At 37.4% G+C, this 72,089-nt stretch overlaps 5 protein-coding genes, 1 long non-coding RNA gene and 1 pseudogene across 6 annotated transcripts; 1 reads left to right on the top strand and 6 right to left on the bottom strand.

Moving 5' to 3' along the window:
• Nucleotides 1-8,021: 8,021 nt before the first annotated feature.
• LOC113361835 lies at nucleotides 8,022-9,743 on the bottom strand. Its single transcript, XM_026604934.1, has one exon. The coding sequence runs from the start codon at nucleotides 9,446-9,448 to the stop codon at nucleotides 8,132-8,134; it is 1,317 nt and encodes a 438-aa protein (XP_026460719.1). The 5' UTR covers nucleotides 9,449-9,743; the 3' UTR covers nucleotides 8,022-8,131.
• Nucleotides 9,744-11,291: 1,548 nt separating this feature from the next.
• On the bottom strand, nucleotides 11,292-13,182 carry LOC113361834 (annotated as a pseudogene).
• An 8,955-nt stretch (nucleotides 13,183-22,137) lies between these two features.
• Nucleotides 22,138-22,862, top strand: LOC113361833. Its single transcript, XR_003365352.1, has 2 exons — nucleotides 22,138-22,416; nucleotides 22,664-22,862. It is a non-coding gene; the product is annotated as an uncharacterized LOC113361833 (long non-coding RNA).
• A 2,492-nt stretch (nucleotides 22,863-25,354) lies between these two features.
• On the bottom strand, nucleotides 25,355-26,775 carry LOC113361832. Its single transcript, XM_026604933.1, has one exon. The coding sequence runs from the start codon at nucleotides 26,754-26,756 to the stop codon at nucleotides 25,431-25,433; it is 1,326 nt and encodes a 441-aa protein (XP_026460718.1). The 5' UTR covers nucleotides 26,757-26,775; the 3' UTR covers nucleotides 25,355-25,430.
• A 14,391-nt stretch (nucleotides 26,776-41,166) lies between these two features.
• Nucleotides 41,167-42,348, bottom strand: LOC113360270. The gene has a single exon (XM_026603797.1). The coding sequence runs from the start codon at nucleotides 42,346-42,348 to the stop codon at nucleotides 41,167-41,169; it is 1,182 nt and encodes a 393-aa protein (XP_026459582.1).
• Nucleotides 42,349-52,645: 10,297 nt separating this feature from the next.
• On the bottom strand, nucleotides 52,646-54,301 carry LOC113361831. The gene has a single exon (XM_026604932.1). It carries the CDS (start codon nucleotides 54,095-54,097, stop codon nucleotides 52,823-52,825), a length of 1,275 nt encoding a protein of 424 aa, XP_026460717.1. The 5' UTR covers nucleotides 54,098-54,301; the 3' UTR covers nucleotides 52,646-52,822.
• Nucleotides 54,302-64,400: 10,099 nt separating this feature from the next.
• On the bottom strand, nucleotides 64,401-66,029 carry LOC113361830. Its single transcript, XM_026604930.1, has one exon. It carries the CDS (start codon nucleotides 65,766-65,768, stop codon nucleotides 64,587-64,589), a length of 1,182 nt encoding a protein of 393 aa, XP_026460715.1. The 5' UTR covers nucleotides 65,769-66,029; the 3' UTR covers nucleotides 64,401-64,586.
• Between the last annotated feature and the right edge of the window lie 6,060 nt (nucleotides 66,030-72,089).

The following is a 72,089-nucleotide window of genomic DNA, read 5'->3' as shown; positions in this document are numbered from 1 at the left end:
TAACAGCTGTTTTGCAACACCAATACACTGTTGCAAACAGTCTGTGTTATTACTTTTCACTCTTTTAATCATCTTTTGAGCAACAAACACATATTTTGATATCATGATTAATATGAGGAGCTAAACCCCAACACTGGGATGACGGAGGAAGCCATATTTCATACGTGTGGTAATTATATTTAATTCTTTTTATGACTTTTTGCATTAATTTAATCGTTTTATGATTTTTCTTAATTAGTTGTGAAGTCGTATGATGATGTATGCTTGGTCTAAGTGCTTTTGATGCATCATGCTAGTGATTTACAGTTAATCTTTTTAAAATCTACCTTGGCAAAGAATTAGAGTCAATAAACAAGAGCTATAACTGTCTAAGAATTGATTTTTGAACCACATGGTGTGAGGTTTGGTGGAATCCTGAGTCTCAGTAATTTCTCGACCTTGTGTATATATTTTCTTTATTTTTATTGTTTTCTATTATTAAGTCTGAAATTGAGTCTACACAAGTCCGAGTTGAACGAACTTTATTTACCACTTAAAAAACTACATCAATTTTTGGCGCCGCTGCCGGGGATTTGTATTTAGATTTGTTTTAGGTTTATTTTTATTTTTATTATTTGTTTTTGTTCTTTTTTACGCGTTTTGGTATTTTTTGATTCTTTTCAGATTTGGAGCGAAGCCACAAGGAAAGAAAAGTACTATAAAAGGAAAGCATCGCCAAAGAAGGAAAGAAAAGAGGAATATGAAAGGAGTGAAGAAGATTTTGTATATAGTTATTTTTTTATTTTTAAAAACTGTATTAGGGTTTATTATTTTTTTTTAATTTTTCTTTATTTTTTTGGACATTTGGACTTTGGGACATTATTTTTTTTATTACCCTACGGAAGGGTACTTTAAATATAAACTGTTTGCAGGGAAGGAGGACAATTACGATATTGTCTCTGCACCTTGGGTTCGTACGCTAGACATCGGAGTCAGTGATCCGAGTCGACTACAACCGATTCATCCCCCGTCTGGAACGGGAGGTAAGGTTCTAAACACTCGCGAATCCCCTGTCAGCGAGTTACTGGACCCCTTCGTATGCATATATGTTGAGGACTAAATACGGACATTTATTTTTCTAGTAAAGGGCAAGGCCTGGCCATACAAGATAAGGGTTCGGATTTCATCACTGTTCTCTTCTTGCCCGCTTTAGGAACACGTAACCTACGCGAACCTAAGCCTAAAATTTTGACTAGAACGAGACCGATAGGGTAACGAGCTTAACAGGAAAGTCATTCGAAAAATATTGGTTACTCTTTTAAGCATACTTCGAAGTTCTTGACGGTTTCTGTAAGTTGAATGCGTGACTGAGCCGCCTTGTAATACCGGTGAGGCCTTGGGTATCAAAGATCCACCGAGCTTCCCTCGCCTCTATTCAACTTACGTTAACTCATATTGATTCCAGAGGGGTTTGCTTAAATTATAACGAATTCCCGTTCGAAGGATTAGAAGCTGGTCTAGAAACAATCTAAGTGGAGCCATCATGCTTTTTGTTTGCTAGAAATCAATAGGTTTGATTTGGTTGAGTCGGCCTTGATCTGTGTTTGCTTACCCTTCAAATTTAGAAAATTCTATTGTATGCCTGAACGTAAAAGAGACGCACTAGGTAGATTTGTTAAAGAGAAACGTAGTAGGTCTAAGCGCTCGATTACCTTAATCTAGAAAGTCCGGCTTTTGAAGAGTCTGTTTTTGAACGTTCTTTGACTGAGGAGAGAATCCCTGTTGCTCCGATAGCGCCAGAAATGGAAACTTTGAAAGCTTTGTTGAATCCAACTAGGACTACCCGTCCTTCGTGTACTAAGTTAGCTGAAACGGAGGCACCCTATGAACTAAAACCTGGGACCTTACAGATGCTCCCAATCTTTTTAGGGAAAGAAAATGAAAACCCTTATTACCATGTTAGGGATTTTGAGGAAATTTGTAGTACTCTAAGAATTAGAGGCTTAGATGATGATGCTTTGAAACTTAGGTTATTCCCATTTTCCCTGAAAGATAAGGCCAAGTCGTGGCTGTATAGTTTGGACTCCGAGTCAATTGAAACATATGAACAACTTACATCTGCCTTTTTCAATAAGTTTTTCCCTAGGCACAAAACATCGTCTATTAGGACGCAAATATGCACATTTTCATAACAAGAGGGAGAATCTTTATATAGGTATTTGGAAAGGTTCAATGATTTATTATCCTAGTGTCCTCATCATGGTTTAGAAAAGGTTAGGCTAGTTCAGATCCTTTATGAGGGTTTAGATTATTCCACAACGCTCATGGTTGAGTCCCTATGCACTGGTGGATTTGAAAACCAAACTGTTGATGCGGCGATGGAATTTTTTAATGAAATCTCCGAAAAAACCCAGCAATGGGAAAATAGTAGGGCACCCCAGAAAACAATTCTTTTAAGTAGAGGAAACGTTAATAGGGTAGAAGGATGCTATGAATCAAATGCCAAAATTGCTGCTATAGCAAAAAGGTTAGAAGCCTTAGAAGTGGGCCAGACTAGTGGTAGAGTGGAACCTTTTTGGGAAGGCCCGAATATTGAAGAGAAGGCCAATGCTCTTTATAATAACACTAGATTTGATAACCGTCAAAAGATTGACCCATATTCAGAAACCTATAAGCCTGGTTGGAGAAACCATCCGAACCTTTCGTGGTCTAAGGGCCAAAGTCAAGGTCAGTTTAGTAATTCTAATGCTCCCCCAGGTTTTGGCTATACTAAGAATCCTTCAGGACTAGCTCAGTTTCAGAATCAGTCAGATAAGAAAATCCTAAGTTTAGAGGAATCTCTCGCCTTGTTAACTCAGCAAACTGCAAAATTCCAGTTATCCGTAGAACAAAGTCTACAAGCTAGTAACAGGATAGGACAAGAAAATAGTCAGGCTATTAACGAGTTAAAAACCAAGGTTGGTCTGATAAGTGATTCTTTGAGAGAAAAAAGTAAGTTTCCTATTCAAACACAACCCAACCCTAGAGGAGTTCATGAATTAGGTGCAAAACCATCGAATCAATTGAATGCTGTTAGAACCCTTAAAAGTGGTAGAGTTGTAGACAATAAGGTAACCATGCCCGATAGTGAACATACTGTAGTTCACCCCTCAGGATCTCACCTCTCAGGACCAGTAGCTGAAGAGACTGATAAAGTTTCTAATGATGTGAATTCGGTTCCCGAAATGTCTGATTTTAGGCCTAGATCCCCATTTCCTCAGCTATTAGTACCAACAAAGAAGGAATCGAACTTTAATGACATAGTGGAGGTTTTTAAGAAAGTTACCATAAACCTTCCCTTATTAGATGCAATTAGGCAAATTCCTGCTTATGCCAAGTTCCTTAAGGATATGTGTACGCGAAAGCGAAAACTTAGCGTCCATACGAAAGCCTTTTTAGCTAGTCACGTAAGTTCAATCATTCAGAACACCACAACTCCAAAGTACAAATACCCAGGTTCTCCTACCATTGCTTGCAAAATAGGTAACTTCCGGGTAGAAAAAGCTTTACTTGACTTAGGAGCCAGTGTGAACTTACTGCCATTCCATGTATACTTACACCTAGGACTTGGTGAAATAAAACCTACTCTGATAGGTCTGTTAAAATCCCTCGAGGTGTTATCGAGGATGTTCTTATGGAGGTCGACAAGTTTATTTATCCAGTGGATTTCGTGGTCCTAGATACCCAACATGCCCCTGACCCAGAGAACCAGATACCTGTGATTTTAGGTTGCCCGTTTTTAGCTACGTCTAATGCGATCATTAACTGTCGAAATGGTGTGATGAGTTTATCTTTTGGTAATATGACTATGGAGATGAACATTTTTAATGTCAGTAAGCAACCTCATGAGCTAGATGACACATGTGTTGAGGAGGTGAACAAGATAGAAGCCTTAGTTCATGAGTAATTACCAAACATCTTGTCTGAAGACCCATTAGAAAGTTGTCTATCCCATTTTGGTTTAGATTTTTACGACGATAACACTATTGAACAGGTGAATGCTCTATTAGATTATACCCCTGTGTTAGACACTGATAGATGCAAAGCTAGGTTCGAACCGTTACCAGTTTCTGAGACTATCCTAATTCCTTATTTAGAAGAGCTCCCAAAGTTGGACCTTAAAACACTACCCGATACTCTAAAGTATGTGTTTTTAGGCCCATCTGAGACTTTAGCTGTGATTGTAGCTTCCAATTTGGATAGTGATCAGGAAAGTAGGCTAGTAAATGTACTTCAAGACAATAAGGAAGCTTTAGGGTGGACTATAACAGACATTAAGGATATAAGTCCTACTGTGTGTATGCATCAGATTCATTTAGAGGAAGACTCCAAACCTTCTAGGGAGATGCAACGTCGACTGAACCCTAACATGAAAGAGGTAGTTCGAAAAGAGGTGCTTAAGTTGGTAGATGCGGGTATTATTTACCCAATTTCAGAAAGTAAGTGGGTCAGCCCTGTTCAGGTTGTCCCCAAGAAATCAGGTATCACTGTAGTCCAGAATGATAATAATGAATTAATCCCAACCCGAGTGACCATGTGATGGCGTGTGTGTATTGATTATAGGAAATTGAACAAGGTCACAAGGAAGGATCACTTTCCCCTTCCTTTTATCGACCAAATGCTAGAGCGATTAGCTGGACATAGTCACTATTGCTTCTTAGATGGCTACTCCGGTTATAATCAGATCGTTATTTCCCCAGAAGACCAAGAGAAAACCACCTTTACCTGTCCCTTTGGTACCTTTGCGTATAAACGCATGCCTTTCGGGCTATGTAATGCCCCTGCAACTTTTCAGCATTGTATGATGAGCATATTTTCTGATATGGTAGAATGGTTCTTAGAGGTCTTTATGGATGATTTTTCAGTGTTTGGTTCATCTTTCGATGAGTGCTTGCAACATTTGACATTAGTGTTGATTAGGTGTAAGGAAAAAAATTTAGTGCTTAATTGGGAAAAATGCCATTTCATGGTTAAATCAGGAATTGTATTAGGGCACATCGTCTCTTCAAAGGGTATAGAGGTAGACAAAGCCAAAGTTGACCTTATTAAGACTTTACAGGTATCAAAAACCGTAAAAGATATTAGGTCATTCCTAGGGCATGCAGGTTTTTACCGTCGATTTATTAAGGATTTTATCTTGATTTCTAGACCTCTTTGCAATTTGCTTGCAAAAGATGTTAAGTTTGTCTTTGATGATGCTTGTTTAGAGGCTTTTGAGAAGCTTAAAACTTTACTCACTACTGCCCCGATAGTCCAGGCACCTAACTGGAACCTACCCTTTGAGATTATGTGTGATTCTTCAGATTACGCTATAGGCGTCGTTTTAGGACAATGAGAAAACAAATTACTTCATGTGATTTATTATGCTAGAAAAACTCTGAATGATGACCAAATTAAGTACACAACTACCGAGAAGGAACTTTTAGCCATCGTGTTTGCATTGGATAAGTTTAGGTCTTACCTATTAGGTTCTAAGATCATAATATATACAGATCATGCTGCTTTGAAATACCTTTTATCTAAGAAGGATACCAAACCTAGATTGATTAGATGGATCCTATTGTTACAGGAATTTTCCCCAGACATTAGAGACAAAAAGGGTGCAGAAAATGTAGTAGCAAATCACTTGTCTAGGCTAGTTGTTAGTTCCCCTAGTGATTCCCTTCCTATAAGGGATAACTTTCCTGATGAACAATTGTTCTCTGTTTCCCAATCACCTTGGTATGCAAATATAGTGAATTATCTTGTTACTGGTCGAACCCCTCAACATTGGGGGTAACCAAGATCGTTCTAGGTTTTTAGCCGAGGTTAAGCATTTCTTTTGGGACGATCCTTATCTGTTTAAGTATTGTCCGGACCAGATTATTAGGAGATGTCTATCTGAGAGTGACCAGTCGATTTATTAAGGATTTTATCTTGATTTCTAGACCTCTTTGCAATTTGCTTGCAAAAGATGTTAAGTTTGTCTTTGATGATGCTTGTTTAGAGGCTTTTGAGAAGCTTAAAACTTTACTCACTACTGCCCCGATAGTCCAGGCACCTAACTGGAACCTACCCTTTGAGATTATGTGTGATTCTTCAGATTACGCTATAGGCCTCGTTTTAGGACAATGAGAAAACAAATTACTTCATGTGATTTATTATGCTATAAAAACTCTGAATGATGCCCAAATTAAGTACACAACTACCGAGAAGGAACTTTTAGCCATCGTGTTTGCATTGGATAAGTTTAGGTCTTACCTATTAGGTTCTAAGATCATAATATATACAGATCATGCTGCTTTGAAATACCTTTTATCTAAGAAGGATACCAAACCTAGATTGATTAGATGGATCCTATTGTTACAGGAATTTTCCCCAGACATTAGAGACAAAAAGGGTGCAGAAAATGTAGTAGCAAATCACTTGTCTAGGCTAGTTGTTAGTTCCCCTAGTGATTCCCTTCCTATAAGGGATAACTTTCCTGATGAACAATTGTTCTCTGTTTCCCAATCACCTTGGTATGCAAATATAGTGAATTATCTTGTTACTGGTCGAACCCCTCAACATTGGGGGTAACCAAGATCGTTCTAGGTTTTTAGCCGAGGTTAAGCATTTCTTTTGGGACGATCCTTATCTGTTTAAGTATTGTCCGGACCAGATTATTAGGAGATGTCTATCTGAGAGTGACCAGTCGATTTATTAAGGATTTTATCTTGATTTCTAGACCTCTTTGCAATTTGCTTGCAAAAGATGTTAAGTTTGTCTTTGATGATGCTTGTTTAGAGGCTTTTGAGAAGCTTAAAACTTTACTCACTACTGCCCCGATAGTCCAGGCACCTAACTGGAACCTACCCTTTGAGATTATGTGTGATTCTTCAGATTACGCTATAGGCGTCGTTTTAGGACAATGAGAAAACAAATTACTCCATGTGATTTACTATGCTAGCAAAACTCTGAATGATGCCCAAATGAACTATACAACTACCGAGAAGGAATTGATATCCATCGTGTTTGCCTTGGATAAGTTTATATCCTATTTATTAGGTTCTAAGATCGTAATCTATACTGATCATGCTTCTTTGAAATACCTTTTGTCTAAGAAGGATACCAAACCTAGATTGATTAGATGGATCCTTTTGTTACAAGAATTTTGTCCAGACATTAGAGACAAAAAGGGTGCAGAGAATGTGGTAGCAGACCACTTGTCTAGGCTAGTTGTTAGTTCCCCTAATAATTCCCTTCCTATAAGGGATAGTTTTCCTGATGAACAATTGTTCTCTGTTTCCCAATCACCTTGGTATGCAAATATATTGAATTATCTTGTTACAGGTCGAATGCCTCAACATTGGGGTAAGCAAGATCGTTCTAGGTTTTTAGCCGAGGTTAAGCATTTCTTTTGGGACGATCCTTATCTTTTTAAGTATTGTCCGGACCAGATTATTAGGAGATGTGTATCTGAGAGTGACCAGTCTAGTATTATCTCCTTTTGTCATGAACATGCATGTGGGGGTCATTTTAGTGCTAAGCAGACTGCTGCTAAGATTTTGCAGTGTGGATTTTACTGGCCTTCGTTGTTTAAAAAACTGCTGCTAAGATTAATTAATGCCCCTTGTATTAATCTGAATGATCTTTTGTGCCTACACATACACAAAATTAAGCTGAATATGAATCGGTCACTCGAAGAACATACATTCATATTTATATTTTCAAAAATTTTAAGATCCAAGACTAATCTTGGGGCTATAAATATTACTCGCTCCGTCTCCAATATAAAGACGAAGAAGTAAAATTCTTTAGTCCCTATAGATAGGCATAAAAACAATTTCAATGTGATTTCTTTCATATTTATCCTTATTAAAGAGCATGATGTTAACAAATTTAGTTAATATTTTCGTAATTCCCAAGAACAATTCCACTTTTCAATAATTTAGTGGGATAAAAACTCTTAATAAATTGAAATTTTCCATATTTCCTAAATAAATGTATTGGAATTGATGAGGGTAAATCAGGAAATATTAGGAAAATTTATAAAAACCATTTTTTTTTTATTCTATGAGAATTCAAATTGTCCGCCTATACAGGAGACGGAGGAAGTATAATACAAGTAGTTGTATTTATAATTTGAAAAATATTATAACGAAGCAATTCCACAAATCTGCTTAGCAGGCGGGGCATCCCAATTAACTGTACGTTTCTTCATCTCATCAAAATCTTTCACACATTTTTCGAATTTCGACTCCATAGCTCGTTTCCTAAGCTCGGCGAGTTTCTCTCCTGCAAATCGGTCAAAATTATTCTCCCAGCCGGATTCCCAGTCACCATGAGCATCACAGAGCTGAATCGTTCCCTTTTCCCCTTCAATCCTGCTCCAACCTACTTGTAGAATCTGCATAATATCATCCGCGCATTGACCAGCACAAACAGGTTTACATGGTCTACAATATGCCCCGCTGAGTGGACCCGGGCTCGACATTGCTGCAACAGGGAGACCATACCGAGTCGGTGGAAAATCAAACGTGTGAGCACTTACTACGCAGAAAGGAATAAAATTTTCAAAGAACTTTACACCTTGAGTAGTGAATTGAGCTTTGAAAGAACTCTCCGAGTTCATATGATGCAACCCTGCTGCGTCTAGTTGTGGTATTAGAGAGAACCGAGATAGTGCGACTTTTGAAGTGTTGAGATTACCGATTCCGAGTCTATCGTTCAATCCACGGTAGCTTGAACCTGCTGGGACTAGGTACTGATCATTTGGTAAGAAGTTATCTGGGGAAAGTGGAGCGTTCCAGTAGCCATCAACTCGGGTTCGGACGATCCAGTCGTAAGTACAGTTATTCTGTACTTGGAAGGCGTTGATCAGTGTTAGGCAACCTTCTACAAGGCTGAAGTATTGAAGCAAACCTTGTAAGCCGTTAGGAGAACCGTCTGGATCGAGAACACGCCGTTGAATCTCAGTCTCCTCTAACTTGGTCGGTTTAAAAATGCGAATCGAAGCGATTCTTGGAGCTATGTCTTTGAAAATTGAAAACTTGAACGAGTCTTTATCTAATGGAGAATTTAAGAAAAGATCTGCATTTGGGTAAACGTTCAATATATTCTCTGCTATTGACGGTCCAGTGAGTTCGAATTTTCTTGCTCCACCAACTAAGCACACAGCAATTCTTGACCTTAACAATAACTCTTTCTTTTTCTCATCTTCATTTCCCGACCGAGTCGAATTCGATACCGATTCACTAGTACTGTCGGAAGAATTTAATATGGATGGAATAGGAGGTAATGCATACGATGATGGTGATGATGATGAGAGATTAGAAAGAAAGTCTCTGAGAGGGGTAAAAGTCGAAAAGATATTAGTACTAGTCGAAGAAAGAGATAAATAAATTAAGAATGAAAAAGAAGGTAAGATTAATATAAGAAGACGGAAATTTATATATCTTCTTAACTGCATTGTTGATTTCCTTTAAATGACTTGGTAATCTTGTTTTTCTTGATGCTTCTCTGTTTGGGTTGGGTGAGGATTGATGTTGGTTTTAGGGTTTGATAACAGGGGGATAAGGAAACTCCCACTTTCAAAGAACAGTAGAATTTGACACAAAAATTTCCATCTAAAACATGAAAAGAAAAAAAGAAAAGAAAACAAGAAACTCTCCTTGTTGTTTATGGAGATATATGTAGCCGTTTCACCAGCCAAGGGAAGGGGAACATAGTTTTGCTGAACTTCTCCACTGCCCAAGAAGAATCATCTCTTCACGACTCGTCAAGAGTCATCTTTGCACGTTCTTTTTCGGCGACGTACTTGTTCTTTATTTCTAAATATCTGGATTAAGTTTCAATCATAAGAGACAATGGAGGAAAAAAATAAAGAAAAACATGTTGGGGTTTTTTTAACTGTTTTTCTCGAGTAATCCAGTAGGTCGGCAACTGCAGGCCACATGCTCGTAGAGAAGAATCAAGGACCGTTCGTCCAGCTGGTTCTACAAGATTGTAAAATAAACTAGAGTGCATTAATAAGCCTATCGAATAAAAAAATAAAAATAAAATCGTCCCATAGATATAACAGATCAAACTTTGTTACAAATTGGATCAGAAGAAACAAAATAAAATAAAAAAACTATAAATTGGATCAAAAGAAACAAAATAAAAAAACACCCGAAGAAAAATATATCTTTATGATATCTCCTCTTGATTTATCTTCTAATTTAATTTCTTGCAACCGTACCTATTTCAATATCCGTGGTGGTGGTGGTCTTTTTATACACCTTCCACAATCGCCAGTAGGTACCTATTAGGAAGGAAAGAGAGCAAGCAACGACACAAGAACAAGAAAGAACCACGATTCCCATAACATTATACTTCTTCCCCCAGTGCCAATAGATGTCTGTAATTTCCAAACCAAGACGGACGATGGAAATGCATATATTAATACAATAATTTACATTTTCATCCGTCCCTGAAGTTTCAAGGAACGTACACCACCATCTGTAATTGTTAAACACTATTGCACCAAGGAGAAAAACAAGAAAACAACCTCTTATAACGAGTTCAACAATAATATTCATGATGGCGTTTCGACACTACCAGCTACTTTACCCCTTAAAGAAGAAGAGATTATTACCTCAAACTACTGTTCATCCACCCTTTTTTCTCCCCTATTCTATAACTTGTTGCACATTCTAATATATATAAATTTTCCATATCAATAAACTGTATTTTACTACTACCATATATAAATTTCTACACATTATCTTCCATTTCTACTGAGCGTTTCTTCCATTTTTACTACCATATGCACAAAAAGATGAAAACCGCATGTTACCCAAGACTTTTTCTTTTCAAGATTTTGTCTAGGGTTCAACATCTGGTGAGGCTGATATTGCTGGAGTTCCAAAAAAAAAACTACTCCGTATAATATTTCTCGGAATGGAAAGATATTAGAGTAAGTGCAATCAATCTGGAGGGGTTCCATTGTTGTTTACAGAAGCATGCATGTTGTTAATCGTTTTTACTAGACATCTCCTGATTAGGTTATTTGCTACACAAAGGTAACGAATTACATGCCGAAGTAGTGGAGTTAATCAATCGGACAGGCGGTGCCGGTGGTGTTGCATTGGATCATCCGTGGGCATTCTCAGGGTGGTGTGTATTTAGCATGAGTACTCATCCTCTCTTCTCATTTTGATGTTGGGGTAGTTATTGGAGCTCATTTAGAAAACACTTCTTTCCAATAGTATAGCTGCGTTTTATTACTTCAGGAAAAAGATCAAAGCTTGTGTTAGAACCATATAACGATATTAAGTTCAATCCAAACTTCTAGTTGATATTTTTTTTACAAGTTCGGCGACCATTCTGCTAGTGTATCTATATGTATTCAGTTCATTCTAACAGACAAGTTGCTAGTGTATCTATATGTACATTGACTTCATAAAATAGCCCTACCCAAGAAATATTTTTGGGTCCGTCCCTGGATGTAGTGGTATGATTTTCTGCTCCTACACTGATAGGGTATCTTTCCCGGGTTTCTAAATGGTCATACTGAGACTGACTTGATTGCAGCTCCTCCTGGAGTGTGGGATCGAGAAAAATAAAAATAAAAATAATAAGGGAATTTTGGTAAAATACCATCATGTTCATAATGTACAACTCATGGACTAAAGATAAAATACCACTAACGTCTTAAGCCGATTCCACAAATCTGTTTAGCAGCTGGGGCATCCCAATTAACAGTCCGTTTCTTCATCTCATCAAAATCTTTCACACATTTTTCGAATTTCAACTCCGTAACTCGTTTCCTAAGCTCCGCGAGCTTCTCTCCTGCAAATCGGTCAAAATCATTCTCCCAGCCGGATTCCCACTCACCATGAGAATCACAGAGATGAACAGTTCCATTTCCCCCGTCAATCCTACTAAAGCCTACTGGTAGAATCGCCATAATATCATCGGCGCATGGACCAGCACAAATAGGTGTACATGGTCTACAATATGCCCCGCTGAGTGGACCTGCACTCGACATTGATGCAACAGGGAGACCTTTTGGTGGAAATTTGAACTTGTGCTTACTTACTATGCAGAAAGGAAGACGATTTTCCAAGAACTTTACACCTTGTGTAGCGAGTTGAGCTTTGAAAGAAGTCTCCGAGTTGACTTGTCGAATCCCTGCTGCGTCTAGTTGTGGTATCAGAGAGAGCCGAGAGAGAGCGATTTGTGAAGTCTTGAGATTACCGATTCCAAGTCTGTCGTTGCATCCACCGTACCTTGAACCTGATGGGACTAGGTAATGATCATTTGGTAAGAAGTTATCTGGGGCAAGTGGAGCATTCCAGTAGCCATCTACTCGGGTTCGGACGATCCAGTCGTAAGAAAAGTTATTCTGTATTTGGAAGGCGTTGATCAGTGTTATGCAACCTTCTACAAGGTTGAAGTACTGAAGCAAACCCTGCATGCCGTTAGGAGAACCTCTTGGAGTGAGGACGCGCCGTTGAATCTCAGTCTCCTCTAACTTGGTCGGTTTAAAAATGCGAACGAAGCAATTCTGGGAGCAATGTCTTTGAAAATTGAAAACTTGAACGAGTCTTTATCTAATGGAGAATTTAAGAAAAGATCTGCATTTGGGTAAACGTTCAATATATTCTCTGCTATTGACGGTCCAGTGAGTTCGAATTTTCTTGCTCCACCAACTAAGCACACAGCAATTCTTGACCGTAATAACAGCTCTTTCTTTTTCTCTTCATTTCTCTGCCGAGTCGAATCCGACACCAATTTACTATTTCTATCGGAAGAGTTTAATATGGATTCAGGAAGAGGATATGACGATGGTGATGAGAGGTTAGAAAGAAAGTTTCTGAGTTGGGTAAAAGTCGAAAAGATATTATCATTAGTGGAAGAAAAAGATAAAAACATTAAGAATGAAAAACAAGGTAAGATTAATAAAAGAAGACGGAAATTTAAATATGTAGCTGCTGTTGATCTTGTTAACTGCATTGCATGCTTTATTGTTGATTTCCTTTGTTATCCTCCTGTTCTTCTTCATTCTTCTCTGTTTCAGTTGGTTTTAGGGTTTGATAACAGGGGGAAGAGGAAACTCCCACTTTCAAAAAAACCGTAGAAATTGCCACAAAAATTTCCATCTAAAACATGAATATAAAGAAACCCAACAAAACTCTCTTTGTTTATGGGGGATATATGTAGCCGTTTCACCAGCAAAGGGAAGGGGAACACAGTTTGAATATTGCTTCTCCATATTTGCACGACTCGTCGTCATTTTCTTTATTTATTAAGTATCTATCATAAGATAATGGAGGCAAAAAAGAAAAAAAAGATGTTAGGGTTTTTAAACTGTTTTTCCTCGAATAAATCCAGTAGGTCGACAACTGCATGCCACCAGATGCCGTAGGGAAGAAGCACTGTCGGCTATATAATTTAATGAATTTAATTAATTTCAACGGTTTTATTATTAGTATAATGCATGACACGATGAGGAGGAAGACATTATCGAAGAGGGAGATGTCATTAACGTGGTGATCATGAAACTCCTCCCTCTTGCTTTCTCTCTTAATAGTCCAATCAAAACGCCTATGTGCAAATTATAGGTTACAATAGTGTAGAACAACATGTTTCTATTCGGGGTTGAAGAGAAATGACATCCTTCTCATACGCTTGATTCTGGAGAGGTACTAGTACCGCATGTTTGATAGGAGTTTCTGAGAAAGAATGGGAGCGGGGGACACGAGATACAACCGATGAAGGGATAAAAAAGATTAGGGTTTGACTAGTGCGGTGTTGTGCAGTACTGGTTCCAGTCTTATCTCACAACCTGGGTGGGATGAGTTCGAATCCCTCCATCCACTATAATTTCGTGGAAGATACTGCCAGAGCCAAGACGCTTAAAGTTAGGATTTGACATATTAGACCTGTGGTTAGAAACGGGCCGGGTTAGAGTCAACCCTAGACGATCATTATCTATGACCCTAGTTAGTAAGTTCGCAAATCATTCGCGAATTTTGCCGTATCACGAATTTTACCGTCTTATTCGCGTACGTTTGCAACTCCGAACCCAAGTCGCGTATTATGTGGCATTCCCGGATTATTCGCGAATCGTTCACGAATTTTACGTATCCCAAATGATACGTCCGCTTAATTCGCCATAAATTCTTTAGCTTTTACTTTTCAAAGACTCCACTTTTTGGGCTTTACTGCCTCCCGAGCATACACAACCGAATATTAGACGTGTTGTAATTTTTATGAAACAAAAATGACTGAAGAGATTTGAAGGTGAAGGTGAGAGAGATCTCAAACTCACTAACCAAGCATCTAAACCACCATACGACGTCTTCTTGGATAACTAATGTTGTATATATTATTAATATCATCATATTAAGTTTATTTTTTCTTATATAACTCACACATATGCATAAAATTGGTCTATGACCTTATAAATACAAATTATTTGTTATATATAGAATACCGAATTTTCGGAGCCGAACTTACATTTATAAATTGAATTATACACGTAAGTATGCCGTTCCGAATTACTGAAGAATCACGTCCCGTTGACCGAATTTTTGACCGAATCTGGATTTTACAAAACCGTATAATACTCGTACGTTTGCCGTCCCGTACGTTTGCCGAATCCCGAATTGCTAACTAGGCCTATGACGCCAATATAATTGAACATCCCAGGCTCGAAAATTACAAGAGTTAGAACCGAGTTTTGTCGTTCAGAACTGGAGAAGAAATATATCAGAATTGAACATCTTAGGTTCGAAGATTACCAGAGTTAGACCCGAGTTTCTCGTTCGGATGAACTGGAGAAGAAATATATCAGAATTGAACATCCCAGGTTCGAAGATTACCAGAGTTAGACCCGAGTTTCTCGTTCGGATGGACTGGAGAAGAAATATATCAGAATTGAACATCCCAGGTTCGAAGATTACCAGAGTTAGACCCGAGTTTCTCGTTCAGATGAACAAGAGAAGAAATATATCAGAATTGAACATCCCAGGTTCGAATATTACCAGAGTAGACCCGAGTTTTTTGTTCTGATGAACTGGAGAATAAATATATCAGAATTGAACATCCAGGTTCGAAGATTATCAGAGTTGGACCCGAGTTTCTCGTTCGGATAAACTGGAGAAAAAATATATATCAGAATTGAACATCCCAGGTTCAAAGATTACCAGAGTTAGACCCGAGTTTCTCGTTCGGATGAACTACAGAAGAAATATATCAGAATTGAACATCCCAGGTTTGAAGATTACCAGAGTTAGACCCGAGTTTCTCGTTCGGATGAACTGGAAAAGAAATATATCATAATTGAACATTCCAGGTTCGAAGATTACCAGAGTTAGACCCGAGTTTCTCGTTCGGATGAACTGGAGAAGAAATATATCAGAATTGAACATCTCAGGTTCGAAGATTACCAGAGTTAGACCCGAGTTTCTCGTTCGGATGAACTGGAAAAGAAATATGTCAGAATTGAACATCCCGGGTTCAAATATTACCAGAGTTAGACCCGAGTTTCTCGTTCGGATGAACTGAATAAGAAATATATCAGAATTGAACATCTCAAGTTCGAAGATTACCAGAGCTAGACCCGAGTTTCTCGTTCGGATGAACTGGAGAAGAAATATATCAGAATTGAACATCCCGGGTTTAAAGATAACCAGAGTTAGACCCGAGTTTTTTCGTTCGGATGAACTGGAGAAGAAATATATCAGAATTGATCATCGCAGGTTCGAAGATTATCAGAGTTAGACCCGAGTTTCTCGTTCGGATGAACTGGAGAAGAAATATATCAGAATTGAACATCCAAAGTTCGAAGATTATCATAGTTAGAACCGAGTTTCTCGTTCGGATGAACTGGAGAAGAATTATATATCAGAATGGAACATCCTAGGTTCGAAGATTACCAGTGTTAGACCCGAGTTTCTCGTTCGGATGAATTGGAGAAGAAATATATCAGAATTGAACATCCAAGGTTCGAAGATTATCATAGTTAGAACCGAGTTTCTCGTTCGGATGAACTGGAGAAGAATTATATATCAGAATGGAACATCCTAGGTTCGAAGATTACCAGTGTTAGACCCGAGTTTCTCGTTCGGATGAATTGGAGAAGAAATATATCAGAATTGAACATCCAAGGTTCGAAGATTATCATAGTTAGAACCGAGTTTCTCGTTCGGATGAACTGGAGAAGAATTATATATCAGAATGGAACATCCTAGGTTCGAAGATTACCAGTGTTAGACCCGAGTTTCTCGTTCGGATGAACTGGAGAAGAAATATATCAGAATTGAACATCCCAGGCTCGAATATTACTAGAGTTAGACCCGAGTTTCTCGTTCTGATGAACATGAGACGGAATATATCAGAATGGAACATCACAGGTTCAAAGATTGCTAGAGTTAGACCTGAGTTTCTCGTTCGAATGAACTGAAGACGAAATATATCAGATTGGAAATCACAGGTTCAAAGATTGCTAGAGCTAGACCTGAGTTTCTCGTTCGGATGAACTGAAGACGAAATATATCAGATTATTAGATTTAGAAAGTGAATTGACTATATTACCCTTACTAGAAATTAGTGTAATAAATACCATGGAGATAGTGAAAATGACTATACTACCCTTATCAGAAATAAGTGAAATAAATATTACAGATTGTGAAAATGACCATATTACCCTTACTGGAAATTAGTGCAATAAATATTATGGAGACAATTAAAATAACCATACTACCTTATCAGAAATAAGTAAAGTGAATATTTGAGATTGTTAAAATGACCATATTACCCTTACTAGAAATAAGTCAATAAATATCACAAAGACAGTGAGAATGACCAAACTACCCTTATCAAGAATAAGTAAAGTAGACTGTGAAAATGACTATTTTATCCTTACTGGAAGTAATTGCGATAAATAATATGGAGATTTTCAAAATGACCAAAGTACCCTTATTGGAAATAAGTGCAATAAATATCAACACAGACGGTGAAAGTGACCATACTACCCTTACTGGAAATTAGTGAAACAAATATTTTGGAGACTGTGAAAATGACCAGACTACCCTTATAAAAAATAAGTAAAGTAAATATTACATACTCTGAAGATGACTATTTTACCCTTACTGGAAATAAGTGCAATAAATATTATGGGGACTGTCAAAATGACCAAACTACCCTTATTGGAAATAAGTGCAATAAATATCACACAGACGGTGAAAATGACCATACTACCCTTACTGGAAATTAGTGAAATAAATATTATGAAGATTGTGAAAATGACCAAATTACGCTTATCAAAAATAAGTAAAGTAAATATTACAGACTGTGAAAATGACTATTATACCCTTACTAGAAATAAGTGCAATAAATATTATGGGGACTGTCAAAAGGACCAGACTATCCTTATCGGACATAAGTAAAGTGAATATTATAGACAGTGAAAATGACCATACTACCCTTACAGGACATAACTGCAATAAATATTATGGAGATTGTGAAAATGACCTGACCACACTTATCAGATAAATATTATGGACATAAGTAAAGTAAATATTACAGTCTGTCAAAATGACCATTTTACCCTTAGGGAAAATAAGTGCAACAAATGTTATGGAGACTGTGAAAATGACCAGACTACATTTATCAGAAATAAGTAAAGTAAGTATCACTGACAGTCAAAATGACCAAATTACCCATACTAGAAATTAGTGCAATAAATATCATGGTGACATAGAAAATGACCAGACTACCCTTATCAGAAATAAGTTAAGTAATTATTATAGACTGTGATAATGACCATTTTACCCTTACGTCCATAAGGGTAGTCTGGTCATTTCCAATAAGGGTAGTCTGGTCATTTTCATAGTCTCCATAATATTTATTGCATTAATTTGTTTCCAACAAGGGTAAAGTGGTCATTTTCATAGTCTGTAATATTTACTTTACTTATTTTTGATAAGGGTAGTTTGGTAATTTTCAAAGTCCCCATGATATTTATTGCACTTATTTCCAGTAAGGGTCATTTGGTCAATTTCAGACTATAATATTTACTTATTTTTGATAAGGGTAGTTTGGTCATTTTCATAGTCTCCATGATATTTATTGCATTTATTTCCAGTAAGGGTAATGTGGTCATTTTCACAGTCTGTAATATTTACTTTACTTATTTCTGATAAGGGTAGTCTGGTCATTTTCATAGTCTCCAGAATATTTATTACACTTTTTTCCAATAAGGGTAAAATAGTCATTTTATAGTATGTAATATTTACTTTATATATTTTTGATAAGGGAAGTTTGGTCATTTTCATACTCTCCATGGTATTTATTGCACTTATTTCTAGTAAGGGTAATATAGTCATTTTCATAATCTCCATGATATTTATTGCACTTATTTATAGTAAGGGTAATATGGTCATTTTCATAGTAAGGGTAATATTGTCGTTTTCAAAATTTGTAATATTTCCTTTACTTATTTCCGATACGGGTAGTTTGGTCATTTTCATAGTCTCCCTAATATTTATTGCACTTATTTCCAGTAAGGGTAAAATGGTCATTTTCACAGTCTGCAATATTTACTTTACTTATTTCTTATAAGGGTTGTATGGTTATTTTCACAGTCTGTAATATTTACTTTACTTATTTCCGATAAGGGTAGTCTGGTCATTTTCACAATTTCCATGACATTTATTGCACTAATTTTCATTAAGGGTAATATGGTCATTTTTCACCTTCTGTAATATTTACTTAACTTATTGTTGATATGGGTAGTCTACTCATTTTCACAGTTTGCATAATATTTTGTTGCACTTTTTTCCATTAAGGGGAATATGGTCATTTTAACAGTCTGTAATATTTACATTACTTTTTTCCGATAAGGGCAGTCTGGTCATTTTCACAATCTTCGGAATTTTTATTGCACTTATTCCGGTAAAGGTAGTCTGGTAATTTTCATTGTCTTCGGAAGAAGCAGATATGTTAAAGTCAAATTTCTACAAAGTCATGACTTGTTGACTTGGTCTTGATCCTGTTTTCTAATATTAAGAAAATTAAAAAGAAAAATGTATTTTTACAAATGTGGGAAAATTAGTGACAAGTAAAATTCAAATAGTTATAATTTTGGGGTTGTTTTAGATGTGGTGAAATATTTGGATGGAATTATCACTTTGAATTATAATTGTGATTGTCTGTAAAATTGGCAACAAATATTAGTGTGACTAATAAAAGAATTTAATATTCCTAATTATTATCACGAATACAAAATTTAATAACAGTTATAACTGTCACATGTGTATCTGTGACTGAAAAATAAACTATGACAGGTTGCACTGTCACAAAATCCTGGTTTTGGTGTAGTGACTCTGCCGCTAGCACAAGGACGTGAGAACAAGGATACAAAATAAAAGGGAGAGCAACCCCTTTTATAGGAATGACACTTTTGGAATTTGAATAAGAAAAGGATTCCCTATTTGAGCCACGAAGGGGAAAAGGAAATTGGGCCCGCAAGAACGAGTCTCACGGTGCCCAACAGTCCACGCCATGCCTTGCCTCACGGTTCCCAAACAGTCTGCGCAATGCCTTGCCTCATGGTGCCCAACAGTCCGTGCCATGCCATGCTGGCACCGTGCAAAGAGTCCGCGCTATGCCGAGCGAGCGCCATACTAAGCCAACATTCTGCATCTCAACCAGCAACGACCCCTACTATTCTCACGGTCTATCCAGCAACACCACGGGAAGGATTTACGCAAGGTCGTCAACGCAAGAATCACGGATTCTCAGAACACTCCCAAAAAAGGTTAGACGGATCCTCCTGATCATCTTTTCATGACTTGGCATTTCGATTTTGTCCTTGCATGTCACCATCTTATGCTTACCTCGCAACAATACTCATGTTCCGAGCTAAGCAGGGGACTTAATGTTGATGGTGGTTTTTAGCTTAGGGTTAAAATCGTAAAACCTTAGTCAAACAGTGACATCACACTTGAGTAATAATGTCACCACTAGCACATTTATTGAACCATTCAATATGACTGCGTAAAATTACCGGGGTACCTTTTTTATGTATATGCCATGCTCCACGGCAGAGCCCTCGGTACTCACTGGCATCATCTCTACACATGCCAGCCACGCATGCTAGGCAAACGTGCCAATGGCATGCCATGCCAGTCACATATCCGCGCCAAAGCATGCCAACCATGCCAGCCTCACCACAGTGCCAATAACATGTCATGCCAGACACATCTCCGCGCCAAGGCATGCCAACCATGCCAGCCGCACCACAGTGCCAATGGCATGCCATGAAAGCCACGTATCGGCGCCAAGGCATGCCCACCATGCCATACGCACCACGGTGCCAATGGCATACCATGCCAGTCACATCTCCGCGCCAAGGCATGCCAACCATGCCAGCCGCACCACCGTGCCAAAGGCATGCCATGCCAGCCACATGCCCGCGCCAAGGCATGCCAACCATGCCAGCTGCACCATTGTGTCAAAAGCATGCCATGCCATCCACATCTACGTGCCAAGGCATGCCAACCGTGCTAGCCGCACCACTGTGCCAAAGCCATGCAGCCCTACCATCATGTCGCTGGCTGCCAAACGTAGGGTTGCAATAATCAACGGCTACCCTTCCATCTGAGATGCAGATCTCAACCGTACAAGTTCGCCACCTAACGCATGGTAACTTCAGGCCCAAGTCCAAACATCACGGTTTATGCCAAAACCCTAATTGGCCGCGCCTAAAACATGCCAAAGCCATGCAGCCCTACCACCATGCCGCTGGCTGCCAAACGAAGGTTTGCAACAATCAACAACTACCCTTCCATCTGAGATGTATATCTCAGCCGTACAAGTTCGCCACCTAACGCATGGAAACTTACTTCCCAAGGCCAAACATCACGGTTTATGCCAAAACCCTAATTTTGGCCGCGCCTAAAACATGTCAAAGCCATGCGGCCCTACGACCATGCCGTTGGCTGCCAAATGAAAGGTTGCAACAATCAACGACTACCCTTCCATCTGAGATGCAGATCTCAGCCGTACAAGTTCGCCACCTAACGCATGGCAACTTCCGGCCCAAGGACAAACATCACGGTTTATGCCAAAACCCTAATTTTGGTCGTGCCTAAAACATGCCAAAGCCATGCGGCCCTACCACCATGTCGCTGGCTGCCAAACGAAGGGTTGCAACAATCAACGGATACCCTTCCATCTGAGATGCAGATCTCAGCCATACAAGTTTGCCACCTAACGCATGGCAACTTCCGGCCCAAGGCCAAACATCACGGTTTATGCCAAAACCCTAATTTTGGCCGCGCCTAAAACATGCCGAAGCCATGCGTCCCTACCACCATGCCGCTGGCTGCCAAACAAAGGGTTGCAACAATCAACGACTACCCTTCCATCTGAGATGCATATCTCAGCCGTACAAACTTGCCACCAAACGACTTGTGGCAACCTTTGGCTACGCCGCCAACTCGTTGTCCACGACACATACTTAGCTATGCCAATTCTTTGGTCACGGCACCAAACCCTAATTAGCCACTCCAAGAGCATGCGCAAGCCATGCTAGCACCGTGACCACGCCACTGGCTACCAACGGAAGGTAACCACAATCAACTGCTAACCTTTCTCTCAAGATACGAAATCTCTGCCGTCGAAAGTCACCACCGAACCGACAAGCCTCTCGATCTTAACTTGCTAAAAAATAGCAGCATCACTACAACAAACAGACGCAATTCTGATATTTTATTTCCGGCATTACAAAAAACGCCGAAAAAGGATACTTATTTGTGACATATTTGTACGTTGCACATATGTAGTGTTAACTAGGTACCAAAATAGCGTGAACATATTACTTGGCAACACTTGTAGTAGCGTTGTAAATAAAATTGTATTAAATAAAAGTTTAAAACAAATATAAATTATTTTCACGACGTTTTTACTTGTAGCGAATATTATCGGAATTTTTTTATAGATAACTAAAATGGGTAAATGGAACACGTCAACTAATTTTTCCTCGCAATCAGCGCCTTTTTTTTTTGTTAGTGGTCAACATATTTCCTTTAATAACCGACCACCCGTGTAAATCAAAGAAAAAAGAAAAAAATAAAATAGAAAGCAACTAACTTCCCACAAGATTTTATTTCCATATATTAGAAAAATATTTGGAGTAACCCTAAAATTTTAGCCTTCTTCTTCCTCCTCTTTTCCTTCTCTTAAACAGATCGATAATAATGATAACTAGCGGCTACCACCGGCCACCAAATCCTGTTTAACCACTCTAGTTTAATATATTCAATACAGACATCACATGGTTGAGATTAATTTCCTCCCCTTGTTTTTTTATTGTGATTTTATAATTCTTATTTTTCATGTGACATTCATGGAGAAATTGGGCGAAACTACATATCCAACAAGGTACGTTATTGATATAGCCGCACAAGTTTTTAAATTTTTTGAAGACGTATGTTTTTCCTCTTTTTTGTTTCTTTTTTTTTGGTTAGGTTAAGAAATCTCTGCTACAGCCTCTGCAAATTTTTGGTTTTTGGTTCAATTGGTATTCCTCCTGGATGTTACATTAGATGTATCAAAATCGTTATTGGTTTGTAAACATGGGCTTTTGATTTTTCATTAACAAGTCTCTACATGGAATTCCTTTTTCCAGTAAACAAGGCAACAAATCCTTCAAGAGATCGAAGAATATGATGAGTCTCCAGTAGTCAACTTCAACTCAAAGAACGAACTTCAGACTTCACTGTTGAGTAAGCCCAATTTAGATCTAAAATGTACAGTGTGTAATTTGATCAAAAACCATGGATTTGTAGAAGTACTTTTGGTTCAATTGTAATGTTTTTTTCCTTGAAGGTTATGTTGTAATTTTATTTCTTCTCAAAGGATTAAGGGTGCACACGGTACGGTTCGGCTCGGTTCTTGCCGAGGCCGAGTACCTGTACCCCCAGAGGTCGGTACTGAACTTTTGGGACCGGTACCGTGTACCTCGGTTCCGGTCCGGGACCGGTACCAGTCGGTACCTTGTTTGGCTTGGATTTTATTGGTCAGGCTTGGGCTGAAACGTCTGGAACCCTAACATCCAAAATTTCCTTGGACCTCAACTTGTTTGGCTTCATATTCTTCTTCTTCATCAGCACTAGCCTCACCATCTCTTAAGTGCTGCCTCATTTTCCATTTCACAATCCAAGATGCCCATGATTCTTGAAGCTGCCTTCTTTATCCTGCTCGCTCAGTTGAGCACTGACATCTTGGTCCTCGATCACTTCTTCCTGTATATCTTAAGGTTTTTAGCAATCTCTTCTTCCTTTTCAGCAGTCAAGCAAGATGGTGGCCTTGGGCGCCACAAAAACTGTGAGACTGAAAAGTTTATACATAGTTAGGTTTCAGGTTTCAGCAATTGAAGAGAATAAACAATAAAGATGTTTCTTACCTCATAGACGTGTGATCCCTTGGGGGGGCTGTACAGCAACTTTCCATTGAAAGACGATGTTGAACCCTTTTTTCATTTCATGAATGGAAGTAACAGCAGCTGCAACATATCTGCACATATGACATAATCCAAGAGGTAATTACATTTCCCATCTAATATATGTACCAAATAGAGGATAAAGGATTATGCCCTAATACCCACTAAAGAAATAATCCACATACTATGGTCGGTTCTTTCGGTCCGGACGGTACGGGACTTATACAGGACCGTGTACCTGTACCTCATCAGCCTCGGTTCCTATTTTATGGACCGGTACTTGTACCCCGTTCCTCGGTTCGGGACAAATATCGGCTCGGTTCCGCCGGTTCCGGAACGGTTCCTCGGTCCAGGTCGGTTCCTGTGCACCCTTACAAAGGATACCAAACAAACGCCGACTACTTTTTTATTAATTATTCACAAAATAAATAAAAAATAATTTAATAATAATGTGGAAAAGAATAGATTATATGGCACGCTAGTTACTTGTGACGTAAAAATTGCGCTAAAAAATCCTCTTGACATAAGTGACGTTTTCAGCGTCGGTTGGATTATTTGCAACACCTCTTTTTATAACGCAATGACCGACAGCCGATAAACGTCACAAAAATATATTTGTGACATTATTTTTTATTGAAAAAACCATGTTTTGTTGTAGTGATGTTACACGTTTTCCACGAAACACTCGAGACATCAAAACATGTCACAAACTAGGGGATGCTCATCAGGATATTGGTCTGGCGGTTTACAGCGTGCGGCGTACACTACGCCCGTTACAAGAAAGTGTCATAAGAGTGAGGCGGTTAGTAAATACAGAAAGTAATGGTGAAATGTTTCCTTCATTATGGAAATATTAATTTCAGGCGTTACCCATTACCGCTTTCTTCCATTTACTCAACCGTTTCCACTTCTTACGAGACAAGAGTACGTTTTGTTGCGATTTGTATAAATAGGTCTCACCTATTTCCACCAAAGGACAAGTTTTGGTCAGGAGAATACAATACTCAGAAATCACTTGTTAGCTTTCCCATCTGTTAGCTTTCCACTTTCTGATACAATTCGTCAAACAACTACTCTTCCGAATCAACTATTCTGATCTCAACACTCTCCTCGTCTCAGTCTTCGCTTCCCTCCCTAGACCAACCCTTCTCCTTCACTTTGTGACCGAAACAAGTCTGGAACGACCATTTCTTTGTTTAGGACGGATTTGTACAGATTGATCTCTCGAATCAAAGTACTCCCTTGCAGTACATTGTTTAGGGTTTAGACTCGTTTCTCACCCACACACTCGAAATTATCAAAATCAGCAGAAACTGTTTTCACCCTCAAACACCAGGAAACTAAAAAAATTAAACATATCTTTTACATATTTTGACTTAATCTTCACGTGCACACACGATCACTGCACGATTACCTCGGTCTCTTTAATATACGTCTCATATATTTCAATAGCTACACGAGAGGGAGCATATTAAGACTATTAGTCTCACATTATATGGGTTATCTAAAATCCTGCGGTTTATAACCTTTAGGGCCACTCCACGGATTGCTAATTTATTTTGAGTTGGATGCCCATATTCCTACCAAGTGGTGCTGTATTTTCCATGTAAGTCGGAATTTTTTTTGGTCGCGCAGTACGCCAACAACACTTGAACGCGCGTCTTGGTAACCATTGGATTGCTTAGATGTGATGTCATCAAAGTTTTAACCAAACCATAGTTAGTTCAGAATCTTTCCAGATTTCATACGGATTTTTCTAGATATTTTTTCCTTGTTATACCTGTTGTGTCCATGTGCATGAACAAGTCTGTCAAGAAGAGTCAACATACATTCATTTTTATGAATTTCAAGGCCCAAGACTAGTTTTTGGGCTGCAAATGTTAGAATACAAATTTGTACGTATAAATTCAAAAAATGTCGTGAGGACCTGCGAACTGAGAAGATTGAAATACTACTAACGTCTTAAGCCGATTCCACAAATCTGTTTAGCAGCTGGGGCATCCCAATTAACAGTCCGTTTCTTCATTTCATCAAAATCTTTCACACATGTTTCTAATTTCAACTCCATAACCCGTTTCCTAAGCTCTCCCAGCTTCTCTCCTGCGAATCGATCAAAATTATTCTCCCAGCCGGATTCCCACTCACCATGAGCATCACAGAACTGAACTGTTCCGTTTTCCCCGTCAATCCTGCTCCAACCTGGTAGAATCGTCATCATATCATCCGCGCATGGACCAGCACAAACAGGTGTACATGGTCTACAATATGCCCCGCTGAGTGGACCAGGACTCGACATTGATGCAACAGGGAGACCGTGTGGAAACCCGAACCTGCGGGCACTTACTATGCAAAAAGGAAGACGATTTTCCAAGAACTTCACACCTTGAGTAGTGAGTTGAGCTTTGAAAGAAGCCTCCGAGTTGAGTTGACGAAACCCTGCTGCATCTAGTTGTGGTATCAAAGAGAGCCGAGATAGTGCGATTTGTGAAGTGTAGAGATGGCCGATTCCGAGTCTGTCGTTGCATCCATTATACCTTGAACCTGCTGGGACTAGGTAATGATTTTGCAAGAAGTTATCTGGGGAAAGTGGGGCGTTCCAGTAACCATCTACTCGGGTTCGGACGATCCAGTCGTAGGTAAAGTTATTCTGTATTTGGAAGGCGTTAATCAATGTCAGACAACCTTCTACAAGGCTGAAGTATTGAAGCAAACCCTGTATGCCGTTTGGAGAACCGTATGCAGTGAGTACACGCCGTTGAAACTCAGTCTCGTTTAACTTAGTTGGTTGGAAAATACGAATCGAGGCGATTCTTGGAGCAACGTCTTTCAAAATTGAAAACTTGAACGAGTCTTTATCTAATGGAGCATTTAAGAAAAGATCTGCATTTGGGTAAACGTTCAATATATTCTCTGCTATTGACGGTCCAGTGAGTTCGAATTTTCTTGCTCCACCTACTAAACACACAGCAATTCTTGACCGTAATAGTAGCTCTTTCTTTTTGTTATCTTCATTTCTCAACGGAGTCGAATCCGACACCGATTTACTAGTACTATCGGAAGAATTTAATACGGATGATGGAAGAGGAGGTAATGTATATGATGATGAGAAGTTGGAAAGAAAGTTTCTGAGAGGGTTAAAAGTCGAAAAGATATTATTGTCATTTGAAGAAAGGGATAAAAATAGTAAGAATGAAAAACAAGGGAAGATTAATAAAACAAGACGGAAATTTAGATATGGAGCTGCTGATGATCTTGTTAACTGCATTGTGATTTCCTTCATATCTTGTTTTTCTTGATTCTTCTCTGTTTGGGCTGGGTTAGGAGGACTGATGTTGGTTTTAGGGTCTGGTAACAGGGAAGACAAATACTCCTCTGTGTGGAAGGATTAATTTAATGAGATTAATTAATTTCAACGATTTTATTTTATATATATATAATTTAATGCGTTTAATTAATTTTAAAGATTTTCAATGATTTTATTTTTATATATAACTTAATGAGTTTAATGCAGGATACGATGAGGAGGAAGACATTAATTATCCTTTTTTTTAATGGAAGAGGAAGAAGATAATTCATTTAATGTTGATTAGATTTAGTTTCAGTATTCAGAAGCTTAATATGTACGTAGTTAATAATTCATTTAATCTCACGTGTTTTTCAGTAGGTCGAAATATATAATTGCGTCTCATGCTAGACATTGTCCTCGTTTTATGGAAGAGGAAGATATCATCAATCTGGTAAGTTTATTTTGTTATTTTTCTTTCGTTCTGATGGAATCAACTTGGGGACAAAACTTCTCCCGTTGCTTTCTCTCTTGTGCATAAAATATTTATCTTCTCAATGGGTTGTTGTATTCATCACACTGTACGCAATCAGCTGTTTTGTAACATCTGATCTGCGAATAGAATTTTGGCAATGTAGATGAATTTTGATGTTTGAATTCGGACGATGTAGCGGTTAGGAATTTTGGGTTGTAACGAAGTCAAGCTGCTACGATTTCACCCTAATAACAGATGAAAGTCGTTAGGAATATTTTCGTAACAAGATGGCTGTAACAGACGCGATCCAATACTATGTGACATATTAACAACAAGCCAAAGCCGTTACTACATGTCAGGTTGAAACAAACTGTAGTTGTTACAAAAAAAATTCTAACTGCGAAAACTTTACTGCCAGTCAATATTGACCAGGTCAAAATTAGTCAATACCGACCACTTTTGACCAGGACAATATGACTGACAGTTCATTTTATGCCATAAATAAGCTAGAATTCTAAATACCATGCATGCACCTTCCAATCCATTCATCATCCACATTAACAATAATTTCTTCGATAAATTCATATCAAAAAAGTTTTGAAATTTTTCTAAGTACCAATTCTTTTTTTTTTTTTGCTAAGTATCAAATTTCTAAGGGAATACATAGAAAATTACTAACTACCTACATAGAACTTACAAAACCTGATGCTGCTATCCAGTACCACTAGGTAATCTAGCAGATATACTAGTTGATGTCAACCCCACTGCAGTTCACTTCCAGAAATAACACCACCAATTTAGATTGCTCCAGGAAATAAGCAAGCTAAGGTACTGATAATGTCTTTGCGAGAGCATGTCATAGTAACAAAATTTAACACAATGATAAGAGGAACCTCTGAATTCTTTATTTCCATCCCACAATTTGAAGCATTTCCTGTATTTAAAGTTCATCTACGATTAACCCAACTATTTTACTAGAGCATCAACAAAATATTTAAATCTACCATAAGAGAAGATGAGAACTATGACTAATTAACCTTGCTCTACATTGTCGGGCAAGCCAAAATCGATTGCTTTTAAGGGCAAAGTGTCATCTTCTGTACTAAACAGAAAATTCGGCAAGCACGAGTATAGTGAAAATCAAAATAAGGATAAATAATATAGTTAGATGATCCAATCAAAAAGTAAGAACAATAAATAACATTGGTCTACTATAACTTAACATGTGTTGGACATATATTTATGGTATTGGCATGCCACTTCCCTTTCATTCACTATATTATATTAAGAAAATGACTCACATAAAAAAGAATATCCTGATCAATACATATTGATTTTCCTTTCGATTCACGAAAGAAGTTCATGAATGTACTTTATTTAAACAATTGTAAAAGAATGTTTCCTAGGATGAAATATTCATCAAAATCTATACACATAATCGTAACAGTATATACAAGATTATGTGGACGTCATATAATACGAAGTTTAATAATAAACGTTATACTTCGTATCCTAATTACTTAATACTATGACCAACTAATTTGATCATATCTCTATACTAGAGTAGTATATACAATATATACAATATGTACAGCTTCGCAATATAGGAAGACTTGAAAGATACGTTAGGAATTGAAATAGTTCAAGTCAATATTACTAACCTCAAGAGAAAGGATGATGTTGTCGTTGTATTCGTTGCTTATTCACTTTCTTCAGGTCTTCCGAGTAATATTTGTATGTCTCATCATTCCTAAACTTTCTAATCTAACCTAAACAAAGTTGACTCTAGCATATAATCAAGTGACTGTTAAATGAGATTTTGGCACTAAAATGTGACAACCAAACTTGACATACCAACGCTTGTTGGGTTCAACCGAGATATGCTCTAACACAGCCGTAAATCCTAATAGACCCATGGAAAATATCTATCTCCGATATTCTTTCTACTAGAAACAAAGGAACAACACCAAAATTTGCCTCTTTCACTCGATTTCCATCTTCTCCACCGAAATCGAAATCTCTGTTCGTCTTCATCAATTTCCTACCATAAACTTCGAATAATATTTACTTAATTTCGATTTTAATGTTTAGAGTTTTGATTTAATTGAACGTTCGATCATCATCATTTAACATGTAACCCTAAATTCGAAATTGGGTGAATTGATTGAATCACTTTAGAATTGGGTGAAGTTCTCAACAAATACATCCTGATTAGTTGGGGTGAATTGGGTTAATAATCTTCTCTACAAGTAAATTTTGCAACATTAACTGTTTGTACTTATGGAAATGCCTAATCAAAAAACCTAAAAACACCATAATCTTTCTTTTCTAGGGGCAATGTAATCACCATCATCATTTCTCAACAGGATAATTTTCAAAATACCTTATGATACTAAAAGTAAAAATTAAGTTTGAGTAGGTGAAAATACCTAACGATGGATACCGATTTGAATTTCCAGATTTCCATATCCAATCCAAATGACATACTTAGATATCAAGTAGATTAAGCAATCTGATAAACAACTCCAATAGATTGAATGTTATCAAATCCCAGATACCCAATTCGAACAATTTTCGCATTCAAACATCCAGACCACAAATTCAAGATAGGAATTCACTAATCCATTATATCAAATTTCATAAAAACCTAAACTATAATTTAACAAAAAACAGTTGAAAGTTAAGCATTGAGCATTTAGGAAATACTTTCATGAGATGCTGGCTTGGTCGTACCTTAAGAGAAAGACACTTAGCAAAGACATAAAAAACCTTATCTAAATAAATCCCTTATCAATTCAAATGTTAGGTTTAACAGTACGTGAGCTTTGCTTGCAGCTGCAGGCGATAACATTACTGCTGCGGTGTAGTAAATCATAGATTAGGGATATATCTTGGTTACTAATGATGTATCGGGTACAGTTTAGTAGTGTTTATGCAAATAAATTTAGTTGGTAGCTTAATGTAAAGGGGAATTACATAATCTTTCATTGTTGCTAGATAGGAGGGTACAATTCTCACAAAGGTTGTTATGTACATGTGTACTACGACACTCTTGGATCTTCATCCCTGATGTACTAAGTGATTCCTTCTAGCTTGGAAATTTTCAGCATATAAGCATTTGTTTAGTAGTCTCTTAATCCCGTGTTCATGTTGTGGACAATAATTTCCTCACACAATTGGTAATTCTTACTACATGATTTTATAACTATAATAGAAGCAAATCTACTTATGGAAGCTTCAATAGAAGGAGAACATTATTGCAGGGAGGTAATATTTTAACAAATCTTAAAAGTTATATTATTATTAATAATGGCATAGTGCATCAATGTCAATGATTATAAGTTGCGTACTTCTCTGTTTCAGAATGTTTCTATCTCCAGAAAGTGATCCTCTCAAAGCTTGCCAACTGCATTGTCTTTTCGTTGTAAATCGTGATGTAACTTATCGTAGGTTCCGTTCAACAGAAAAACAGATACACTATGCCGGTTATGCTCATGGTGGAAGTTAACTTCAGTAAATATTTTGGTGTTTGTTGTTCTTCAGTTTTACTTTCGATTATAATACAAGTGAGGAAATGTCACCTCGGTTCATTTTCGGTCTTTTTTGATTTGAAAAGAATTTGGTGTACTTTAGACTTAAATATGCAAAAAGTTCCATGGTTGTTGTGCTGAAATTTAACATTTAGTATGATATCCATTTTGTTTAGATCTATAATACTGTTCCGCTCAATGTATCTATGAGTCAATGGAGAACATACTTAAGGTTTATATATCTACTCAGATGGAGAAAAGGCCATCTTTGATTAACCACACTGACATGCAATTTATGCTTCAGAACGATGGTTTATGAGAAAATTGAATATTAATTCGTTTTATTTTCGATATAAAGTTGTGCACACTAACTAGAGCTCCGGGCACTAATCACATTAGATTATATTATTTTTCTAAAATTTATTAGTTTTACTGTTTTTTCATAGTAGTAAATTTCGGTGCATCGAGTCATATATTTGGGACCGTGGAAAATGCATATGAAAATAAAGATTGTTTGATGACGTGCAAAACACGTGCACTCTACTTGTGTAATAGAAATTTTGGATCAAAAATGTTGTAGCTGGCTTGAACTGATAGTTTTCATGATTAAACAAATGACGAAGACAATACTAGAGTTGTATTATTGTCAAAATCAGTAACGAAGATTATTCAACAGTTGAGGTCTAGATCTTTTGTGTCACATGACAATCTTTTGGCCATGAGGCATATCTTGGATAACATACAATTTTGGACAACTAGCTTTTGGTTATTACGAAAATTTGGCTGATGTTTTGAGTCTAAAGATTTACTAGGAAAAAGCTACACATCAATGTATATTTATCATCTGTTTATTATGTATTTTCTTTGTCAAAACTACCATTAAACCTATTCCTCATATTTTCTTCATCATGAAACCCTCGGGCGGAAAACTTCATGCGTGCCCCAATTTATATGAGAAAATCTCTCCCAAACTCATAATTAAGAAAATTAAGTTTCTTCATTTTTTTTCCTTCTTCTTCTTCTTTAAGCGCTGAACTTCTTCTTCAATTATTTTTATTCTTCGTCACAACTGTGATTTCCGATGAATCGTATTGGTAGACAATATAATCACATGAAGATTGGAAACAATAGATGAATGAAATCGAAAGTTAGGGTTTGAGGTGATATTCTAAGATTAATCGGGATCTTGCTGTTGTTATTTCCGAGAGATGTATGAATGGGTTTTGTTTGAATTAGGTGTTATGAATGAAAAGATGGATTTGAGATGTGTTCTGATATGGGGATAGGGTTTGAATTTGTTCCAATCAAGTAGAACAATAAGAAAAGTTGGTGTGAGGTTTAGAAAATGTACTAAATAATAATGAAGCTCATTTGAGCTGGGATGACGAACAGATAGAGTTTGGTATTGTTGTAATGATGATTTGAGAAGGAATGATACAAATTTGGTATTTGTGGTTGTGAATATGATTATGAAATCAATGATAAATTGGAGAAAGGTAATGGTCCTAGTGGGTGTATGGATGTAAATTTGGTGTCCTGAATTTGGGAAGATGGATGTTGTTATGTCCAAGAGGAGTTCAAGGAGAAGGAAACGAAGAAGAATAAAGAAGAAGAAGAAGAAGATGATGCTGTTATGATTGCATAACCTATCGAGCAGTCCATAAAACGTCATTCGAATAAATGAATGCATAACATATTATCCGAAATCTTCTTTATTAGCAGTGAAATTGAAAATAGTTGCATAATCTTTTATGCATCGACAAAATGGATGCATAACCTGATATGCATCCGTAAATATGGTTTCACACTGCATTATGCATCAATTTTTACTGTACGCACTAAAATCAACCAAAACAATAGTTACATAACTTGTTATAGATGCATAACTTGTTGTGCAGTCGATAAAATGGTTGCATAATTCATTATGCGTCTGTTGTTTTTTTTGTTGGAATCAAGCATATATAGCACTAGTGGCTGCATAACCAAAATAATAGATGCATGAACAAAAATATTGTTTAATAACAAGTTATGCATCTTTTGTGGTGTATCATATTGTGTTATGCATCTTTTTTGGAGGCTGCATAACGAACATGTAGTCAGTTTTCGAAAATTTTGCCTAAAATGATGATCACCTCCGACTTTTTCGTGAAAAACAAAAATTTGATATTGTTGTTTCTACTCGTTGAGTAGATCTCTTTAAAAGATTTCAAACGAGATAAAATTCGTCAAATTCCAAGGGGCGGATTTTTAGACGTGTTATATTCTAGTTTGCTTGCCAACTATACCCTGAAAATTAGGATTCATAACGAGTTATGCTGACATTTTTCATAATTTCAGACAATTATGGGTGTCACTCTAACCCAAAAATGTTTTGGGCCTGACAATAAATATTTTCTTTTTTGGGTCTTAGCCTAGTTCCCCCCTTTGCTTTTGGAATGGCCGTGGAAGAACGATTTTTTTGGGACTAGACTTTTTTTTGGGGACAATTGTTTTATAAGTCCATCTACTCTATATTTATAAGGGATGTCCTAAAGTGTAGACATTACTAATTTTCCCTTAACCCTAATTAAGATTACAACTAAACTAATAACTACCAAAATATAAATTTAACCTAATCTAATCTATTAACAAAAAAAATAAAAATCAGACCCTTTACCCTAGCTGCACAAAACAGGTTTTGGGAATTTTTTTTTTTCTTCTCTTCTTCTTCTTCTTCCTTTCAACATCGTCTTCATTGATTAATCGTCGATTCATAAAAATTTCATCGTCGATTAATCAATCAAATATAAGAATGGTTCGTCGAAAGAATTCCCCAAGACTCTCAGGAGAAGGTCCCCCATTAGGACATCTAGCAAATATCTCAAGTGAATTTCATATTAATAAAAAAGTTGACTTGGAAGGAAAATCAATAATCGGGTACCAAAGACGCAATATGAACCCTGATTCTGCCATGGCAAAAATCCGCAGATAAACACATTACTTTTAATTTGATTTTGATTCGTTAAATTGAATAGAAATCATCATAATAAGGTTTAAATGGAATTTACAATAAGTTGTTCGGTTAGGACGGTTTCAAAAAAACCCTAATTTTCTAACCGAACTTCCTGAAAGGAAGAACACGAAAAAACAGTTCGGTTCCTCAAAATTTAACATTAGGTAACCGAACTGCAATCTCGATAAGAACAGATCGATTGCTAGGATTAGAGAGTAGGTTCTTGCAGGTATTTTGGTTCTAGATATTTCATTCGACGAAACTGCAATCTCGATAAGAGATGCAACATTACACCACAAAATTGAACTAGTAATGTGTTTTTCTCATAACATGCAATTTTGGTCATTAGGAAAATTTGGATGATGTTTTGTGTCAAAAGCTTTTTTCTTTTTTTTTTTTTTTTTAAAAGGAAGGATATATTAGAGAAAAAAAAAAAAAAAAAATTACAGAAAATGTACAGAAGTGCATAACACCAAGACTATGAATAGAAAAAGAAACAACATGATCATAATATCCTCCCAATGTTGAAGAACTTGGTTCATTGAAAAGTTCTTGAAAATATATGTCGAACTACTCCAAAGGCATATGTCCATCTTAACCTCATATTCCAATTCAGCTTTTGATTTTGTTCTACCTCCGTGAACTCTTTTGTTACGCTCATTCCAAAGTTGCCAACAAATAGCATAAGGCATTAACTGCAATACCAGTTTAACCCTGTCCAAACCTCTGTCAATTCTCCATCTTTGCATCAAAGTTTTAAAGCTATATGGCATTACCAAATCCACCTGAACTGCAAAGATAAAGTACTCCCGGAGATGATTATCCCAGCTGCAATGAATAAACAAGTGTTCCAAAGTCTCCACTTTTGTATTACATAAAATACATAAGTTAGATTGGATGTCAACCCTCCTGTGTTGCAGCATGCTTCTTGTTGGTAGCGAATCGTGCAGAGAAGACTAAAATATGAAATTAACTTTGGGTGGTACAAATTTGCAAGATACAATCTTATACCCATCCCAATCTGGTTCATAAGATAAATTCCTATAGATAGATTTAGCTGAGAAATCGCCATCGAGGGTATCAGCTTCATCCTGAATTAGAGCTGTATTACGAATATTAAATCTTAGCTCCAACAAATCTATCCTCTCTGTCGGTCCCAACTCTCTTGAAAACTGAAATCTCCATCCTTCTTCAAAAATCATTGCTACTGTATCAATTTTTTCTTGCTAAGCTTGTAGAGTCTAGGATACTTATTTTTGAAAATATTACATCCACTCCATCTGTCATGCCAAAAACATATTGAATTTCCTCCTTTTAGTTGTATGGACACAGCCTCATAAAAAGCATCTTTGTTTTTTAAGATATCAAACCACAAGCTCTTACCAATCGAATCATTAAATTGTAAAGGCAGCATACAGTTCTCCTCACCTTTTTTTTCTTCACAGACTATTCTTCTCCACAACGCCGTTCTTTCTTTGCAGTATCTCACATGCCACCAAGCTAACAAATCCTTGTTAACCATTCTAAGCCACCTAATGCCCAAACCTCCCTTTTTCTTAGTTTTGCAAACACCTATTCATGAAACCCAACTCATCTTCCTCCTATCATCATCTTCTCCCCACAAGAACTTCCTCGTAATTGTGTTCAACCTCTTTTCTACAGAAGCAGGCATAACATGCAATGACATAAAGTAAACTGCCAAGCTTTCAAGAGAAATCCTAATCAGTACAATCCTTCCAGCTTTGTTCAAGTATTTACGTTTCCAGGGTGTTAACTTCTTTTGCATGCGCTGAATAATAATCTCCTAAATTAACGTGCTTCTTCGACTAGCTCTGTTGTTAACTAACAGATTAAAGAATACATAACTTGTTATGCAATCAATGTTGGATCTGCATAAGATGTTATGCAGTTAACTAAACAGATTAAAGAAGAAACACAGTTTAACGTGGTTCGGCGATAGCTACGTCCATGGGAGAAGAATGATTAGGGTTTCTTATATCAATGGAGGTTTTACAAGACGTGTATATATATATCCTATACATGCCACATATTCGTATAGATAGCAACATATCTAGAGAATATTTTCTTGCAGTGTAAGCCAATCATAAATAGAGAAACCAAATATTCTCCTTTGTTCCAACACTCCCCCTCAAGTTGGTGCGAAGATATCAATGGAGCCCAACTTGGATAGAATTCCATTGAATTGCTTGACAGCTAAACCCTTAGTAAAAACATCTGCCAGTTGTTGATGACTACGAACGAAGGGAGTGCATATTACTTTGGCCAATACCTTCTCTCTAACAAAATGACAATCCACTTCTATGTGCTTTGTACGCTCATGAAAGGTGGGATTTGATGCGATTTGTATCGCTGCTTGATTGTCACAGAACATCTTAGCTGGCTGAGGTGACAGAAAACCCAAATCTTTAAGTAATGCTCGCAGCCAAACAATCTCACATGTTGTTGAAGCCATGGCTCTGTATTCTGCTTCAGCACTTGATCGAGAAACAACATTTTGTTTCTTGCTTCTCCATGTAACCATATTACCACCAAAGAATATGCAATACCCTGTTGTTGATTTAGGATCAACTGGACGTCCCGCATAATCAACATCTGAATATGCTGTTATACAATAGCTAGAAATTGAATAGGCTTCATTCTTTGTCATCAAAACTCCTCTTCCTGGTGATCCTTTCAAATACTGTAGAATCCTAGTTACTGCATTCAAATGTTTAACACGAGGTGTATGCATATAACGACCGACTAAGCTTACTGCATGTGCTATGTCAGGTCTGGTAACAGTGAGATAAATTAACTTGCCTACTAAGCTTTGATAAGACCCAATGTCACTTAACACATCACCATCATTATCAAGTTTGTTGCCATTTTCTGTAGGAGTATCACAAGGATTTACTCCCATTTTTCCTGTAGCCTTCAGCAGGTCCAACACATATTTTCTTTGATTCAGAAAAATACCCTTCTTTGACTAAGCAACTTCTAATCCCAGGAAATACTTCAGTATTCCTAAATCCTTGATGTTAAATCTGGAGTGAAGCATTGCTTTAAGATTTCTAATTTCTTGTTGATTGTCTCCTGTAATCACAAGGTCATCAACATACACTAGAACTATAGTTGTACCAAGATTACTTCTTTTAATAAACAAGGAGGAATCGGCATAGCTGCTTTTGAACTTATTCTGGATGAGTACTGAACTTAGCTTTGCATACCATGCACGTGGTGATTGCTTTAAACCATATATTGCCTTCTTAAGCTTGCAAATCATATTGCTCTCTCCTTCTCGAGGGTGTCCAGGTGGTATACTCATATACACCTCTTCTTCTAGATCACCTTGTAAGAATGCATTCTTCGCATCCATTTGAAACAACTTCCAATCTTTATTAACTGCAAGAGACATAAGAACACGAAACATATTCATCTTTGTAACTGGTGCAAAGGTTTCTGTGTAGTTTTCTCCATATCTCTGAGTAAAACCTCTTGCCACTAATTTTGCCTTATAACGCTCAACAGTTCCATCACTTCTGTATTTAATTTTGTACACCCATCTACATCCAACAGTCTTCTTCCCGGGAGGCAACTTGACAATACTGTATGTATTATTTACATCTAAGGCACGTAACTCATTCTCCATTGGTGCCCTCCATTTTGGATTAGACTTTGCTTCATTGTAGTTTTTAGGTTCTTGATGACTGGATATAGCACTTAGAAATGCAGAGTGTGAAGAACCTACATGATTATAAGTTAAATGTGCTTGTATAAGATACGCAGCGGAATGATATGTAAAGAAATCTTTGTATTTCTCTGGAGCCTTCTTCTCACGACTTGAGGTTCTGACAATAGGTACCACTGGTTGATGATCTCGTGGAACCATAACCTCAGTTTTTGTAACTTGATGCGGCACATCTTGTAGTCCTGTATTATCATCAGTAACACTAACATTATTGTCTGAAGCTTTTTCATGAACTGCTTCATTATGCACATCCAACACTGCATTAGGTACGTCCACCAACTCTACCCCATCACCATTATCTCTGTGGGAATCTGTTGCAGTAGGTATCTCATTAATAACTGGAAGTGGTGCCAAATCTGTATAACACTCCCCATGAGACCGACTGCCAGAATCACACTGAAAATAAGCCACTGTTTCATCAAACACAACATCACGATAAATCTGGAGCTTTCTAGTGGGTGGATGATAAAAAATATATCCTTTCTTTGTAGATGAGTAACCAAAGAACACACACTTAGTTGCCCGTGAATCCAGTTTATCACGATGCTTAGCCTGTAAATGTACATAACAAACACAACCGAAAAATCTGAGATGAGAAATGCCAGAATGATGATGTTTTAAAACCTCTAATGGAGATTTGAACTCAAGCACACGACTAGGAAGACGATTGATCAAGTAAGTGGCCGTCGGAGAACCATGAGACCAGAATTTCTTTGGAACATGCATCTGAATCATAAGAGCACGGGTTGTTTCTAGAATATGACGAAGTTTCCTTTCAGCAACACCATTTTGCTGTGAAGTACCAACACAGCTAGTTTGATGGATAATACCATGACTACGCAAATAACCTGGAAGAGGGCCTTTGACAAACTCAGTGCCATTATCTGATCTAAAATTTTAACCTGTGCATCAAATTGGTTGCGTATCATACAATGAAAATCCGCAAATACAGATGAAACTTCAGTTTTGGATTTGAGTAAATAGATCCATGTAGCACGTGACCAATCATCTATAAAGATAACAAATATTTATACCCATCATAAGCATCAATTGGAGCAGGACCCCATAAATCAGAATGAATTAATTCAAAAGGCATTGTAGCTCGAGTCACAAGTTAGGAAATGGAAAACGAGATTGTTTAGAAAACTGGCAAACATCACAGACTTGAGACTGAACAGAAAATGTGGGAAAAATCCTAGACAAAACACGACTGGAAGGATGTCCAAGTCTTTGATGAAAGAAACTGCGGAGTTGATCTTTGAGTGAGACATGCCATGTCACTAGAGCGTAACAGGTACAATCCATGAGAAAAGATGCCTCTACCAATCGTCTTCTTCGTCTTTCGATCCTGAAAGATGACCGAGGTAGGGGTAAATGTAACATCACAATTCAGAGAATTAGTGATTTGACCAACAGATAACAACTGAGTAGGAAACGAGGGAACAACAAGTGCATTAGATGGCGGACAATCTGGAAAAAAATGCACTTTCCCACTGCCCATCACAGGAGCAGTAGAGCCATTAGCAGACACATTTTTATGAGAGCTGCGAATAAATGCATGAACTGACGAAGGATCATTTGCCATATGATCTGTAGCTCCTGAATCAATAATCCAAATATGGCGGTTGGAAACAGGCGTAGTAAGAAAGGCTAGCAGGTTACCTGAAGTATGGTTGGCCTTGCGCTCATTCTTATTACCCAACTGGTGAAAGAAATCCTTCAACTGGTCTAGTAAAGGATGAATTATCAGCTACAGCAGCTCGAGCAAGCTTATTTTTGTCAAAATTAGCTTTAAGATGAGGATAAATATCCCAACAACGATCCTTGGTGTGACCAGTTTTATTACAATGATCACAATGAAAAACTTCTCTCTTACCCTTAGCACGAGAATTCTTGTCCTTATCAAATGGCATGGCTCTGCGTTTATCATCTTGGAGCTCAGAAGAGCACTGGATTCAGCAGCATCCAGGTCTACAATGCTTTTAGAAACAGGATTCATAACTTTCTTACGTGTCTCTTCACGCTGCACAGTCGCACAGACACTAGACAAACTTGGCAATTCAGCACTCATGAGAATAGTGCTTCTAAGAGATTCATACTCTGATGTGAGGCTACTGAGCACATCAAAAATTTATCCTCCTCAACCCTCTTCAAGAGAATTTTGGCATCAGTTGTATGAGGACGATATGTATCCAGTTCATCCCACTTCTTTTTAAATAACCAAAATGCTCAGTAAAACTTTTCGTACCTTGTGCAGCCTCAGCAATCTCACGTTTCAGCTCAAACACCCGAGCACATTATTAAGCCATACAGACTAGCAACAGACTTCCACAAATCCTTTGCAGATTCTGAAAACGAGAAAATTTCAATATGTGGTTCCATCGACTGGAGAAGCCACGTGCGAACCAGTTGATCATCAGCAATCTTCATACTTTGGATCTTTAGCATCTGGACAAGTACTATTCTCACCAATATACCCAGATTTTCTTTTACCCCCAAGAGCAAGAGCAGCCCTAGACCAGCTGACATAATTGACATCATTCAGCAAGACAGAGGTTAAACGCAAACTAGTATTATGATCTGATTGTGCCATAGTAAACACACAGAGAAACGAAACTTGATTACAGAGAAATGGCCAGGATCGTTAACGATCCCCTGATACCATGTTGTTAACTAACAGATTAAAGAATGCATAACTTGTTATGCAGTCAATGTTGGATCTGCATAAGATGTTATGCAGTTAACTAAACAGATTAAAGAAGAAACACAGTTTAACGTGGTTCGGCGATAGCCTACGTCCACGGGAGAAGAATGATTAGGGTTTCTTATATCAATGGAGGTTTTACAAGACGTGTATATATATATCCTATACATGCCACATATTCGTATAGATAGCAACATATCTAGAGAATATTTTCTTGCAGTGTAAGCCAATCATAAATAGAGAAACTAAATATTCTCCTTTGTTCCAACAAGCTCCAATAGGCATTCCTAAGTAAGTAACCGGAAGAGACTCGACCTTACACCCCAATTCTGAAGCCAGCACTGTCACAATATCATCTGCTCCGATACTGATCATCGAGCTTTTCTCTAAATTCAACTTGAGACCCCTTAGAACTTGAAACAATAAAAGAACAATACGCAGACTCCTTACCTCAACTTATGAAGCGTCCAAAAAAATAACTGTGTCATCTGCGAACTGTAAGTGAGACACGACTGTACCTCCCTCCATAACTTGAAAGCCACTGATTCTATTGTCCGCCACAACATCATTTAACAGAATAGACAACACTTCAACCACTAGGATGAAAAGAAAGGGAGATAAACGGTCGCCTTGTCGAATTCCTTTTGTAGGTTTAATCAAATTAGTTGCTTCGCCGTTAACCAGAATCGAAAATTGTGCACCAGTCACACACCACTTCATCCATTGAATCCATTTATCTCCAAAGCCATCTTTCTTTAAAATAGAAAACAAAGAAGGCCAACTCACATTGTCGAAAGCTTTCTGCATGTCTATCTTGCACATAATCCCCGGTTTCCTTTGCCTCAGTCTACTGTCAATGCACTCATTGGCAATTAAGATACCGTCAAGAATCTGCTTATTCTTAACAAAGGCTCCTTGTGCACTTGAAACTAAAACCGTCGTTACCATCTTAAGCCTTTCAGCCAACAGTATAAGAATCCTCCTTTGGTATGAGCTTTAAGAAAGATGTATTAAGCCTCCAATCCAATCTCCCTTTACTAAAGAATTCATTCACAGCAGCCATGATGTCACCTTTCAGAATATTCCAACAAACTTTGTAAAACTCTAAGTTGTAGCCGTCAGGGCCTGGAGCCTTGTTAGCTCCACACAACTTAATCACCTTAGGAACCTCTTCCTCCTCAAACACCCTTTCTATCCATTGTTGTTGAACGCTATCGATCCTCCTGAATTTCAAGTTATCAAAAGTAGGAGTAACTGAAGTCCTGGCAGTAAATAAATCAGTATAAAATTGATGAATTTCTGCTTTAATGGCATCCTGGTTAAAGACATCCACTCCATTGATCTCAAGTTTGGTAATGCAATTCCTCCTCCTCTTACCATTAGCAATAGTATGAAAATACCGTGTATTTTTATCCCCATCTTTAAAACTTTTTACCTTTGCTCTCTGGTACGCCATCCTTGCCCTTGTGATCTTAACATCATTAAGCTTCTTCAATAAAACCGCTCTTTCCTCACGCTGCGAAGTAGATAAAACTGCACTCTCCTCTACGATATTCAGAACTTTGATCTTCTTAGTCAATTCTTCCTCAGTTTTCTTTACATTCCCAAAAGTTATTTTGCTCCAATTTTTAATGAAATACTTCAAATTTTGCAACTTCCTGAAAAGAACAAAGCCTGGGGCTCCAGTGTAATCCAAAGTGTTCCACCAAACCTCAACCAGCTTAACAAAATATGGATGCTCCATCCAATGAGTTTCGATCTTGAAGCTTGAATTATTCCTTATACAAGAAGTTAAATCCAATATCAGAGCATTGTGATCAGAGATTGTTCTTACCAACACCGTTTGTGTAGCATTACTAAAACGTGAATCAAACAAAGTACAGACCAGAACCCTGTCAAGTCTACACAATAAAGGGTCTTCAAGTTTGTTGCTCCAAGTATAAGACCCCCCATGTAATGGTAAATCTATCATCTCTTGCTCCGAGACAAAGTTATTGAGAAAATTCACATTTCTTAAGTCACCACCAGGTTTATTCCTTTCAGCATCACATCTGACAGAATTAACATCACCAACAAAACACCATGCTTCATTAGACCCTGCTCTAATTTCTTTCAAGTCGTTCCAAAAGAGTTCTCTCATGTTAAAATCACAAGGAGAATAAACATTGGTGAAAATAAATTTAAAACCAGTATCTCGAAACCTAAAGAGGCATGAGATTGAGTTATATCCCATTCTTACCCAGCAGCTCTAACTTAACATTATCCCATACAGTAATGAGACCTCCACTGTTCCCAACATTTCCTTGTGAAGGAAGAAACTCCATTCCAAAATCTGAGTCGAATCACAATTGTCTGACAAAGCAAAAAGAAGGCGCAGGCATCTTAGTTTCCTGAAGTGCACAAATTAAACGCCTGCTATCAAGTATTTGACCGCTATTTGTTTATCATAAGCGTTCAATCCCCTAATATTCCAGGATACTATTTTAGTTCCCATCAGACCTAACAATCTCCCCTGAATTAACTTCCTCCAACTCCTCCTCCTTTTCGCTTGAAGAATTTGAGTTGTAGGAATCGCAGCTGTCTTGCACTTTCCTCCCCTCAGCAATTGCCTTATACCTGTCTCTATATTTAAAAAGAATTTCCTCAATAACTTCTTTGGCCTGCTTCTCATCATTTGAATTTATACCTCCCAATCTGGCGCATAACTCAAAGACCAACTTTGAAGTAGAAAAGACCACCTCATTCGAATCAATATTTGTGCCTTGAATTTCCCCAAGTTGAATCACAATTTTATCCTCCATCACCTTAAAAAGTTGTATCTGTTCAGCTGCCATTTGCTTAGTAGGAGACTGCGCAACAGATTGAGGACTTAGCACCCTCCCATCTTCCACCTGATTATGACTTTCATGCAAAACCATCTGAAGGTCGTCAGGAAGTCCTGAGGATGAAAACCTTTGGTTTGCACTCATGTCCTAATCCAATTCATTAACTGCAGAAACAATGGGTACCTTGCATGCTCATCCATCGCTTCCAACAGCCAATAAATCAGTACCAACTGAAACTAGAGAATTACTTGGCAAGGTGGGAACACCTGCTTCACATCTACTCTTACCTTGTACTCCAATAGATTCAGCTGCCAAAATGTTGTCAATTAATTCCAGTCTAGTTGACGTGGGTACTTCACCTTCACATCCTCCATCAATCAGAGCATGGAATTTATTGACCGTAGTGACAATCCTATTTTGAGAACAATTTATCCCACCACCATTATTCTCAAATAGATTTGTCAACCAGACACACAGTATCCTTACTGCATTCACAAGCAGCCAAAGAACCATGATTAAGAAGAGACTTACCACCTCCAAGGTTATCGCCTCTAAAAGAAGAGCTAACAGCAGAAGTCGAGTTTATTACAGGATTACTTGACTTATTCTTCAAGTTTTGAATATCCGTTCCTCGAATTGCTTTATTAGACTCACCAGGCTCCGATCCACAAACAGTCACTGTTTTACCACCTAGAATAGCGGCGTTTACTAGTTTTGAGTTTGAAAATTTGTTATCAAGCTCATTAACCAGTCTAACATACTCCTCCATCGGTGCCTTTTTTTAGGATCAAATTTGAAATCCCATTCAATGGAAACCGCCCATTTCTGGTCTTCATCCTCAACCATGAGAATCGCTGGGATTGATGAGAAACATCCTTTAACAAAAATCCTGAAAACATTGTGTGTTGTCAGGTTTAAGGTGCTTGTCGCGATATCAATTAGTCCTCCCAATGAATCTCCAATGGAATGGAACAGCTTCGAGTTCCAGAATCGTTGTGGAATTCCTCTAATTTTTAACCCCTTCCCAAGCTTAACCATAGCCTGAATTGGAATGATGTTATCCTTCTGTTGAAGAACAACTGGCCTTATTTCTTTCGTATGCGCAATAATTTCCCCCCTCCTACAGGATTGAGTGATTTGTACAGCTACATTACCCACCAAAATTTTCTGTGGTTTCCACAGATCCATCCAACAATCCTTCTCCAGCACCACCTTTGCATTTTGCTCATCCATAATCTCAAAATCAATGAAAGAATCCCACTGCATCTGATTCCTCACCTCCCTTGCAATCCTTTGCCATCTCACAAACCCATCTAACTTCATGTATCCTTCATATAATTGATTGTGATTAGCTTTCCTTGCTAAAGAGTGAAGAAAATCTGATCTGTCAGGCACAACTTGAACAGGTCTCCTAACCATATTATTGTTCCTCAGTAGAGTTTTAATATCTTTACAGAGAACACCCCAATAGTAAGAACTATCACCGCACGGTATGCATAAGGCATAAGACCTATCACCATCACCCCTCCTAAATCTTGAGATGCGCATATACCTTCCTGCATCATTCACTCTTTCCTCACAAAGATATGAAGCTTCACCCTCTCTTCTCGGCCATCTTCTCTTCTGACAATCCACCTCCACTGCCTCCTCTAGAACTCCAACTAGCCAACTAGCAACATCCGCAGAGAACAACAACCACGATCTTAATTCTCCTCTCTTCCTCTCCTCAAATTTCACTCCCTGCGATTCCAATGAAAGACTGAAAAATTTTCTCTCAAGGTAGAGCGTTTTTTCCGCTCCTTCTCTCCATCTCTTTAACAAATCTTTTGTTTTCAGTCGAAAGCTTTACTAGGCAAAAGCTACACATGACTGTACATTATCTGTTTATTATGTATTTGCTTTTGGAATGGCCGTGGAACTCAAAGACCCAAGAAACAAATTAAGCTAAACATGGAAGTACTGCTTCAACACCTACCAAATCCTAATAGATACTACAAATAAGTCGCTGCTGAGTCTTGCAACTCCTTCCCTTCAAATCTATTTCTATGTATGTCTGTCCATACAAAGACAAAAATATATCAATTTCCCCAATAAACATATCGTCGTTAAATTTGCTCATTCAGTTTCTAATAAGAAAACAAGAGATCGCATATTTGTTTACTAAACAAAAATTAGAAAAATTAAATAAATTAAAGCAGCATTAATAAACTCTCAGCTAGCTCGCCGAGAGGATGTCTGTATGAAATTCTGGATGGTTTTGGTGTTACCAAAAGCATGGACGGCATCACATTATTTCTCAAAGAAGGAATGGGTGAGAACTTCACAAGTTCGAGTTCCAATGTTGAAGGAAAAAGTGAAACATTCTTTACTAAAGATAACAACATTCCGATCCTCCGGAATGAAATAGCAGAACGCTGCACTCCATGGTATGTGATCCCCCATGTCAATATTTTTGTGCACCAATTGCCTAACCCATCCTCCATTACAATAGTCCTCAAGCAGCCAAACACTGAGAAAACCCTTCTCATTCCTTATTGTGTGATACACATGGCCATAGTAGATGGACCCTTCTGACACCCCAAAAAACCCACCTCTTGGATTAGAGTGTTTGATATCCTTAGGCAAGCTGATTTTTGGTAACACACTATTCCTTGGAAATTTTTTGTTGTCGAGATTGAAGACTCTGATGACCACCTTATATACCTGTGTATCTGGGCACCCGCAATCATCAGTCCAGTACATGACTCCATTGTGGATAACCATATTAGATAAATAACATGAAAGATGTTTTCATTGCTGTGAACTTCATCCGTTATCCACTCACCCGTATCAGAAGAAAATACATGTAAGGTACTCGTGAAACGGGAGGATGAATATTCAGAAAAAACCACCTTGAAGTTACTACTAGTTGAGGTTTCAGATACCAAACTAGCAAAAGAGTAGTTTCCAGGAATTCGGAAAGGGGGAGGTGGAAGTGAGATACATTGTTTTGTGAGCGGATTACATATACTGAACGTCTTACTTTCTTCTTTTTCAAAGAGAACTAAACCATTCACAGATGAAGCTATAATCTATGCTCTATGACTGCGTGTATCATCTAACAGGAATTGAAAGGAACAACCGACATGATCGTTTATGAAGTTCTGGCGGATGTCCGGAGAGTGAGTTTGAATGACATGTTGTGAATAAATATCATAGAAGAATTGTACGTAAACCATGGTCCATGGAGGAGAAATAGTAATGCGTTTGAATACTTTGTGCACAAGAGATGGGTTAGATAAAAGAGACTTCCATAGCTTCGAAATGCACCTGAATTTATGCATTTGTTTTAATTCAAGGCAAAAGAAGATCTCGCGCAAGACATTAGTTGGTAAATCATCACCGTTCTGACTCATTCTTGTTTCCGTGATCAAGTTTTTGCACAATCTATATTGTTATGATTTCCTTATTTTATATACACAAGTTTTCTTGCTAGGGTAAACTAGCCGCTTATGTCGAAGACATAGGTGTGACTTGCTGTTCAAGATTAGTTTCTAGTGCCGAACTGCCGGTTAACACTACGGATTTGCACAATTATAGATATCTTTTACAAAATTAGTGACAAAACCCCTAGGTGACCAACTTAAAGGAACAAAAAAACCACCCATATTAATTTTAACAAATTAAATCAGTTTCATTAAATAGTGACACAAAAATCCCAGTTTAAATAATAATTAGCAAATTTAATCTTTTTTAATTTGAAAAAACCCAAACGTAGCCTTCTTCATCTTCGTCTTCTCTCCTTTCTTTTTTCTTCTTTCTTTCTCTCCTTCTCCCCACCACCATCACCACCAGCAGCGATACCAGATCTCACCAGCAGAAACTTTATGCTTCCCCGACCACACTAGCACCTTCGTATCTCACCACCACCACCACCTTCGTCCGCCTCCTTCAATTCCATCACCACCTTCGTTCCCTTAACCCGTAATTGTTGAAATTAGGGTTGCGATTTTAACTTCAGTTGAAGAACAGAGATGGGTTGGTGACGAATTGATGATTGAGATCGATTTTTCAAGAAAGGGATGATGGAGTGGTGACGTTTCTAACAAGGTCTAGGAATTAGATCTAGGAATTGATTCCATGGTGGAAGTGAACTACCGATGACGATATGCTCGTGTTGGGAGAAACGGTGGATTTAGAATGATAATTTGAAGTTTTGAAGTATTAAAAAATCTTATCATTTCACTAATTTTTCAATTGAATTGGATACCAGATTTCGTTTTGTTTGACATTTCGTTGGTTTTTATTCTTGAGAATTTGATTTTTATTGTTACTGTAAGGATTTATTGACTTGGTAAAAATCTTATTTCCTTCTACTTTTGATTTATTGACTTGGTAAGAAGCACCAGCTGCCGCTGTTTTATCACCTGAAATTGAGAGTAAATATCGTTGTTGCTGATCGAGAAATAGATCAAGAATTGGGAGATGAGAAAAGGGTAAGATAGAGATGATGGACTTTGGTAAGATTCAAGATGGTTTGAACCTGAGATTGCAACAAAATTGGATCTGCATCTCGTCTGGAGTTGATTCAGAAATTGAAACTCAGAGTTGAGTTAGATTGAGAAGATGTGAAGATGGGTTCTGCTAGCTTCTGTTGAATTCAGCTGTGGAGTTTTGGATGAACTGAAATGGGGATCTGGAGAAATTGAGGGTTTGTGTTGGTGTCCTTGAGGAAAAAATTAGGGTTTTTCTGTTAATTCGAGAAATGAATGAGGTCGCTGGTGTCGAGTATGGATCTGAAGAATGATGGTGGTGGAATTATGAAACAGAGACGAGAAGAAATCGAAGATGAGATGCTGTGGTTGCTGGTGATAATGAAATCAGTTAAGCGGAAATAGAACTGTAGATGATGAAAATGATGCATTAATGAACTTGGTAAACTACGATTCGATTTGAGATGGGTTATGGAGTCGCAAGATGCTGTTGCTGGGAAGATTCAGATGAGAAAAGAATGAGAAGAAGATGAATGGAGTTTTTGATGCTGTGTGTTGACTGAATTGATGCCTCAGCTGCTATTGAAATTGCAGGTGACGATGGATTTTGACTAAGTAGTGGAAGTGTTTATTGTTGGTAGTACAGTTCAGTGAGGTGGTTATGGAAGTGAAGAGAAGGAATTGAATAAGAAGTGCAGTTTGTGCTGAGAACTAGTGTTTGAGAAGATGTAATGTTGATGCTGCTGTTGTTACTGTGGTCTGATGGCAGAGATGTAGGTGCAGTTGTCTGGTGGTGTTAGCTCTAGCGCAAGGACTGGAATTGCAGGTTAAGCCATGGATTGCTGGTAGGATTTAAACCAGTTGAAGCCTTGTGTTGGTTGGTATGAAGGATAAAGAAGATAATGGCATTGGCTTGTAAACTGAAATGATGCAGGTGGAGGTTATGGAGCTGTGAATGGGTTAAGAAGCTATATGTCGCAGTGGTGGAATGTGGAACTGTAGATGACAGGGAAATGGTGGTTGCTTCCATGGTTCAGCTGGAGCAGTGGAAATCTAAACTTCAAGCACATTATAAACTTCAAGCACATTATAAACTTCAAGCACATTATAAACTTCAACTGGAGCAGTAGAAATCTAATAAGAAGAGGATGACAGACAATGATACAGATGTAGATTATATGGCCGTCGCTAGTATGGCAGAGAGGATGGTAGGATCTGAGCTAGCAAATATTATTGAGGTTGCTGCCATTAATATGATGCGTGACGAAAGAACTGAGGTATATATAACCTGGTTTTTTATTTTAATCCATCTGTTTGAGTATATAGAATTGGTGATCTCGTAATTGTCTTAGTTATAGGGAAACTGTAGGATTCTTATTTTATCTAGGTCATGCAAGTTAATGAATGTTAGATGTTTTAGCATTCTCAGTGTACGTTGGCATAGGTTTCAAGTATCTGAGGTGCACATCAATGGAACCCGCAATATGTTACGAATATTGATACTCTAGAATAGAGCCAGTTACTTGCATATCCTTAAAACACAAACAAAGTTACTTGCATTAAGATGGAGACATTAAGGACTGCTCTTGGGATGAATAAAGTTGATGAAACTTCTTTACTACAGGAAACTGTTCTGGAAACAGTGGAATCTGATTCTGAAATTAGGTGAAGGAGAGGGTCCAAAAGAAGGTTTAATAGAGAAAAATGATGGCTAGAATTGAAATGGGAAGCAATTGCAGGTGGTGAATTGGATTGTGGAGCTGAGTAGAGTCAACTAGGAGATGTTGCTGCCGCTGCTTTCAGATTGGCAGTGTGCAAGTGTAGCTGCTGGTATTGTTGATATGGTTATTGCAGTGATGGGTTTGATATGGTTATTGCAGTGACAGGGTCTTGTGACGAGTTTCATTTGATGCTGCTAGTAAGCTCCGGTTGCAACTAAAGTTAATATTATAGAGAAGGTGGTACCGGTGTTGGCTTTGAGTTGGTTCTCTATGAAGAATGGTTTGAGATGATGCTTGAGAATGGTTTTTAAGTACAGTTGCAGGTTGAGAGTGTAGAGAAGAACTGAGATGCCTATGTTGGTGGTGATTATGAACTGCAACTGGTGATAATCAGAATCCATGGAGGAACTGGTGTTGCTCTGGTTGAATTAATATGGATATTGCAGGTCCAGTTGAAGATCAAACTGAGCCTGAGATGGAGCATTTGTGGTGTTCAGGTATGAGCTTGAACTGAAATGGAAGGCAGTAATGCAGTGGGTATGGGATTTGAAGTGAATTTGTAGTTGCAGGTGCAATGAAGTGCTGCAATACAATGAGGAATTGCCTGTAAACCTAGATGGAAAGATATACCAGGTGAAGCTGAGTAATGGGTCTTGAGACATAACTAGTGGTATTGTTGTTGAAGCGCAGAAACCAATTATGGTTTCATCATAATATGATGAAACCAAAATCGGTTTCATCGTATTTCAACAATGTATTTCTATCCATGAAGATGTATAATACCTCTTAAAAAATTTCTTGCAGGTGATTTCTCACGAAACCAAGATGAAACCAAAATCGGTTTCATCGTATTTTTGGGAGGTGGTGGTGGTGGGCGGTCGTGGTGCTGGTTTTGGTCGGCGGTGGTCGACAGTGGTGGTGCTGGATGGTAGGGTGGCTGGTATTGGTGGTGCAATTACGTAGTATCGGTGGTGGTGGTAGTGGTGGTCGGAGGTGGTGGCGGTGGTGGTCGACAATGGTGGTGCTTGATGGTAGGGTGGCTGGAAGTGGTGGTGCAATTGTGCAGTATCGGAGGCGGCGGCGGGCGACGGAGCGGTGGTGGTCAGTGGTGGAGAGGGTGGTGGTCGGGGGGGTGGTGGCGGTGGTGGTGGGGGCGGTGGTGGTCAGTGGTGGCGTTGGTGGTCGGTGGTGGGGCGGTGGTGGTGGTGGTGGGGGGGGGCGGTGGTGGTCGGTCGGGGAGGGTGGAGGGTGGCGGTGGTGGTCAGTGGCGGCGGCGGTGGTGGTCAGTGGCGGCGGAGGTGATGGTCGGAGGTGGCGGCGGTGGTCGGTGGCGGCGGTGGCGGAAGGTGGTGTTGGCGGTGGTCGGAGGTGGTGGCGGTGGCGGCGGTGGTCGGAAGTGGTGGCGGTGGTTATCGATGGCGGCATTGCTTATTGGTGGTTGTTTATTTCTTGTTGGGGTGACAATATAATAAGAATTAAAGTGTGATTGATTTTTGTTTTTGTTGGGGTAATTTAAACTAGAAGTGTAATATAGACAGTTTATATTAAATGGGGTTTTTGTGAACAATTTGTTTTGTTAGTTTTTGTATATGGATAGTCACATCTTTGGGGTTATAACTCGCGGACCGTTTCTTTTAAGAAAATAGGGTCAGGGTGAAAATATTGGCAATATTTCCCGATTTGATCTCTCATGTTTTTTTTGTCTGGTTTAACAATGACCCAACCACCGAAAATTGCGTCAGTATTGAGTAAAACGTATGCTATTTTCTTTGCTTGAAAAAAAGCTACTAGAACATATATCCTCTCCTAGCTATTTTTTTTGGTGTATATGGCAAAGACGTATCCTTTCATGTATCTTATGTTGTTGGGTAACAACGACAGTTAATGTATCTTTTCCAGTCCGGTCCGTGAGTTATAACACCAAAAGTGTCACTACTCATCCACAAAAAATCCATCAAAACAAAAGTAACACAAACCTCAAAAAACAAAACTAACACAAAAACCCCAAAGAATTTGATGAAACCAGTTTTGAAATTTGAGGTTTTTGTATCAATTCTTAATGAATTGGGTTTTTTTTTATCAATTTTGTTTAAGATGGAGTTTTAGTGGATCACAACATTTGAATGGGGTTTTTGTACCACAAGTTTGGTCACCTTAGGTTTGTATGGATAGTTCTGTTTCCAGTAACTAAATTTGTTACATTGGCATGACTTGCCATCTGACATGGCGTTCTATTTTTTAGAATTAATATGATCTGACACGTCAGTATTCGTATTCTCCTTTCTATAAAGAAGTATTGATATACTTTTATAAGGCACTGGCGGGGCATTTCTCCCTAAGAGCGTCCACAGTGGGCGACTAAACCCAAACATTTGGTCTTTTGAACAGACGTAGTGGAACGTATTATCGATCAAATTTTGATCGACGACTAAAACCCATAGTATATTTGGTCTGGGACCAAGACTAAACTCAAATATAGTCGAGCGTTGGTATAGTCCACGCCCCACCACCAGGCGGTTATATAATCTACGTCCCACACCAGGCGTACGTAAAGTCCCCGCACCACACCAAGCGTACGTAAAGTCTACGCTCCACATGGGGCGTACGCAAAGTCTACGCCCCATTTTTTTTTTTAATTTTGTATGTGGCGGGCATTATACCCCCGCCCCATTCTTTGTTTTCCAAAACAATTTTAGTGGGGCGGGCTTTATACCTCCGCCCCACTTCTTTCTTTTTTTTTTTTTTTTTTTTTCAGAATCTCCCCAATCAGGCGTTGGTATAGTCCACGCCCCACACCAGGCGAAAGTATACTGTACGTCTGATCAAATTTAGTCTTTCCACCGTAGCGTCACACACCAGACTAAACCCAAATTTGATCTTTTATTTAGTCTTTGGTCTTTGGTTTTGGTCGCACCACTGCAGTTGCTTTAAGAGCATCTACAATGCACGGGGTAAAGGTCTTAAAATTACATGACACCTAGGATTTAAGATCCTTTGCACCAAATTTCTATCTCCAATACAAATGTCAAGGTCACAAACATGGATGACATGGCTAAGCGGGGATAATGGAGAAAGTCTAAATAAGACTTTTTTTATGACCTTGGGTCTTAAACCCACATTATCATTTTTACTCTAAATTCAAGTAAAATTTGTCGGATAAGATCTTCGAGATTGAAGATCAATTTGAGATAAAAATTTTACCTTTATTTTTTTTTGTCATTTAGTAATGACCCACCTATAAAAAAGTGTTAATATGACCACCATATAGGATGACCTTGATCTTTGCATTAGAGATGCTCTAACAACTAAGAAGTCGTGTTATGATGCTGTTTTTACTTTTATAAGCTGAATATGAACTGCTCAGTCAAAAGACCAATTTAGAAAAAGTTCGTCCAGAAGAGTGCACATGCATTCATCTTGATACAACCATTTGTATTCTAATATTTGTAGCCAGCAGGCTAGTCTTGGGCCTTGAAATTTGTATTCTAATATGTATAATTTCAAAAATATTATGGGGGCTTGCGACCCAAAAGGCACCCTTCTAGATTCATGTTCATAATGTATAACTCGGAAACTAAATATAAAAATAAATACCACTAACGTCTTGAAGCAATTCCACAAATCTGTTTAGCAGCTGGAGCATCCCAATTAACAGTCCGTTTCTTCATCTCATCAAAATCATTCACACATTTTTCGAATTTCAACTCGTTAACTCGTTTCCTGAGCTCCGCGAGCTTCTCTCCTACAAATCGGTCAAAATCATTCTCCCAGCCGGATTCCCACTCATCATGAGCATCACAAAGCTGAACCGTTCCATTTTCCGCATTAAGCCTACTCCATCCTATTGCTAGAATGTCCATAATATCAGCCACACATGGACCAGCACAAGCAGGTGTACATGGTCTACAATATGCCCCGCTGAGTGGACCCGGGCTCGACATTGATGCAACAGGGAGACCATACCGAGTTGGTGGATAGTCGAACTTGCGAGCACTTACTACGCAGAAAGGAAGACGATTTTCAAAGAACTTTACACCTTGAGTAGTGAGTTGAGCTTTGAAAGCAGTCTCCGAGTTGAGTTGACGAAACCCTGCTGCGTCTAGTTGTGGTATTAGAGAGAACCGAGATAGTGCGACTTTTGAAGAATTGAGACTACCAATTCCGAGTCTGTCATTGCGTCCACCATACCTTGAACCTGATGGGACTAGGTAATGATCATTTGGTAAGAAGTTATCTGGGGCAAGTGGAGCATTCCAGTAGCCATCTACTCGGGTTCGGACGATCCAGTCATAGGTAAAGTTATTCTGTATTTGGAAGGCGCTGATCAGTGTTAGGCAACCTTCTACAAGGCTGAAGTATTGAAGCAAACCCTGTATGCCGTTAGGAGAACCGTTTGGAGTGAAGACGCGCCGGTGAAAATCAGTCTCGTTTAGCTTTGTCGGTTTAAAAATGCGAATCGAAGCGATTCTTGGAGCAATGTCTTTGAGAATTGAAAACTTGAACGAGTCTTTATCTAATGGAGAGTTTAAGAAAAGATCTGCATTAGGGTAAACGTTCAATATATTCTCTGCTATTGACGGCCCAGTGAGTTCGAATTTTCTTGCTCCGCCTACTAAACAAACAGCGATTCTTGACCGTAATAATATGGATTTACTATCGGAAGAATTTAATATGGTTGGAAGAGGAGGTAATGCATATGATGATGGTGATGATGAAAGGTTAGAAAGACAATTTCTGAGAGGGTTAAAAGTCGAAAAGATATTATTATTAGAAGAAAGAGATAAAAATAGTAAGAATGAAAAACAAGGTAAGATTACTAACAGAAGACGGAAATTTAGATATGGAGGAGCTGATGATCTTGTTAACTGCATTGTGGTTTCCTTTAAATCATTATCCTCGATCTTGTTTTTCTTGATGCCTCTCTGTTTGGGTTGGGTGAGGAGGACTGATGTTGGTTTTAGGGTTTGATAACAGGGAGAAGAGGAAACTCCCACTTTCAAATAACCGTAGAATCTGCCATAAAAAGTTACATCTAAAACATGAAAAAAACCCAACAAAACTCCTAATTTATGGAGATGTATGTAGCCGTTTCACCAGCAAATGGAAGGGGAACATAGTTTTGATGCATACTCCCAATACAAATGCTAGTTTAACTTGAATATTACTTCTCATTTATGGGTCCTTGTTCCTTATTTCTAAATATCTTGATTAATTATCAATCAGAAGATAATCAATGGAGGAAAAAAAGGAAAGCAAAAGAGGTTAGTATTGTTTAAACTGTTCTTCTCGAATATGTCTCCAGTAAGGTTGAGATCCGCAGGAATCCCAGAAACCCAAATAATAATGTTGATTGGATTTAATTTCACAGTCGCTAATATTCAGTTTAATTCATTTTATGTCGCGTTTTTTTTTCCTGAAGCACTCTCTCGTTCTGTTGTCGTGTAAAGGAGATAATTTCGTCGAATATATGATTTTTGTTTGATTGATAGAGAAGAATTCAGTAGGTTGAAATATATAATTGTATCCCATGGATACGTTACAGTGTGTGTTTGTTGTCCTAAAACAGAGAGCTTAGCGATGCCAAATGCCGTGGTCGGCTATATAATTTAATGAGTTTAATTAATTTCAACGATTTTTTTTTCTATAGAACAGAAATGTCAACTGTTTAGTGTAATAAGCGATGCAGGACCCGATGAGGAGGAGGAAGACATTGTCCTTTTTCTATGGAAGAGGAACATATCATTAATCCGGTGACTTTTCTCTTTTTTCTTTTTTTTCTTTTTTCCTTTTCTTTTCTATATATGGAATCAAAGAGGTGACGAAACTCCCCCATCTTGCTTTCTCTCTTGTGCGTATATATAAACTTTCTAACGCTGCGACAAAGTTGGGAAATATAGGATTCGAGGTCAGCCTCCACAATTGGCGCAAGCCAAACTGGACGACCAATATACAATATAATTTCTTTAAAGTAATACTCGATAATATAATATTCTCTTTAAAATAATAAAATTTTTTGTTTCTGATTCGGGCGCTTAGTGTTAAAATTATACATTTTAAAAGTTTTCCTTAAGCATTAATACGTCCCAAATATTATACAAAATAATAATACTACTATAAAAATAAAAAATAAATTTCATACATGTTAAATTTCTCCAAATATGATTCAATATTGATTTGATTTTCTTAAAAATTCAAATCAAGTTGTATTTCATCCCTAATAATTCGTTATGCACTCAAAAGATCCGGAATCACGTTGTTGTATTGCAAGAAGAAGTGTTAAAGTGTGGTTGATACTTGGAGTGGTTGTATTCTTATTGCAATTAGTCAATAATATCTAAAATAAATTAATCGATATTATATTTACGATCTTTAATTATTATTTAACCTCCAAGCTAGTAATTATCATCTATAACAATAATATATTATTTCACATTAAAATGATAATTTATGATATTATCGATAATATAATATCTCTTTAAAATAATAAATTTTCTTGGTCCCAAGCCTATTATTTTATACTCCCTCCGTTCCGATTTACTTGACTTTGTAGAGATTTTCATGGAGATTAAGAAATATTAGAGAGAGTAAAATCTTTCCAATTCTTCCCATATTAATTCCTTCTTAAAGATTTAAATGATCTAGTTTTTAGGTTCCAAATTCTAGGAAAATTATCAATCCCATAGTAATTTACTTGAGATATACTACCAAATTCTCCATCTTTTAGGAACATAATAAAAGATTAGAGTAGATTTAAAAATTAGAGTACTGATTACAATAAAAATTAATGATATTATGTGATTTCAAAGCAAGGGTAAATCAGTAAGAATACGGGAAAAATAGTAAAACTATCATCTATTTTGGAACACAAAAAACCTCCTAAAACATCAAGTAAAATGGAACGGAGGGAGTAGAAGTTATACTGTATAGTGTCCTTGTGTACCTTTTCCCAGTGGGTCTAAGGTGCGGGAAACTTCGTTACATAAACGAGGTTTGAAAACAAATCCACAACAAACTAAACTAAAAGAAAATAACGGGTCCCTAGCTCAGATGGTCATCCCCGTTTTCCAAAGTTTGATGTCCTCTAGGAGGTCCCAGGTTCGAGCCCCCAATGACGTATTATTGCATGAATTAACATGGAAGGTAGAGTTAGCTTGTCCCCCTTGTGACACAATCTCAGCCCCATCCGCTTCGTCTTCTTTGGGTAGATTACCCATAAGGCTCGCTGATAGGCTAGCACGGCAACCTGTTCAGAAGGTAGAGTTAGCTTGTCCCCCTTGTGACACAATCTCAGCCCCATCCGCTTCGACTCCTTTGGCTAGATTACCCATAAGGCTCGTTGATAGGCTAGCACAACAACCTGTTCAATTAATGTAGTAGTATGTTGTTGGAGTTTAGCTTGTTAGGCTTCCAACTATTTAATGTAATACTCTTTATCTAATAATAATAATTAAAACAAATAGTGAATGATTTTGAAAAGAACATTGATACGTTGATTCTCTTCAAATCTCCTGCTGCAAACTTGTCAATAAGGTATTTTTCATCACTTTCCAAATAAAGTGGGTAAGTTTTAGAATTTTATTAGATGGAGAGCAAAAATAGATTGGGAAAGAACGTAAATCGTAGTTGACTCGCAAATTCAGACCTGTCCAATATATTTTTAAAACTCGAACCAAATTATCCCCACTATATACACCTAATACCACGCAAAATAACAAAGCAACTCCGCCATCACCTCCATCAGCGAGCCATGAAGAACGGGGGCATCATTTTTCTTCTTTTCATGTTTATGTTCCTTAGTAACATAATTCACTAAAGAACATAAGTCACGAGCCTAACAATACTCTTTTCTTATTCAAAGTCCAAACTACAACGAAGATGAGTACATCACCAAGTATAGTATTTTGTTGGGATATAATTCAAATCAAATTATTTGGGTCTTTGCAATTCAACCTTCAAGAACATATATTTTTTAATGTTTCTTTCTTTCCTTGATTGATTTTGCCACTTGGGTATTGATTGCTATTTTGCTAGTTATAATCTCTCTTAATGAAATGAATTATACACAGTTCATTTTTATCTCCTAACGAGATTCAAAAATTCACATGAGGGGTCAAGATAATTCATCAAAAGATGTATTGTAATTCCCTGGTGGTAGAATCGTTGGGTTTCTTAAGGAGGGTAGGCACGCTGAATGTCTTGGTGGCGCGGTGCTCTTGTGGTTGATTTTTTTTTCATCTAATTTTAGGTTTTGATTTGTATTTATTTTTGATGTAAGTTTAGATTTTGAAATAATGATTTCTAAAATAGGTTGTTAGGTTTGTTTTGACGGCGATCGGCCGCTGGGTTGTTTGAGATGTGGTTGTAAATTTTTTATGGCTAATGGTTGAGTGTATTAAGGTGGGTAACTTGGCCTGAGTTAGGGTAATATATTGGATAGGTGTCATACGTGAATCGATTACGGTTTTCGTCCTCCTCTTTTTTGCTCTTCCTCTAGTAAAAATCAAGTTTCCAGATGATTATTGATGCGTTAATAAACAGTAAATAAGAGATTCGTTCAAGACTAAAGAATTCTACCCTTAACCAATTATTATGTGATTTAGTTAAAAGAAAATTCAAGCAATTCTTATATTTAAAGTGATTTTAAATACTGCGTCTAGTAGATTTTTAAAACAATAGATTTTAATCGCAAACACGGAACATCAAAAGCCCTAAAATAAGCAATCTCAATCAAAAGAAAACACAACTAACTAGTAAAAATTGTTTTATCATTTCAATACAAATAAAAAGAATTGCAAAATTTAACAATTAAATAGAAATGCCACATATTTTTTGGAAAAGCGGCTTACTTCGAAACCTAGACAATGGGATTTAGCTTCTCATGATGTACACATTCTCAAAATAATTATTCGTTTACAAAGAACAGGAAATGAATAATAAAGGAAAACGGGGAATTGGCAATGCTTTATAGGCGCTACAAATTCTCCGTTACAAAGGAAATGATCCACACTGAAGACAAACATTGCAATGGAACTATTACAAAAGAACAATTTTCTGAAATAATTTGTTTTTTATGTTTTTCGTGTTCTTCAGCAGCATAAACTATTTCTCTGTCACCCGTGAATTCACTCCCTATTGTTGTCTAAACTTCCCCAAAATCTCTAATCTTATGTATAACTCCCAAGCACCTTATTCATAGCCAACAGGCTCCAAAATCTTGACAATAAATTTCAAATAATCTTCTTTTACGGGAATGTTGATGATTTGATTGTGGCAGGCAATGATCTGATTGCACTATACAACTTATTTGAGTTAATGTTTTAAAATTAAAGATCTGGGGAAGTTAAAATATTTCCTAGGCTTAGAGGTGGCACGTAGTAAATAAGGATTCTACATATGCCAGAGAAAATATGCATTGGATATTATCATGGAGACTGGGTTCTTGGGAGCCAAACCTGCAGAGTTCCCAATAGAAACGAATCATTGGCTGGCATTGGCAAAAGGAAAGATACAAGATGATATGGAAAAATATATATGATTGGTGGGTTTTCTAATTTATTTTTCAGTCACAAGACCAGATCTTGCATACCAGGTCAAGAAGGAGAAACTAAGATATTCCACTGTACTCTATTTTACGGGTGTGCTTGCAGCCTTGGAGGATTTATTGGATTCAATCAATGGCTTCATCGGGTATGCTACTTTAACACAACTATGCATACTGTGATTATCATATTGTTGGAAGATCCAACCGTTATATATATAAAATAACACTTATACCAATTTTATAGGTGCTTGTTGCTAGAGGTGTGGTGCATTTGAAAACCTTACATTTTTCAGGATAGTCCGTTCGGATAAATGAGCAAGCTAGCGCTGATAAAAATAAGGAAAAAAATATGCGCAAAGCTCGGTGAGCAACAAGTCACGGAATATTCCTACTGGCTCAGTGTATGATGATCTGAGTTTATTATGAAGAATTGAAGATGTTTTTTTGTTTTTCGTTTCTCAAGGAACGTCTTCCTTATACTTCGCTTAGTTATACAAATAAAACCTCAATAACACTAAATCGATTTACAGATTTGCATGTCCAAGAAAAATGGAAAACTAAAGCAAGGAAACAAATGTGTGATTCCTAATCAAATATTTTTGAGTAGAATATAATATAAGACAGTTGATTCTCTGTGCATTCGTTATAATATGCACATCTATTATTGCCCTCCGTTGCCTGTACTTGCTGTCCCTTTGCAATCTTGGTTTTTATCTATTTTGTTTGATTCCTCTGCATGCAAACCAGCAAAATGTTTACTACTACTGAAAATATTTGTTGGTATTTATCTATTTTATAATACGTATTGAGACAGACTTGCTGGTTTTTGTATATTTTCTACTACTGGGAAATGTTTGTTGGCTTGTTTGTTTACCATCTTTCATGGTTTCTTACTTGATAAGTAGGAAAAAAAAGTCGAAGTTGCGAGTTATCAATAAATGGATCTACCCACATTTATCATAATACCAACACAACAACAAGATTGAGATTCATATTCAAATATAAACCAAAACTCACATTTCTCGGATTAATGCGCCATCTTACAGCATGGTGAGGAACAAACGACAGAATAAGCATACTTATTTGTTACAGGTGGTGACCCGCTGAGAATGTAACATGGAACATTTGTCTTATAGAGTTTTGATAGGGTGCGACCCAATCACTCGCTTGCCATGTTGCTTGGATCTTTGACGTGCCGTGTATTAAGAGACCCTGTATTTTCGAATGGGGAAATTAGTTTTAGGGCTTAACTAGATTTTCTCCCTCAACAGAGGAAACATATCACTCAAGCTAATCTTTTTTCAATTAACAATCTTCTTGAGCTTCTTAATAATTTCAGTACCCAATTAGGACAAGTTATAAATTTTGAGAAATCTTCTATCCATTTCAACAAGAAAACCAATCCTGAAGTTGATCAGAATATTATTCAAATTTTAGATATTATGTTTATGAACTCTAAGAAAAATATCTGGGATCTCCATTACTGCTGGGACACTCTAAGCAAGAAGCCTTCAAAAATACTGAAGAAAATTTTATGAACAGATATTCCACTTGGTCATTGGATTTTATGAGCATGCTTAATGACTTTCATAAGTATGGGTCATTCGATTGGAGATTGAATTGATCTTTTCTTACTCTTATTCAAAAGAAAACGGACTCCTGCACTCCAAAGGACCATAGGCCTTTGAGTCTTATAGGAAGTGCTTATAAGATTTTATCTAAAGTACTTGCTCAAAGACTTAAAGAGGTTATGCCTAGTCTTATATCTAATTTCCAAGGAGCTTTCATCAAATAAAAGAAAATTCTAGATAGGGTGCTCATTGTGAATGAATGTGTGGATAGTAGACCCAAGGCTAAAAATCCAGGTATCCTTTGCAAAATTGACATGGAAAAGGCTTTCGATAGTGTTAACTGGCATGCTTTGTTTTGTATGTTAAAAAAGGCATGGGTTTGGAAATAGATGGATTTCTTGGATGAAATGGAGTGTCTCCATTACTCATATTTTTGTGTTGGTTAACGGGGAATCTACTAATAAGTTCAAGCCACATAAGGGATTAAGACACGACGACTCTCTTTCACCATACTTATTCTTGTTGCTTATTCTTGTTGCTTGTGGAAGTTTTCTCTAAACTCACGAACGATGTTATTGATAGCGGACAAATTCACGGCTTCAAGGTCTCAGACACTGGTACAATGATATCTCATCTTCAGTTTGCAGATGATACTCTTATTCTCAGTGATGCTAAGGAGGAGAAGGTAACAAGACTCTTTATTATTCTTGTTGTTTTTGAATCATTAACTGGCATGAAGCTTAACCTGGACAAAATCAAAATGCTAAGTGTAGGTGCTGATGAGGTGATTAACGTGTTAGCAAAGGAACTAGGTTGTAAATAAAAAATCTACCTATAAAATACTTAGGTCTTGCTATAGAAGTTAGTTGGAAAAATGTATCAATTTGGGACGTTGTTATTGAGAAAATTGAGCAGTTGCTTGCTACTTGGAAGAAAAAGCTTCTACTTATCAAGAGTGTTCTATCAAGTTTGCTGGTCTATTATCTTTTTCTTTTTTATTTGACGGTTTGTGTTGAAAAGAAAATTAATAAACTGATGACACGCTTCTTGAGGGGGCTGTAGATAGGAAAAACAAAATGGCGTGGGTTGGATAGACGAAGGTTAGCACTTGTAAAAAAAGTGGAGGGCTAGGAATTAATAGTTTGAGAAAAACAAATAAGCGTTGCTTGCAAAATGGGTATGGAGATTCAACAAGGATAGGACAGCTTTGTGGAGGAAGATTGTTCAACAAAAAAGCAAACAACATGAGAGTATAGCACTGCCATTTATTTACTCCATTCCACAAAGCAGAATTATGTGGGAAAATGTTATAAGATTGGGTCCAGAATTTAAACAGTTTATATCTTATTAAGAATGGTAGAGGCATTAGGTTTTGGCTGGACAATTCGTTCGACAGAGGTTGTTTAAAGGATTTGTTTCTTACTATTTATAAAGCTTGTAGAAATAAACAAGCTACAATTGCTAACCTGATTACAGAAGGTAGATGGGAAGGTGTTTTTCGCAAAAATCTTGGCGCGAATGAGAGGCTGGAATGGGACTTACTTCAGAGATATGTACCAATATTTCTAGTGGAGGAGGAAGATGAAGCTTTGCTTGTAGACAACTTCAGTGTAAAGTTGTATTATGCAGCAATGGGGAATAAAGTAGAAGCTTGCAGTTTCGAGAAATTCCTTTGGTTTAAGAACATTCCTTATAAGGTGAGTTTTATTCTTTGGGCGATCTTTAATGATTATCTGCCTACTCATCATATGTTAAGACACACAAAGGAGTTGAGCTGGAGAGTGATTTATGTGTGCTTTGTAACTGTGAGATAGAGACTATGGATCATCTCTTCCTCCACTGCAGTTTCTCTTTCAAAGTTTGGGAGTAATTTATTAAATCCTTCCATATTTCATGGGATATTCCTGCTAACTATTTGAAGCTTTGAATTGGAATACTATACATGGAAGATTTAAAGAAGTCTGGGATATTATTCATTAAGTTTCAATCTGGAATATGTGGAAGGAACAAAATGGTATAGTTCATGGCGAGCGACATGAAACTGAAGAGGAAATTATTTATCTGATCAAGCAAACAATTGTGCTTGGACCTGTGATAGGCAGACTTCAAATTCATATGTTGTAACGAAGTGTTTAATAAATGGGAGTTAGTGCCTCACATGAGTTATATTTTTGGAACTTTGATCTGTAAATCAGTCCTGTTTTGTGGCTTTGTGTAACTCATTCATTCTTTGTAACTTGGGTTTGGGTGACTTTTGTACAAGGCTTTGCCCTTTTTTCTCTTTAATATTATCTTTCTTATTCGAAAAATAAATAAATTGTAAATACTTCTTATACTAAAAGTAATCAATTAAACGGGTAGTTTTAGAAATACTCATCATTTGATAATATAGATCATATAGTGGGACAAAATTTAAAAACGAAGACATCATCTATTTAAATTCGATCAGACATATTGGGTATGCAAGGTTTACGTAAGAAAATATTAAGAAAGAAAAATCATCCGACTCTATAAATTATTTGATCTCATTGGTTATATTTAAAGATTTACACAAGTGATACAAGAAAAATATGCATAGATATTTAGATAAGTCAATTATTCCAACAGAGATTCTTCCGGCTCCCGAATTCACTCTATCTTATTAGACATGCATACATATTCACATAAGCCGGCTCCAAGAAAGATTTCATCCGGCTTTATAACTCGTTTAATCTTATTGGATATATTTAGATATTTATATACATCGTTTTCATCAATAAAGATTCGCCTGACTCAAGTTTTTGAATGTAATTATTTTGATTTCTTTTAAATATTTTCCAAGAAAGATTCATCCCGCTCTATTCGCTTGATCCTATTATGTTAGAGCATTACTCGGTCGAACTCGTAAGATTTTTTATCATAATATTGTAGTTAATGTTAAATGTACAAAACCATATCTTCATAATATCTAGTCTACTAAAGTCAACTCTCACAATAGGATTAGAGTATGGTAGTTGAGTATCAGACTTCATCAACAAAGATATATGTGAGAGAGCTTCATCAACAAAGATATATGTGAAGACTGGCCAATCCTATTTACTCACAAGATTTACCATTCTATCTTATGAGACAATTTCATATAATTTTTTATTTACAAAGGAGAAATTTCGAGTTCAAGCTTGCCTTAGTTGGTTGAACTCTCTAAATATGATTCAAGCAATGGATGTTCATAGATCCTCAACAATTATAGTTAAAAAACCATTTATTGTTCAAGAACTATTTTTGAAAATTGCCTAAGAAACAGTGCATACAATATATGATTATTGGGAATGTTTCAAATTAATAATATGAGGAAAAAATTATTTTGTGATAGCTAACATATTTGTACATTTTGCCAAAATCAATCTGAATTCCGAGAGTTTTAGAGGTTCACAAACCAGATTTGCAATCCCTTTACATCTGAATTCGAGAATTAGGTTGGTTCGCAAACCCGATTTGCAAACCCCTGCAATCTGGCTTTCGCACTGGCAAGGTTTCCAAATCCTTGCGGCATGACTTCTCGAACAGTCAGAGATTTGCAAACTTGTCCAGTTCCTATTAGCAGAAGTCACGAACTAATACATGTTTATATTTGACTTTGCTACATTTCTCATAGATATTTCTAAGACAACTTTACTATAATGACGACACTTTATATATATAAGGTGGGTCCCTCTATATCAAAGTTATCCCCGTTAGATGGATATATTGTCTACCAAGCAACAAAGCTACATTCACCGGGATCAAATCCCATGAATGTCACTGCACCTCATAAAAAATGGGGACTATAGCCCACCCCTGCAAGCTCCCGTGGATCCCAGAGGCTGTGAGACGCGATGTTTTCACGGTTCCCAGCCCCGGTAGCTGTAGCATCACTCCGTACCAAGTGGTGCTGACCTTTCCGAGGTAGATTTTAATAGTGTTTGCAAATATGAACTTCTCAATCTAATGAGAAAAAGTCTGTCAGTCAACATACATTCATCTGTACTTTCTCAAAAAAAATAAAAAATGGAAGGCCCAAGACTTGTCTTTAGGCCACAAACATTAGAATACAAATTGTGTATTTTTCACACGGTGGTGGTGTGTATAATTTCAAAAATATTAAGGGGCCTGCCACCAGAGAGGCACCCTCGCCCCCAAAGAACTCGATTAGTGTATTTTGATGAACAAATACATACTTCTTGCAGCTCTTACTTGGTGGCAACAAGTACAACTTGCGCGTTTTCTTTACTAACGCCCTGAAGCAATTCCACAAATCTGTTTAGCAGCTGGAGCATCCCAATTAACAGTCCGTCTCTTCATCTCATCAAAATCTTTCACACATTTTTCGAATTTCGACTCCAGAACTCGTTTCCTAAGCTCCGCAAGCTTCTCCCCTGCAAATCGGTCAAAATTGTTTTCCCAGCCGGATTCCCACTCACCATGAGCATCGCAGAGCTGAACCGTTCCATTTTCCCCTTCAATCCTCCAACCTATTTTTAAAATCTGCATATTTTCATCCGCGCATTGGCCAGAACAAACAGGTGTACATGGTCTACAGTATGCCCCGCTGAGTGGACCTGGGCTCGACATTGATGCAATAGGGACACCATACCGAGTCGGTGGAAAATCGAACCTGCGAGCACTTACTACGCAGAAAGGAAGACGATTTTCAGAGAACTTTACACCTTCTGTAGTGAGTTGAGCTTTGAAAGAAATCTCCGAGTTGACTTGTCGAAACCCTGCTGCGTCTAGTTGTGGTATCAGAGAGAGCCGAGATAGTGCGATTTTTGAAGTGTAGAGATTACCGATTCCGAGTCTGTCGTTGCATCCACGGTAGCTTAAACCCGATGGGACTAAGTAATGATCATTTGGTAAGAAGTTATCTGGTGAAAGTGGAGCGTTCCAGTATCCATCTACTCGGGTTCGGACGATCCAGTCATAGGTAAAGTTATTCTGTATTTGGAAGTCGTTGATCAGTGTCAGGCAACCTTCTACAAGGCTGAAGTATTGAAGCAAACCCTGTATGCCATTAGGAGAATCGCTTGGAGTGAGGACGCGCCGTTGAGACTCCGTCTCGTTTAACTTACTCGGTTTAAAAATACGAATCGAAGCGATTCTTGAAGCAATGTCTTTGAATATTGAAAACTTGAACGAGTCTTTATCTAATGGAGAATGTAAGAAAAGATCTGCATTAGGGTAAACGTTCAACACATTCTCTATTATTGAAGGTCCAGTGAGTTCGAATTTTCTTGCTCCACCTACTAAACACACAGCAATTCTTGACCGTAATAATAACTCTTTCTTTGTGAGAGGGGGAAAAGTCGTATTAGTGGAAGAAAGAGATAAGAAAAGTAAGAATGAAAAACAAGTTAAGATTAATAAAACAAGACGGAGATTTAGATACCGAGCTGCTGATCTTGTTAAATCCATTGCATTGCCTTATTGTTGATGGCTTCCTTCAAATCATAATCCTTGATCTAGTTTTTTCTTGATTCTTCTTCTTCTCTGTTTTGATTGGGTGAGGGCTGATGTTGGTTTTAGGGTTTGATAACAGGGGTAAGAAAAATACTCACAACAATCCCACACTTTATTTTATCTACTAGTAAAATCCCAACAAAACTCTCCTAATTTATTCAGATATGTGTAGCCGTTTCACCGGCAAAGAGAAGAGGAGAGGAACATAGTTTTGAGGCATACACCCAATACCAATGCTAGTGTGACTTAAATATTAGTACTTTTTATGGCTACTTGTTCTTTACATTTTCTAAATATATCTTGATTGATATTCTTTATTTCTAAATATCTTGATTAAGAAAAGAAAAAGTGGTTAGGATTTCTTTACTGTTTTTCTCGACAGTAACGTTGAGATTCCCAAATACAGATCCGTTATGCCCATTGGATGTGTTGTTTGTCGAGATTCCCCAATACAGATCTGTATTTAGTGTTATTTTTTAACTCACAGTAATCTAAGAACATGGATTCAAGTTTACAAATCAAACGTAAGCTCATAAACAGGATTTCGGCATTGCTAAGTTGATTGTGTAGACACGGGGTTAAATATGCAGTGAAGGTTAAGCTGAGAAGTGGTGAAGGATAAGAAGAGATGGCTGAGCACCTAAATTGTTTTCTGAAAAATTAATATGTTCTGAAAATTATTTTCAGCCGTCATTTCTTTTCGATTATTGCAGCTATATTTGTACTTTGTTTTGTGATTTACAAAGGGTTCACTGTGTCCCCAACTTTGAATTGACAAGTGGAAAATTTCATCCCATCGTCATCGCCGTAGAAAATAGCCGACTTTCTTTGTCTATTTTCTGTTTCCTCCGCATGTCGGCAGATATGAACTGAGTTGTGGATTTGTTTGTCCACATGGTCTGTAGTTTGGAAAATTCAAAGTTTGATTATAGTGGGCGCTACCTACTAGACTTCTCTCATACGCGTTAATTAAGATTGTCCACTCAGTGTTGAAATGCAGGCTTCACCTTTGCTTTGGTTTTGCATGTTGGTCCATTTTAAGCTTATCTTTTGGTACGTCACTATAGTTTTTGTTCATTTTGATGCTTTCGGTAAATTTTATCCACCTCCACATTTTTTAATTAAGAAGAATTCTTTTCGGAAAGAACCATTTTAGTAATTTTAGTTTGATTTTCCTCTGGTTCTGTTATGGATAGGAGGGAAGGAATAGATTTGAGGAGGAAAAAAAACCAACTAAATTCCAGTCAATATCGGATCATGATCAAACAAAATGAAAAGAATAAACTATTTTCAAAATACCAACTAAATCCCCAAAACCTAAGCTCATTTACGCGAATTCACAGTCAGAGTTTGTTTAATGGGTTCCTTTACAACTGATTACTCGACTTAGGATTCATTTTCCGAGGCAATATCGAAAACGATCAATCAAACATTTAAATCATCAATCTGTAACAAAGGTGTTTCCGATATTGTATAAAGGATCAGTGAAAAAAAGATTTGCATTTTTTTGCAACGACTAATGTTCTTCTCCATTAAAGAAACCAAATTTTGGTTAATGGAGAAGATAACATAAACAATTACATAATCTTTAAACATGTAAAGTGGAGATGAAGATACGATTAATTTCAAATTAAAATTTGAAGATACTATTAATTTACTACTAAAATTAAATGGCCTTTACATCCAGTTCGTTACATGTCTTCGCACTGATACAGTCCCCTACGATCTCTCCTATGCCGGATGGCATGGGAAATCAGATTTGCCTGTGGTAAGTTGACGCGACTCCCATTACTCTGTGAATTTATGGCCTTCCGATGAAAGCATTGTAAGGCGATTCTACATTGATCTCACAAAATGTTACCACGGTTTCTAGGGTTTCCGCGGGAATGATCATGGTAATTTCTCTCTTTGGTTTTGACGCGATATTGTTGAGCCCATAGATCGTGTACGTGGATGAGACCAGGTCTGCGTCGTTGTACCCCATGGTTCTGAACGCGTGATAGAATAGGATGTCGGATGAGCTTCCCGTATCTACTAAGATTTTATTTATCGTCCAAGGTAACTTTTTCTTTTCTTCATCCTCTTCCCACTTAGAGTGCGGCTGCATGGTCATAGTGACAACCAATAGATCTGTATGCATCCCTCCTGCGGGTATATCTTCTATTGTGAAAGAAATTCGCTGCTTCTACCACTCTTCTAGTGGTCGGATCTTTGTTACTAGATGTATTTCCTTTCCTTCGCGGTCTCTTTTATAAACTCGACTTAATACGTTATCGTGAAAGTCACTGTTGTCTTTGGCGGAGTGGATGATTGAATTTTTCCAATCTCGATACGATGTATGACTGTTTGCGGATGCGGTGGTGGAGCCCTTGGTAATTCACTCGCTTCCAGAAATTGCTTTAGCCTTCCTTGAAAAAGCGGGGGTCTAGCAACACCACCCAATATTTCGCTTAGCAATCTGTATGGACAAACTCGAATATAATTTTAAGAGAAACAACAAGACTCAATCAATTAAAAGTATATCAACGAGTTTATATATCTCTTCTTGATTTTATTTACTCAAGCAGGAACTGCGAGTTCTAATAAAATGTAAGGAATAACTTGGATGGTACCAAAGACCAATATCCAAGGATCAATCAATGACAATCAACAACCAAAGGTTGGATTACTCTAATTGATGATCTAATGCACAACCTGTATTATTTCAATTGTAAAGATAAAACCATATAATGCGAAAATTGAAATAACACAGACACCAGAAATTTTGTTAACGAGGAAACCCCAAATGCAGAAAAACCCCGGGACCTAGTCCAGATTGAACACACACTGTATTAAGCCGCTACAAACACTATCCTACTCCAAGCTAACTTCGGATTGACTGTAGTTGAACCCCAATCAGTCTCCCACTGATCCAAGGTACAGTTGTACTCCCTACGCCTCTGATCCCAGCAGGATACTGCGCACTTGATTCCCTTAGATGATCTCACCCACAACTAAGAGTTGTTGCGACCCAAAATCGCAGGCTTTGACAATAAAAAAATATGTCTCACACAGACAAGTCTATCAAAGGATCAATCTGTCTCCCACAGATAAACCCTAAAGGTTTTGTTCCGTCTTTTGATAATAATCAAGGTGAACAAGAACCAATTGATAATACATTCTTATGTTCCCGAAGAATAGCCTAGAGTTATCAATCACCTCACAACAATCTTAATCATTTGGTAGCGAAACAAGATGTTGCGGAATCACAAACAATGAAACGAAGATGTTCGTAACTACTTTTTAGATCTTTCCTATCGGAGATAACAATCTCAATCCAATCAATCTGATTATACTCGTACGATAGAAGATGCAAGATCAGATCGCACAACTACGATAAAAGTAGTATCGTCATGGCTTCACAATCCCAATGAACTCTTTAAGTCGTTAACCTGGTTTTAGAAGAAGAAAACCAAAGGTTAAAGGAGAATCGACTCTAGCACGCAAACTAGTATCACACGTAAGGTATGGGGATTAGTTTTGCACAATACTAGATGTCTCTTTTATATAGTCTTTCAAATCAGGGTTTGTAATCAATGTTAGCTTAGTAACAAAGCATTCAATATTCACCGTTATATGAAAACCTGATTTAGATTCAAACTAATATTTCTCAACCGTTAGATCGAAAACTTAGCTTGTTACACACACTTAATAGTACACGCTTCTAGGTTTGTTAACTGTACCCAAACATATGCACTTGTTGGTTCAACAATAGTTAACCAAAAGGTTAGCCATATGAGCATTTCATATCAACCATGTTTTTCTTCACCATAACTAGTTCAAATGACTTCAAATGAACTAGTTAGAGAGTTTTTCAATTGCAAGGAAATCTTATGTACTACAAAAGACACAATTGAAGCAAAGATGATTTGATTCACTTGAATCGGTTCATGAACTTTTAGACCCACGGTTTGCAAACTGCATTCCTTAGTATTTTTAAGTTTAAGTTCAGAAATCATCTTCAGATATATAGCCTTCTCAATTTCGCAGACTAGGTTCACGGACTTAAGTTACCGGGTAGAGTTTACAAACTCCAACAGAAATTCTCGGGTATGAAAACTTCGCCGGTTCGTGAAATGGGTTCGTGGACTTAGCTTCACGCAAGTAGTTTGTCAACTCCAGCAGAAATTCTCGGGTTTGAGAACATCGGCAGTTCGCGGACTTGGATCACGCCATTCTTCCGGTTCTCTTGATCAACAAAGTTTGCAAACTTTGGTTCAAGGATTATGACTTATACATAAATGTGTTTCCACAACAATGCTTATGTCCACCATTGGTTATGTAATCTAAACTCTCATTTCAATCATTGAAACATTCTTAGAGGACGTTATATAGTTTTTATACCATTTCTCGTCAAAGCAATTTTTAAGATGATTGAAACATATCATGACTTTCGTCACATGGTAAAGATAAACTTGATAGAAGCGAAAAGCTTACCAACACATATTTCGAGATATAGATAGGAGAGGTATAGTCGGCTCGAAATACCAAATGTGTATAATCCAAGTCTGTATATATAGCATACGACTTTTTTATCTCAAAGAGTAGGAGATAGAGCAGATAGACTTTTGAGTGATAGATAAGTTCAAGTCTTCATATACCTTTTTGTCTAGAAGTTCCACCGGTTCCTTGAGTAGTTCTTCTACTTGTATCATGAATCGCCATGAAGTTCTTGAGCTCAAATACACTTTCTATCCTAGTCCGAGACTTAGCTATAATAGACTAGAAATCAAGACTTATAGTTTTGACCACTAACATTGACAAACATGTTTGAGATAGAAACGCATGCGAGTTCGACCGAGCAATGCTCTAACAATCTCCCCAGTTGTCAATTTTGGTGACAAAACTATCAATACATATGGAATACAAAAAAGATAAAGAAACTTTAGTAGCTCCTATTCCACATGTCTAATCTTCAACATTCCTCGAAATTTTCGTCACTTTCAAGTACTCCAATGATCCCAAAGGTTGTAAGTTTAGCATCACCATTATTGAAGATCCGTAGCTATAACAATGAGAAAACATAGTTCTCGATCATTCTTATACAGTGTCATAGTATTATTACACAACGTCAAATATCAATTGTATCACAACTTCAACAATAATACTATGGTGATATATATAACTCCCCCTTAGTCAATACTCCATCTCACATGGAAACCACTCCCCCTTACACAATGATCCGAAAACCATATATATTTTTAGTATGAACTACATATTAATTCTCCCTCTTTTTGTCAATAAAATTGGCAAAGGCACAAGAACGGGATCATAATGAAATTTCCGAGAGAGACAATTCATGACAAAAGGAAAAAATACATACCAACTAATTTAGATGCAATCATAAAGCCGAAGCTAAATGCATTCATCAAGGAGTTTAAAGATACAAGATAACCTCTCTAAAATTCCACAACCGCACACCCCTCAAGATATGACCATTAAGCAAAAGTTCAAAAGAACTCTCCCCCATTTGATGTCATTCCCGAAAGAACAACAAGAGCGACCTTAATTTCGAAGGAAAAGAAGGATTTTTATTGGACACCAAAAACCATAAGAATGATCTTTTATATCCAAAAACTCAATCAAATTAATCACAAGTAAACCCATGATTAATTTAATCGGAATACGCAATCAAACACAACAGGTGATCAATTCAATTGATTCTGCTCAACATAAGAGAACTTATGGAGACACGAAAGTACTCAACTAGATTAATTACAAGATAACCCATAATTAATCTAATTGGAATATACAAACAAACTAATCACAAAAGTAATCAATTTAATTGTCATTTGTTTTGCTCGACATGAGAAAACTTACGGAGCAATAACTAAATAACCAAACAAGATGATTAATTTAATTTAATATGCTCGACCTAACATATCTCACGAAACACCAACTAAGCTAATAATCAACTTGGTTGTATAGTGCTCAACATAAGATGCTTTACGGAGCCTCACAGTAATGCATAAAAATATGGATCATGGATGTTCCACCACTATTTTCATAATGATATTAATAGACATAATCGTTGAAAACAAAAGATTTTAACCTATCTTCCATCAAAATATTTGACAATATAGGCTTAACTTTTGTATTTGTCAAAAGTCCATTCATTCTTTTACCAGTACATGAATACCGAACACGAACGACTTTACATTTGACAAAGTATGGGACAAACATAGTTCACGGACGTAAACACCAATATCCCATAACAAATTGCAATATATCAAATCA

The sequence above is a fragment of the Papaver somniferum genome, chromosome 3 (genome assembly GCF_003573695.1).
Source record: "Papaver somniferum cultivar HN1 chromosome 3, ASM357369v1, whole genome shotgun sequence".
In the NCBI taxonomy this organism is placed as follows: Eukaryota; Viridiplantae; Streptophyta; class Magnoliopsida; order Ranunculales; family Papaveraceae; genus Papaver; species Papaver somniferum.
Note: the sequence above shows the minus strand (reverse complement) of the source record. Positions and strands in the feature narration are given on the sequence as shown.

What these genes read in the sequence shown, in the direction of transcription:
- LOC113361835 (XM_026604934.1), bottom strand. Translation starts at nt 9,448, where the DNA reads ATGCAGTTAAGAAGATATATAAATTTCCGTCTTCTTATATTAATCTTA.
- LOC113361832 (XM_026604933.1), bottom strand. Translation starts at nt 26,756, where the DNA reads ATGAAGGAAATCACAATGCAGTTAACAAGATCATCAGCAGCTCCATAT.
- LOC113360270 (XM_026603797.1), bottom strand. Translation starts at nt 42,348, where the DNA reads ATGAGAGAACTCTTTTGGAACGACTTGAAAGAAATTAGAGCAGGGTCT.
- LOC113361831 (XM_026604932.1), bottom strand. Translation starts at nt 54,097, where the DNA reads ATGCAGTTAACAAGATCATCAGCTCCTCCATATCTAAATTTCCGTCTT.
- LOC113361830 (XM_026604930.1), bottom strand. Translation starts at nt 65,768, where the DNA reads ATGGATTTAACAAGATCAGCAGCTCGGTATCTAAATCTCCGTCTTGTT.